The 53,888-nt window shown below is 42.0% G+C and overlaps 1 protein-coding gene and 1 pseudogene across 1 annotated transcript; one reads left to right on the plus strand and one right to left on the minus strand.

Annotated features, from left to right (window-relative positions):
- Positions 1 to 283: 283 nt before the first annotated feature.
- On the plus strand, positions 284 to 14,531 carry VXN (vexin). Its single transcript, XM_088469364.1, has 6 exons — positions 284 to 350; positions 7,090 to 7,145; positions 9,841 to 9,988; positions 10,189 to 10,250; positions 13,357 to 13,448; positions 14,348 to 14,531. The coding sequence occupies exons 1-6, from the start codon at positions 284 to 286 to the stop codon at positions 14,529 to 14,531; spliced, it is 609 nt and encodes a 202-aa protein (XP_088325490.1).
- A 14,153-nt stretch (positions 14,532 to 28,684) lies between these two features.
- LOC148527254 (5S ribosomal RNA) lies at positions 28,685 to 28,803 on the minus strand (annotated as a pseudogene).
- Between the last annotated feature and the right edge of the window lie 25,085 nt (positions 28,804 to 53,888).

Raw genomic sequence — 53,888 nt, forward strand, 5'->3', positions numbered from 1 at the left:
GGTTTATAGAAAGACAGAAATGAGACAATGCACAAAACCGCCCTGGGGTGTTTACTAGGCTCATTGGCAACAAACCATTGTATGAATGGAATTCTTGGCAAGACAGATGGGAGTAAATAATGTTACAATGTGGAATAAGAAATGAGATGAGATCACACTTGCAGCCTGGCCATCCTTTGTAAACCTGGACAATGATCAGGGGTGCAGAATTCGGGAACCTATTTAGGAGAGGCTCAGATGAGTTTGATCAAGCTGCTGAACACAACACTCTACCTCAGTGAAAATGAACACGAAATGCACCCAAAGTGATGACAGTTTGCAGATATTTAACCCTTCCTTCTCAACCAAAGGTAAGAGACCTAAAGATGAGACCGTTTGGGGACAGATCTTGAGACCTCTAAAAAGTTCCAACAGTGTGGTCAACCTTGATCCAGGTTATTTTTATATTTGGTCTTTCTTTGAGCATAAAAGTGTTTTAGTGATAATACAAACCCTTGTATAATTCTGTATTTACATTTTATAAACATGGCATCAGGCTAGGGTTATAATTGGTTACATAATTATGTGATCTCTGATACAAAGGTGTAGTTCTAAAATAAAATATCTGGCTAAAAATGAGATGGGATAAATGACTTTCTTTGCTCGTTATACAAAATAAATATTTAAGGCCAAGGAATAAGGAAAACAATGAAAGAAAAACATTTTGTTAGAGGTGATTTACAAAAGTGATGGACAAATCTGTACAAATAAATGCAGAAAATGATTTACAATAAAGTGTAGTAACCTCTTATGGCCTGAAGATGACACTGTGACTAAAATCCTGCAGCATCAAAAGTAGTAATCGCTATATAGACCATTATCATATTGTTATCAGTTCATTAACGTCTCCTCTAAACTGGAAAACTGGAGCATCTCTATCTATCTATCTATCTATCTATCTATCTATCTATCTATCTATAGGATGAAAATGTTATTAGGTTAGACATTATGTGGTCAATTTTAAAAGCAATGTTTAAAAAATCTGAGCAATTAAAATATTATTTGTTGCACTTGCAACCGATACTATGTAGAAGGTGACTGTTTTTAAAGATCCTGAAAGAATTCAAATAAATAAGAATAACAATACTGCTATAATTGTGGTAATTAAAATATAACAATGCAAACAATAGTGCTTTTTATCATTTACATATATTGTTTATAGTGCAAATGTTCTGGCTCACAGGCTGGCATGATGCTATTGCACTAGTCAGTTATCAATATGTACAGGTATAATTGCACAGAGCATGAATGATGTACTGTACCTTTGTATGTGTGCAATCTGAAGCCTGGTTAATGTTATTACATAAACAGTATAGAATGGAAATAAATATTGATGATATTACATAGTATGTTTCGTGCACATATCAGTTTAATGCAGTGATAAGAAAACACAGCTCTGGGACTGTCCTAGCTTGGGAGATGTATACTACTAGACTTGGAAATGGGGTTACCCTCACAGTTATATAAATATCTTCTAAGTCCATCCTTATAATAATCAAAAATATATAATATATACTTTGAATAAATAAATCAAAATGATCATTTTTAATAAAGGAGGTGCACCCTGGAATAGAAACAACAGTAACAAAAGATCCAAAAGAGGAAAGTAATTCCTTAGTGGGGCACTCATGGACTTATTACTGAAACATTTCAGCAAATTATTTATCAACTGTTACAAGGAAATTATTGTCAGTTAAAATATAACCTTTATTGGTATTTCAATTAAAATATTTGTCCGCGAAATATAGAAAAAACAAACATAACCGAGTGTCAAAATAATAAACAATGTGATACTAAAATCCAATTAAACAAATCCAACCACTACGAGTCTCCTGTATTTAATGTTCTTTAATTAATGATATAATAATCATAAATCATTTGGGTGTCTGTAGACGTGAGAACATCTCATTTTGATATATGTATGAAAAAATTAATATATCATTGAAAAAGGAGTATCCTGAGTTTTAGTAAACCATCAATATCAAATTCTATCAATCAATGGGAAGGTATGTATTACAGACATGGAGGGTGTGAGTGTCAAGTCTGTTAGAAAAATTGTGTATACAGTTCCATAATATTTATACTAATCTCACTTCAGACTATGTCACAAAGAGAACATACAATTACACCAATTAGGAAATAAAGGATAAATCCCAAACTGGACTTATATAGTATCACATAATTCCTGTGCTTAAAAAGGAAAGAGATATATGTCACTTGGGAATTATTCACCTAAATTGTGACTCTTAATTTTAAATGGAAGGAGGCCATAGCGATTAACTTTTTGTAAATGTATATAATAAACATATTTGACATTTTCCTTCATATTCTGTGCTTATGATTCCTAATAATGTTGTGTTAATGAACACGATATGATACATAGGTGACAGTGCGAACTACACAAATTTTGGGATATATAACAACTTCTAAGTAGCAACTGCACCTTCTAACGATATGGAATCAGCATATTAATTAAGAGTCACAATATAGGTGAATAATTCCAAGTGACATATATCTCTTTCCTTTTTAAGCACAGGAATTATGTGATACTATATAAGTCCAGTTTGGGATTTATCCTTTATTTCCTAATTGGTGTAATTGTATGTTCTCTTTGTGACATAGGCCCTCATTCAGAGCCGTACGCTCTGAGCAGAGCGCACGCTCTGAATGAGGGCCGCCCTCCATAAAAATGGAGCGTCGTCCTGGACGCTCGTATAGCTGTGGGTCACCACCCACAGCCTATGCGAGCGTGCAGTTTGATGGCCGCGATGGTCTTGACCATCGCGACCATCGAAACTGCGAGCCGTAGCCTGCGGTTGAGGTTTTCAACCGCAAGGCCCGGAGTGATTTTGGCTCTATCAGAGCCAAAATCACTCCCACTGACATCACTAGTGATGTCAGTGGGCCGGCTTCTGACGGTAGGCGTTCCCTTGGGAACGCCCCCGTCAGGGAGGCATGCCCCCGGCACGCCCACCAAAGGGGGCGTGCTGTCAATCAACATCGACAGCACGCCCCCTTTGATCAGACACAACGAGTGAAGGAAAGTCCTTCGCTCGTCGCGTCTGGCGCATGCGCACAACGGAGCTCCCTCCGTCGTGCGCATGCTCAGTGCAGACCATCGACCCACTTGCGAGCGGACAGCCGCTCGCGAGTGGGTCTGAATCAGGCCCATAGTCTGAAGTGAGACTAGTATAAATATTATGGAACTGTATACACAATTTTTCTAACAGACTTGACACTCACACCCTCCATGTCTGTAATACATACCTTCCCATTGATTGATAGAATTTGATATTGATGGGGTTTACTAAAACTCAGGATACTCTTTTTTCATTGATATATTAATTTTTTCATACATATATCAAAATGAGATGTCCTCAGGTCTACAGACACCCGAATGATTTATGATTATTATATCATTAATTAAAGAACATTAAATACAGGAGACTCGTAGTGGTTGGATTTGTTTAATTGGATTTTAATATCACATTGTTTATTATTTTGACACTCGGAGCGGTATACTACTACAGTAGATCTCTCCAGCTATGGTGGAAATACAAGTCATGCTGGGACCAGTAGTTCCCAACAAATGGAGAGTCACAGGTTTCCTACTTCTTATAGATGACCCAATTTTAAAGCATGGGTAGGCATTTTTTTTCACTTTACGTGCCAGATGTTCAACATTACACTTCACAGGCATTTCTCTATCCTTCCGTTTTTGAATCCACTTTGCCTGGATTAAGGTGATAATTTGTCATATGGATAAATGCTTCAGAATTTTGTACTGTTATTTGACTGTGAGCAGGATTAACTATGGCAGGATGCACGCACCAGAGGCCCAGGCTTCGCTGGGAATGGAGGCCAGAAATGTGTTCTCCTGTTTCTAGAGGGTCTAGCATGTCTCCTCTGAGAGGGAAAGACTTGAGGACAATGGGGGAGAAGCAGTGCAGATAGTAGGAGAGGGACTGACCCTGCTGGTGGCACTCAAAACATTATTGTGGGACCTCTTGTGACATTAATGCCAAAGATTGGCCTTTCCTGGTTTAAAGCAGTCAGTAGATTTGGTTCTGAAACTAGAAAAATATATTTTGGCTAGAACAGATTTTAACTGAAAATTGTATGTGCAACAAGTGGATCATGGTACCAGTATAGTCTGTCCCCTTCAGGTTATCCTGACGGTATATAGCATCTTTTATTTGACACTTTTACCCATTATAAACCCAATAATATATACCTAATCGAATATGTGGTAAACTACTGGAAGGTCTCACTAATAAACGAAGCTCTCTTGCCAACAGTGCCTTATCAACCATTGTAACTAGAGGTTGATATTGTACACATTCCCATCAATCTTTCTACCTCTTCACTCCTTTTTCTTTGTTGTTGTGCTTGGTTTTTCTACTCTTGGTTTATTAAAGCTGGTGTTGAACTGCACGTCTGCCTTCAGAATCCTGAGTTGGCCACTGCCCCGCAGAAGTTGGTATCAGAAGTGTAAATGTGTCAAGTCCTGATTTAAGAGTCATCATGGTGAACAACACCTTATTCATCTCCAGAAAGAGTTACAAGACCAGGGCTTTTCCACAGCAGCAGGAACTACAGCCGACACAGATACAGTATGAAGGAATAGCATGGGGAGATTCTAGGTCTGTTTGGGGGTCTGTTCCATCCAGAGAAAGCAGCTCATCAAGAACAGGTGCACAAGATCAGAGCTGAGGCATTTATAGCAACTCTGTCTTCCCTGATATTGGCGACACCTATGATGAAGGAGAGAGATGATCCTAGAGCCTTCCTGACTACATTTGTGAGCATCTTGTAGGCCCAATCCGTCCAGCACCCTTTCTAATACATGAAGAACAAGTGGTCTTCTTTGGCATCTAGGGACTATCAAATGGTCAAAGCAGTTATTTTTTTTAACTCTTTCTCACCCCAGAAACTTATTAGCAACACTTCAGAGCTGAAATATTATCTTTATCTTGCAAGCCTTGAGTATGCCAACAAGTGGCTATAGCCAGGGACCTTCACAATCAGCCAGATAGAGGAAGCCATGTTGGTGGAACAATTTATTAGCAGATATCCTAAAGCGCCTGGCTCCATGGTCCACCTTTATCCGGCCTCAGCGATAACATCTGCTGTCCATGTGGTTAAGAATTGGAAGACACAATTGGGCTATCCAGGATGTCAACCCCAAATAGAGAATCCATCATGGACTTTTCATCCCGTCAAAGAGAAAACTGCAATAAAGAGGAAGGAGAAAGAGGTCAGCCACCTATTATAATTGTCCCTGGTATATCTAGAGGAGCAAATGCCATGCTGTCTCCCCCACTTTACTAGCCCAAGACAAAGCCCCGGTTTCTGGACTCCAGCCTCTTTTTTATCATCTAACTCAGGACTGGAAATGGCCAGATGCTCAGGCCGGGGACAAAGGCGACACTAGAAAGCCAGCTTCTTTTTGCAAGTCTTTGCCACTACCCCTATTGCATCACACTGCTTTTATTACAGATATTGCTCCTACTCCAGAGGAAAGTGGTCACAGAAGTGTTCCATGAAAGTGTATATGGGAAAGTAAGGTCCTATCCACTACCTAAGTCACCTTATAGTACAGAGAAACACCTATCATTTATCCGGGCTCCACCATAACCTCTGCTGTCCATGTGGTTGAGATTTGGAAGACACAAGGGGACTGTCCAGAAAGTGTCTTCCCCAAATAGAGATTCCATAATGGACTTTTCATGAGCCCATCAAAGAGGAAACTGCAGTAAAGAGGAAAGAGAAAGTGCATACATGGCAATGTATGGTCCTATCCACTGCCTAAGTCCCCTTATAATCCATAGAAACACCCACCCTCAGTGTTGTGGTTTGTCGCAACATGTCAGCTCCCGTATTGATAAGCAAAGACTGGACTTTTCTACTGTATGCGGGGAAGGGCCTAGAGTTTTTGCCTGATTCCTCAGAAACTTTATAGAGACATTTCCCTTTTCTAATAACCTTTCAGGTCCCTGTTGGAAAACTCCCAAAACCTGAAAACAGAGGTTTGAGGACCAAGGGCCTGATTCAGAGCTGGACGCCACAGCTTTTGCGAGCGTCCATGATGATGTTCGCGATGGTCAAGACCATCGCGACCATCGGACTTGCGATGAGACCCTGCGGTAGGGTCTCGGTGACCGCAAGCCCTAGTGATGTCAGTGGGGCCGGACCCAGACGGTAGGCGTTCCCATGGGAACGCCTCCGTCTGGCAGCCACGTCCCCGGCACGCCCACCAAACGGGGCGTGCTGTCACTAAACATCGACAGCACGCCCCCTTTGGTGCGAGACCCGGAGCGACAGCTTGGCTGTCGCTATCTTGGTCTCGCGCATACGCACGACGGAGCTCCCTCCGTCGTGCCCATGCGCACTAGGGCACCATCGACCCGCTTGCGAGCGCTCAGCGCTCGCGAGCGGGTCTGAATCAGGCCCCAAGTCCCTTGTGAGGTTATAGTGGGGGAAGGTGTTAAATCACAGGCTGATAATGATTGTGACGTTATCTAACATTTCTCTCCTATCACTAAAATGTGTTTACTTCTTTTCCCCAATTCTCTGTCTTTTTACCACTTTTTATAACTCCTTCCCTGCTTCCAGATTTTACCTTCTGTACCCCTCCCCTCAGTACCTATTTCTCACCTATTTTCCTCTCTCCTGTCTTCCACACCAAGGGGCATATGTAGCAAAGCTTGATGTGAGATAAAATTGTGAAATATATATCACCAACCAATCAGCTCCAAACTATCATTTCTTAAACACAGCCTGCAAAATGTAAGTTAGAAGCTGATTGGTTGGTGATATATATCTCATCATTTTATCTCACATCAAGCTTTGATACATATTGCCCCTTATTCTCAGTTACCCTCCTCACATACCTGCTGTGAGAATAATCAGAAGCAACTGTAAACAATATTGTTATATTGTAATATTTGCAGCATTGTCAGATCACACAAAGTGAAATATGATACTTGTCACAAGTTTGTTAAACAGAATACAAATATATTCATTTGGTTTTCTTTCATTGCTTTGCAGCACACAGCACATCCAGAAGAAGAGTATCAAGCACTCAAAGGATCACGTCAAATAGCGTAAGAGAGACTGTGGTACCTCAAACATGTTACATTTTTATATTACAAGTAATACTTTATTATCAAAACCCCCCTACTGCTTTTGCTGGAATACTCAACTTCCTTGGGAGTAAGGAATCACACACATGGCAAATTAGTTGTGCAATTTGGTTGAGTATTTTTGAATTGATTAGAAATATAAGTATGGGAAACATCCAATCAAAGCTATACAATCAGATTGCATATAAATCAGATTACAGGAGATTGTACATTTGTATCTTAAAATTGGCATCTACACACTGCAGAGGTTTGGATCTTGTGAACTCACCTAAAATTCAATAAAATGTAATACAAACCCATACATTATAAATATAGGGCCTGATTATGAGTTGAACGCATTGTCCAAAAGCAGTTGCATCAGGCGTACATTTGCAGATTGCGTTGCACACGGCGTTGCCCTATTTCTCTTTTCATAATATGGTTGTTCTGGGCAGCAGCAATGTAGATGCATGGAAAAGAACTGTCTTGGAGTGTTGTGGGCGTGTATGTTTGAGGTGCGCGTACGGAGAAGGGACTCCTGATTCAGACAGAGCTTATGCACCCAGCATGGGGTAAGTGTAAGTCGCAGTACTAGAGATGATGGTTGTGGAAGAAACAACAGTGGGCTGTGTGGCCTTCTGCATGAAGATGGATGGATACCTGCATTGGCATATAGAAGACAGACGTATACCCGCATTGGCATACAGAAGACGAAGGGATACCTGCATTAGCATACAAAAGATGGACGGATACCCGCAGTAGCATAGAGAAGGCGGGGGATTAGAAGATGGGCAGATACCCGCATTAGCATACAGAAGATGGGGGATTACCCGCATTAGCATACAGAAGATGGACGGATACCCGCATTAGCATACAGAAGATGGACGGATACCTGCATTAGCATACAGAAGATGGACGGATACCCGCATTAGCATACAGAAGATGGACGGATACCCGCATTAGCATACATTAGTGTATCTGGCTGCTACTTTATGTTCAACTCAGAATCAGGCCCATAATGAACATTAGTCTGGCAATGATGTTACTGGTTCCTAGCAAATTAATAGGCTGTAAACAAATGGATGCGCCACCTTTGTGCAAATTGTGCGTGGGATGTAATCGCACAACCCCTTACTGTAGTGCTCATGCCCTGCAATGGTAAACAGCCAACAATTGTGTGTGTGCGATAATCTGTGCTTTTATGTATTTATATTTAAAAGCAATTCAGTTTTTGTTCTGAAGATGGGTCTTATGAAGGTAAATTGAAAAAACCTACAATAAAAACAACTGCAGTACTCAGGGCTATAGCCAAAACTTTTGAGGGTCCCAAAGCAACATTTTGGAGCCCCAATACTTCAATAGAAATACCTCTCTCCATAACGGTTTTATGCCCCATAATAATGCCCTAGTAAATTTTATGCCCCATAGTATAGCACTAGTCAAACGTATGCACCATAGTAGTTCCCTAGTTAAATGTATGCTTCATAGTAGTGCCCTAGTTCAGTGGTTCCGAAACTGGGTGTCTCAGGGCACTTGTAGGGGTGCCTCGGGTTCGTCTTCCAGTACCACATAAAAAGATTTTTATTCAGTGTAATTGGCAGCCATTAGCACCGGTTTTGCCTATCAAATAATATGTGGACAAAAAGAAGCACAGCCCTGTCAGCCACCACATACCTGAGCCTAAGGGTGACATTCATTTAATTTTTGCTGAATTTCTCAATAAAAAACTTATGGCACAGGGGTGCCTTGTAAAAAATGTTGACACTAGGGCGCCGTGATTCAAAAAAGTTTGGGAACCACTGCCCTAGTTAATTGTTTGCTCCATTGTAGTGCCATAGTTCAATCTATGGCCTATAATAGTGCCCCAATTCATATTATGCCACATTGTAGTGAGGCCATTTCACAATACCTCAAAATATGTCACATCGTAGTGCTGCCAGGACACTCTATGCCAAACAGAGCCCCCAGTTCCTATTATGCCACATTGCACACTTTTCAAAGGCAAGGATAAGCCAGGGCCGGCTCCAGGGGTCGGAGCACCCTGTGTTGGCCCTTAATAAGGCGCCCTTACATCGTGTGTGGTTAACCCGCGCGCCCAAAATTGGGGGCGTGGCCTAATTACCATAGGTCATGCCACTAGGTGATGTTATTTTGAGGCGTGCCTGCATGGGGGTCCCCAACCTCCCGATTTGACCACCCACTGGCCACTTCGGCCCGCGGGTGGAACAGCGGGACAGTACAATCCTGCTGAAATCGGGATGCTGGGGAGGGGTGAGCCCTCTACGGGTGACGCCCCTGTGTGACCGCACTGGTCGAATACCCCTAGAGCCGACCCTGGGATAAGCCTATTGTCTGACAGTGTCAAGCTCACTGAGAACCTCAGCAGTGCCTATGAGGGTGAAATCAGAGATGAATCATATCAATGTGGAGCTTTACTGAGAGGGAGAGATAGAGACAGCTACGGACCTATGTGAGTGCAGACGAGTTCCCCATTACAATTGGGCAACAGGCCAATTGCTTAGTGGGTAATTCCGGGAACTTGGTAAACAACTATATGACCTGACTCCAGCGCCACCTAAGCCTCAGGGCCCCCCAGCAATGACACTATAGCTGTGCCCATGACTCTGCTCTTCCATGTAAATGTGAGTGATCTGTTTGTCATTAACCCTATGTGCAGGTGACGGCTATTTCGGGAGCAGAACCTCACTGGACACAGAAATACCTGCCCCAGCAGACTGATCTTCTGCAAGTTCTATACACAGCTGAAGATGTGTGGAAACTTCCGCCACCAGAACCATTCCGTCCTCGTCGTTCTAATAAACATAGTACGTAATGCACTTTCAATGAGCATTACAATTATAAACGTCAAATAAGTAATTACGATAGTCTGCATTTTACCTGTTGACAATTAACCCCACATTTCAGTTGTGTAGCCTTCACCCATTTGCGGAGGAACTGATATTACAGATGTTGGAAGTGTAGAAAAATATGTGAAACTTTAATTTATCTTTATATTTTGTGGCAGGATGTACGGAAATAAAGACACCAAAGTCTGCCCAGAGTAAGCAGACTGTGCAACTCCAGAATGTAAGGATACAAAAATCAAGGGTATTACACTTCAGCTGACTTTAAGTAAATTGGCTCGTAGATGCAATTTTATCTGCTGTTAGTAAATTTGTGGTTTATTTTTTTCTTTTACCTTCTCAAAAACATTAAATTTAGCAGCAGAAAATAACCAATCTAATCTGTCCTTTTTTGTGGGTTTATTTGTGAAGTCAAATTTTTTTAAAATATTTTCTTTCTAATCCTAAATGTTACATGCCAGAAAGAGAAAGTACTGTAATACCGCTTTTACACCTAAATTCCGGGGCTCACCCGGAGTTGGAACAGGGTTCCAATCTGGCCCAGACCCGGAATTTAGCCGGCACCGACCCAGGACATTCCCGAGTCGGCACCGTTCACACCGGAGTCGGGTCTGCATAGACCCGGCTTTTCTGGCGTTGAAGTGGATGCTTGGAGATGACGTCATCTCCAAGGGCCACTGAAGTCGGACAAATCGGCCGGCATGCGGCGCACTCCAGGTCATCGTGACCCGGAGTGCGCCGTTCACACTGCAGGGTTTCACAGGCTACTCCCGTGTTAAACCCTGAAAGTTACTTGGGTTGGATTGCTGGGTCACTCGAGGAGGCGATACAACCCTCTCCCCTTTTACACCAAGGAGCTACCCGGGTTATATCCCTACAATAACCCGGGTTTTAGCTCCGGTGTAAAAGGGGTATTACACAGGAAAATAAGTTACAATTAGTTATCCTAGAAATTCCCCAAATGTTAGTAATAATTAGTATGAAAAAAGGGGGTGCTACCACAGATTCAAGAAATTATAAACTGAGAAAGGAGAAAAAAGAATCTGTATCAGGTGCACAAATGAAAATTTTATTTTTATTATTTTACTTAAAATATTGGGCAATACACAAAGCAAGGCGAAATATCTTGGTTCAAATAAAGTGAGAATTGTGTACAAAAATTGTGAAATTAGTGATTAAAATAAAAGACCATAAATTATTTTAATAGCAGAGTGTCTATATGTCTCGTAATAGCACATTATTTGAGTAATATTGTGTTGATGTTCAAATTGGTGAGTTGTCTGCTGATTCCAATAATCTAATCAGAATTCCTGTTTCAATCACAGTACAGGAAAAACAGTGTCAAATCGTCACCAGTTGTTTGGCTTACTACCTCCAACCAGTGGCGTATCTATAATGGGTGCGGGGCACACGGGCCCCCGGATCCAGGGGGGCCCTGCCCTGCACACATTGCACCGGTATTATTTTAGACTTACTTGTCTGTGATCCCACATCAGGGGTCTGCGCTGCTCAGAACACCGGAAAATGGAAGCCACGGCCACTTTTCCGGTTTTCTGCGCATGCGCAGTAGACTCCGGGCACACTCTAGTGCCTGGAGTCTACTAAGCCTTCGGTGGCTGGCTAGCCGTGTCAGTCGGCTGCTGGCCACCGAGGAGAGAGGAGGGTGCCCCGCCCGGGGAGTACACACGGCCCCCTCCTCTCTTAAGACGCCCCTGTCTCCAACGGAATATATGTGTACACTAATGTATCTGATCTTAAATGTAAATGCATACACACTGCACAACATGCCCGATGTGTCATTCTGATTTGCCCTAAAGCTGGGTACACACTAAACAACATGTGTGTACCCAGTGATGACACACATGACCTGGCTGCTGACATGCCGACATATTGGGTGGTCCGTACACACTGGGCGATCTGGTGCCTGACTGCCCGATATGCCGGCCCCTGCTGCATAGCGCTGCATGGGATCGTCAGCTGCATCGACCTGATTTTACTGCATGTACAAAAGATCAGGCGCTGCAGCTGACCATCCCATGGGAGCGCGCACTACACAATGTAGTGCATACACGCTGCATGATATTAACGATTTGTCGTTCCGATGCATCGGAATCGGCCAAATCGTTAATATCGTGCAGTATGTAACTAGCTTAACTCTTCTCTGAATTCTTTCTGTCTTATTCCTGACACATAGATAATATGACCTCCAGAACTGTATTGTGTTTTTCAGCCACGTACTTTTTTTGTTTCTCTTGTATATGACAGTTAAGCTGGTTACACACGTAAAGATTTTCTGTCCAACTATCCAACTAGTTGATTGGTTGGAGTGAAAATCTGGTAACGTATGGGAGTAACTGATGATCAGCAATTTGCTCCTAAATGCTAGAAAACAGATGGAAATGGTCGTCAGACAAGTTTGTTAAATGTTTGATCTAAACAATTTGTTCATACAACAGTTTTTGTCCATTTTCCGGCGTCTGGGAGCAAATTGCTGATTGTCATTTGCTTTCATAGATTTTCACTCCAACCAATCAACTAGTTGAATGGTTGGACAGAAAATCTTTACGTGTGTATGCAGCTTTACGCTTATAAAATTAACATCCGTGTAAAATATATACTGTGTACACACACACTGCATATATATCTATACACATATTAAATTATCTGTTTAGTAAATTTGCATGAGGGTATATACACTAGAAAAGCCATTTCATTGTGGTCAGCATGACCTATTGTTATGTTGATTTTTATTCTAAATACTAAATCTGCATATATTTGCAGTGTGATTTTACCAAGTCTTCCCATCTGACATTACTGTGCCCACCTGCTGCCTCTAATGATGCTGCTAACCAACACATGAATGGATAATTAAGCCCCAGCTGCGTCCTATGGTTTAACATGCCCATAAACTGTATGTAACTCATAACACCCATTATTGTCTCCTTATGGGTGATTGTGAAGAGAAAAGGCAATGCAGAAATTGATGTACTCCTTTCAATGGGGAAAAAAAATAATTATTTATTATGTTACAGTATTTCCTGTGTGGGTTGAAACTGCATTGAAGTTTATTTTTGTAGACAATATTACGCCTGAATCATAAACAATGATGTCATTATAATAAAGATTAGTATTGTAGATCACTTATTGTATACAATATAACATATACAGTTATGCCATTTAAAAACAGTATAATTTCTACAAGGGAAGTACAATAAGTAGATGGATGTAAATAAGTATTGATGCCTATAGTATGTTTTATCACACAATATGATAATGACTGTTTAATGGGTTATACAAATCATGTCTTCTGTTCTAATTCTCTTTTGTAGACACATCTTCCCCCGTCATCATTAGCCCACAGTATGACCAAACACATTGCCAGCACTTTGCCGAGAGCACACGTCTCTCCTGTCACCGTAGGGTAAGTCCCCTCCCCAGCCAGCAGCTGCTACGTGGGTAACAATAGCTGTACTATGTAATTGAAGTGGGTCAGATCCCTAATGTGCACTGAACTTAAAAGAATAACAGGTGGCCCAGGTTAGGGGGTCATCCGTTTACCATATAACTCTAGCAAATACAAATGATCTAATTAGAAAGTTCAGACAACAGAATGTAATCATACACATATATTGCTTGTTTATCACAATTAGAAGACTATTTAAATAGCTCTCTGTGTGATATGAAAAGTACCAGTGTGTGCGTAGAATAACATTTGTGTACTAGCACTAGTATATTGGGGGATTAGACATCTGGATTTTATGATCTATTCTTCATATCGTTCCAAATGATTTGGATTTGGCAGCGTAAGTTGCCTCCAGTATAAGATGCACAAAAGAGAGTGCCATTGTCTGTAAATAGTCAGTAGTGATGCCTAATATAATCACAACCACACATTTGAAATGGACTAATAGGGACACTTAAGGTTATTATGAGCAGGTGTACAATTGCTTACATTCCAATTATACAAACTGACGTACATTGTCCCATTTTCAGACTTTTGGGCGAAAATGAACCGAAAAACACAGCGTAATGTACAAAGCACTAAATGGCACAATTACACATAGGAGGCAGTGTATATTTGGGTCCTATTAGTTAAACATACCCTTTACAATGAAACCACGTTATGTGCACACTATGATAAAAGAGGGACATGGGGAATTGGGCTGAAAAGTAGCACAACACATTCAAAATAGGAAATTTCATGTCTATGGCTGGTTTTCGGCACAGTGATTTACACATTTCAGCAGATTGACAAAAGACCAATGAAAAGTGATCTTCCCATTCCCATCCTGCTCACTGCTCCTTGTTATTCCACGGCAGGTGCAATAGTCCTCGGCCTCCTCACACAGAAGATGACAGCGTCTTGGAAAATGAGGATTATTTGCCACTGACTGCAGCCAGCATACCAAAAAAATCACCAAACTTACTGCAGAAAATGGGTCTGAGGCTCAAGAAGACTGTGGAGTATATCGGTGCTTCAAACTGTGCTTTTGAGGGAGACTGACTAAATAATACACCAAATGAATAACAGTGTGTACAGTACAATGCTCTCCTACTTTCACACCAAAGGGAACCGTACAATTTTCCTTTACTATTTATTTCCTTCTATCCTACTAATGCACTTGAGTAACACACCGACATTGCGATTATCCTAAATAATAACTGTTATACTGATTGCATTTCTGCACAGTAGATAAGATTCGGGGCTCTTTTGTTGTTATAGAACTATGAATGCCAGCATATCCCACCAGGGCTGTACCAAAGACACTGCTACCACCAAGGACACAAAGTCGAGGGGGTGGCACAGATGCATCCCCGGTGACCCCAGTGTCCATCGTGGGGTGGCTTGGGGGGAGCCCAACTTTCTTATGCTGGTTTACACTTTGCAGCTCGGAAAAAGTCATGACCTCCCATACGATGGGGAAGCCGGTGTGGTTTAGTCCACTGATGTGCCCTGGTAGGGAGCTGTACCCTCTGAGGTTTTAAGTTTCACACCAGTTGAAGAGTCAAAGATTGTATAATCTTACTCTATAAGACCACTGTATAATATTTAGGAGGACCTATTCCTTCCACCTTAGTACAAATCCATTGCTATAGTTTTATCCATTAAGGCATCATATTTATTATATTACACTTTAATGGGAAAAATTTGCATTTCAGGGGGTTTTCTTATATGTTTTTCATGGTGCTCCAACATCATTCACTGGTACCATATCTATTGCTTCGTAATATGAAACAGTTATATATAAATATGGGTCTTGTTTCTCTACCTATTAGCGTGGCCTGCACGAAGTTGGACTAGTTGTTCTGCAGCACAGTGGAAAGCAGAGAATCATTTACACCTAATATCACAACAGCATTTTTATTCATTTTTTTATTTCATTTGATTTTGCTGCAGTAAGTCACATTAGACCGCAACACTCTTACAAGAGAGCTCCACGTACATAATTTGGGCTGATCCAGATTTGGGAGCAAAACAAAAAGAAGGAGTAACTTTGTACCTTGATAAACCATGGTGCAATGCAATTGGTTCAAACACATGTATTTTGCAAGCAGGGTAAATACTGTCTGCTTTTGCATGTAGCCCACAAATTCTGGACAGCAATGGCAGCCCTACCTCTGTCTTCAACCGGTGCGGGGAGTTTGTACTGCAACGCAGCCGCTCACCTGCAAATAAGGGGGCGCTGGAGGTGCAGGCTGCCCCCCGGGGACTAGCCTGTGTGAAGTGCCAGCTCCCTTACGGTTCTAGGAGCAGAGTGCTGCAGCACCCGGCTCCTGTCACTGAGTGGGAGCCAGCACTTTGGTGTCACCCCTCGGCTGGTGACACCCGGGTGCGGCCCGTAACAGCCTTGCGACGCCAGTGCTGGACAGATTTCAGCTAAAACACACCCCTTCCAACTCTGAGGGTTATAGTTACTAACCAGCGGGTTGCCAAAGTAGCTGATCATCAATGGCTTTAAAAGATAGATTTAAAATGTCAATAGAAATAAATGCTAAATCAGGCTTGCTGCCCCCCAGGCACGGAAACATGGGCTTGCCGAGGGGCACATTTCTTTCTTTTTCCCTGCTCAACTCCCAACTCTGAATCAGCTGCCTTATTTTTGTAACATTCACATCATATACATTATAGTATATATATATATATATATATATACATATATATATATATATATATACAGTAAATTTATTTACTGAAGATTTAGGTTATGGAGTGATTTTGGAATACAGTAGTCTGAGCTCTCTCACCCCCTCCTCACCTCCCCTTCCCTGCTCACTACATTAGAACTTGGCAGGCAGCCAGGACCACCACTAGTTTTTTGTTGGAGCACTAATGTAGTTCACTCTCAGAGAAGTTAATACATCTGAATGTTTTTTTTAGTTATAAGGCCTAAGAAAAGGAAATACCAATTATGAATAATTTGAGGATAAGAAAACAGAATGTGTAAATCTTAATAATATTAAATATATTTGAACATAAACCTTTGTTTATATTTACAAAAGTAATTAATTTACTGTCACATACCTAGGTGCAGTACTAAATAATACCCTTTATGCTACAGTTTGGGTTTATAGGCTATAACCCATTTACTTCTATTTTGCTTTAAATGTATAGTATTTAATATTGAACAACAGCTATCCCATGATAATGCTTTAATGAGATTGAGCCCAATGCGGCAATGTAGTGTTATACCTCCTTCTATGTATTGTATTACAGGATAAGATATTGCATGGTAATGAATCTCCCCATAAAGCTGTCCTATTGAAAGATCAGATAATAGTCATAATGGAGGATAATCTCTAGTAGTGCAATGCAGGAGAGGCTGGCTATATTTTAATTCACCAAATGCCTGGCTGGTGTAAAATGATCAACCTTTTAGTGGGGACTCACAGGTGGACCTACAGCTTGTGCTCCTCCCCAAACATAAGGTGCTAGAACACATGGGTCATATGTGTCCACAGGAAGAGAACATTCCCCACTAACTTCCTACCAGTGATTTGAAAACGAGAATAACTGCAGGACAGACTGCATGGATGCAAGTCCTTTTTTGGCTATTTATTTACTAATTTATTTACTAATTATTTAAATTTGTCTATTGTTGAATACACTTATTTATCTGTTGTATGAATGTTTGGAAGGAGTATTATGCAAATGTGACTTGGGAAAAGATGTACTTGAATTGTTAGTTTACTTTGTATATAAGGATGTTACTGTTGGTTGTTAATTATGAATGTTCGCTGTTAATGGTTTGCTGGTCATATTCTGATGTGTTATTTTTGTTTAATGATAATAAAGTATTATAATGCAAATGAAGAATGGATTATATATGTACATGTATTCTATGAGTGGGTCTCGCATTGATGCTGTTTTTTGTTACTAGAAACGTCTTAAAAGTTGCTGACCTTTTGATAATTGGGGGTTGATTCAGCATTGCACACAGATTCCTGATTAGTCTGCGAATGTGCAGAACAGGTCCTGCAGAGGGATTTAAGGGGCGGGGACGGCCGGCATTTCTGGAACGGGGCATGTTGGCACCATTTTCAGGGAGAGGCAAGGCCAGGGGCTGCGTCCACGGCCACAGTTTCCTGGTCTTGCAAGCCAGCCAGCCTATGTAAGCTGAGGCTTACTCTGCTGGCCGGTGGGGCGACAACGTCCAACATTGCGGCCGATGGGTGCGACTTCTGTCGCAGTGCTGGGGTTGCAAATGCAGCAGATGTCATACACCTCCTGCTGCTGCATTTGCATATTAGCAAGGACGGAATTGCAAAGCTGCCTGCGTGCATACATCATATCTCTATAGCCTGCGTGTATACATCATATCTCTATAGCCTGCGTGTATACATCATATCTCTATAGCCTGCGTGCATACATCATATCTCTATAGCCTGCGTGCATACATCATATCTCTATAGCCTGCGTGCATACATCATATCTCTATAGCCTGCGTGTATACATCATATCTCTATAGCCTGCGTGTATACATCATATCTCTATAGCCTGCGTGTATAGATCATATCTCTATAGCCTGCGTGTATACATCATATCTCTATAGCCTGCGTGTATACATCATATCTCTATAGCCTGCGTGTATACATCATATCTCTATAGCCTGCGTGCAGCTTTGCAATTCCGTCCTAAGCTGTTTCACCCCCTTACATCACATTTGAGCGACTCCTGCTGCTTCTTATCAGTCTCCAAAGTGCAGCCAGTGCTGATAACTTAAACGCATCCGAGCGGTTCAGGTATATAGTTTGATTGATTGCAAAGTGTTATTAAATCAGCGCTACCCACATTAACTAGAGAGTGTTATTGTTGAAATTGCCCAGTATAACGTTCCCTTAGTGAAACAGCAGAACCTTAATTTTATTATAAGATTACATCTTGGGATTTTATTACACCCCAAATATTTCACGCAAGTAATCGTTTTATTGGATTTAATAAAATACAAAAGAGACAAATTTTACAGTTAGACAAAAACAGAGCTGATTCCTATAAATGATTTGCTTCATTTGTGCGAAGATTAAATCAAAATAGCAAATTAAAATGGTGCATATTATACCATGCATAGGGAAGTGGTCACGCTTAGCTCATGCTATTTTAAAAGTGTACACTCAGGAGCTCATACAGACCCGCTCGCTAGATGCATTTGCTTTCTCCCAGCATATGCAAATCCAGCGCACACCCAGCAAGGCAGGCGATCGCACGGCAAAGCATTAGCACGCCCACTATGTCTTGGTGTGCGACCACTTTGTGTATGCAGATGCCCACTCGTGCGCATCATCTCCTGGAAGTGCTTGAAAACATTGGTACATCGAGCACCATCGGATGCGATCGCAACGCTTGAGGTTGAGTTTACCCTGCCACAAGCACTGCAATCACTTCAGTGTGAAATCCCACCAAGTGACATGTACCATGACGCTGCCTTTTAATTATGCACGCCTCTGAAACGGCATTGCAACACTCTGGCACACCTGCGTTCGCACCTCCACTCCACCGTTTCTAGTGGCCTGCCCCTGTCACCACCCACAAACTGCTTCTCCTGTCACTCACTCTGCTGGGCTGTCTATGCGCAACGAGCAAACACATTCTGATCTTTCGCAGTGGTTTATGCATGCGCAGAATGCAACTATCGGTCACCTACGAGCGTTCACATCCGAGCGAGAGGGTCTGAATGAGCTCCTCAGCTCACAACACTGTAGTGTTTGGATAGAGTGAGCTGGTAAGAAAGTTACTGCTTGCCTTGCTGAAAACAACTGAGGAGTTTGGCCTATTTGAGTCATACAGTTACATTTACAGTATTTCAACAAGAACCCTATAAACAGGTTTGTTTTTTTAAGGAAAAAGAAATGGAACATATTATGCTGCTGTACTATTCTGAGTAGATTCAGGGTGGACTAGAGATGAGTAAACTTTTTAAAACCGTTCATTGGAATATTTACCTCATTACGCATTTGGGCGCCAAATACCACTTTTCTTCCACATGTAATCCTTTACTCCTATCCCAAACACAGAGCAGGACATGGTCATCATAGGTGCCTTTATACAATACAAATGAGGCATAATTCTGGAATTATGTAATAAACATAACTTTAAAATTATATTGCCAGAAATTTGCACCACTGCAAATCAGCCAATTTACAGCTAAATGTGATTCCAGTGGAATTTTAAACCGAACATCTTTAACTCTAGGGAGAACTAACAAATTATATATTTAACAATCTTAGGGGCCTATTCATCATACCTATTAAAAAAAAAAAAAACACGATGGAGGTAGTTAGGTTTAGAACACGCATGGAGTCTACCTAATTACCGGAGGAATTCATCATTCCTCCTCCCCATAACTATCTATTTCGAAAAGCTGTAATTTTTGCGATGACAGATTTTTGGGAAATAGATAGTTATCTCTATCTACACTAACTTACCGTTTTTTCTTTTGTAAACCTTATTGTGTTCTGCTGGGAGAACACAGTGTCCGAGCGGCCACTGGAGCCAGAGCAGGGACCAGAGAGACGGAGGAAGACGCCGGGGGACCTGCACACGCTGATACAGGTGTCACCTGCTATTCGCCACCTCACAGTGACGCATAGTAACTCCATCAAATTCCGAAAATACAGAAATTTCGGAATTTGATGAATAGCACAATATCCATATCCCCATACTAATGTATGGGGAGTGTGGAAATTAACGCAGGGGGACTTAACCAGGAGATATCACTGATATCTCCTGGTTAAGTCTCTTCATGAATACTAAAATAATGTTAATTAAGGAAAATGTCCTTAAAAACTTTATTTTAGCGTTGATAAATAGGCCTCTTAGGCCTCGATCATAACACACTAAGGGGTCTATTTACTAAGCTGTGTTAGGAGATAAAGTGAACGGTGATAAGGTACCAGCCAATCAGCTCCTAACTGCCTTTTTTTCAAACACAGCCTGTGACCTGGCAGTTAGGAGCTGATTGGCTGGTACCTTATCTCAGCTCACTTTATCTCCTAACACAGCTTAGTAAATAGACCCCTAAATCACGCATACAAATTATTCCCTAGGCTTTTTGAATCAAGAAAATACTTTTTCCTTGCACACACAAGTAGGTGCCCATTGCTTCAGTAAATGCCATCACCACAATTGTCTTTCAACACTTTTTGTAACTCAGGAGCTGAACCCCGGCTTGAGTGAAGACTGTATGTAGAAGCTGGGGGGGTAATGTAACACTCTGAGGTGTTGATGTCCTCAGTCAGCTTAACATTAAAATGAATGGTGGACTGTTTTCCCCCATTCCTACTAGATCTTATTGTGTCATCTGATGTGACAGAAGAACAACGTTTCAAATTTACTGTAACTTTATATTGGCCGAGAAATGTCAGCACTCCACACCAATGAAACAAATATCACCAAAAATTGATCCGTTGGGCGCTCTAGTCAGTGCTTCTCTCCTGAATGTCCCAAACTAGGGTATCTCATTCACAATTGGCACTCAGGGCAGCCTTTTGTCTAGCACACTTCTCCTTTTCACACTGTTTATGTTATTTCTGTTTTACTCCACACCAATGTTACAGGGAGGCCATGTGGGAAAATTAGTAAGCTTTAAGCAATCCAGAAAATTAGTGGGGGAAGGAATGGGAGACCCAGATGTTTGATTTAATTAGGATATTCCTATTTTAGGCAAATACTGTAATACATACACTGAAGATACAATTACATGTACATGTAGAAGATATTATATAAACGGTCTGTGGTGCAGAGAAGGGGGAAAAGTACAAAATGTTGGCTGCCGAGGAGGCGTAACCATGCCGCCAAGGCGATGTGAATACTTCTCCTTTAGTGGTGGGCGTAGCATGTAAAGAGAGCTCTCTTTACAGGGGCCCACTAGTACAGTGGGGCAACAAATGCCTGTACACTCTGTGTCCAGTATGTACAGCTCTGTTAATGGTAACAGATACATATTTTGAAGGTATTTTTAATGTGATATTTACTATAAGTATATGTTCCAAATGTAACTGAAGTGATCATTTTATTGCCCCAGTTAATATTTTGTGCTTCATTTAAAAATATAAAATGGTACTTAAAAATAACATGCAAACAGGTGAAGGTGAACTTTAGTCACCAGATCTCAGCTCTGCAGGCATCTCATAATAGGGCATCTGGCCAGAGTCTGCTGTGTAGAGTTTGGATGTGATTACTACTTGAGAACCATAGCGATGCTGCCATATGAACTGTCCAATGTCGAATCCCATGGAATGTATTGACTGGAAATCAGCTATATATTAGAGTAATTACACATTTCCGTTCCTTGCACTTTAATGTCAGATGCCCTTTTGTATTCCCTCTGATTGCTGAAAGGCTTGTGGTGTTACAGTATTACCAGCAAGACAGGTGTTCCTTGTGTGTCCATCAATTCTCTGAGGTCTCTACAATAAAGGAAAGCAGGTTCTCCCATGGGTCATGAGAACAGGGTGTCAATAATTATTTATCTGGATTACCTCGTAAAGTGGGCTGCAGGGACCATATTAAATGACATAAAATATTGATGCATATGAGATTGCGGAGAAGTAAACTTAAAAAAAAAAAAGTTATTTTAAGTGATAGAAGAAAAACTGGATTAATACATGTTACTTTAATAACAGTTTTCTGAGAATTATATTTACTTTACACAGCTATTTGGGCTGGGAACCAAAGCATCTATTAATTGTACTTTTTTGTGTTATTATGGATATTATTATTAATATGTATATTATATTATTATATTAGTAATATTAATTTATGAGTGTCAGAAAATAGTTTGTTCCCCATGCAGATAAGGTAATCTGTACACACCAGCTTACAGTAGCAGTGAGTAAGATATTAGCAGATGAAAACAGTGTTTGTCCTATTAGTCTGTGCTGATCCTTCATTGGCAATGAGAGTGACTGTGTATAAATTGTCTCTATAGCGAACGTTGCTCCCTACTTTGTAGTGCGTATAAGCTACATTTCCATATGGCTGAACATACTGCACCTCTAATCAACAGAACTTGGGCACAGAAAAAGAGCCCGTATAGAGTAACTCGTAATGAGTCTAGAGCTATATCTGCAACTCATTACTAATGTGTACAATGTGGACCACCTCATGTTGAATTAAAAAAAAAATGCTGGAATAATTAATTTCCATGAAAATGGGCAGTGAATGTAGTGTATATTAATGGTATTCATATACACAAGCATTCACTACCCATACAGTGGCGGTTCTAGGGGTGGGCTAACAGGGCCGTCTCCCGGGGCGCCGGCCCCCAGAGGGCGCCACTGAGTCCCCAGAAGGTAAAAAAAAAAATCCCATAATAAAAAAAAAAAAAACAGCGCCAGACCCCCCCTGCGTTGCCGGGCGCCCGCTGATATTGGTTATCAGCGGGCACCCGGCTCCCTCCCTGCAGCTGCAGCCGAAGCTCACTCCAGAGCTTCGGCTCCTGCATAATGCACTATGGGAGGGATGTCATGACGTCTCTACCATAGATCCGTGGTGGAGCCGTGGTCGGACCGGACGGCAGAGGATGCAGGAACGGAGCCTAAGGTAAGTATTGTGTTTGTATTTTTTATTTTTCAGAAGGGAGGCATGGGGGCATTACTACTGGGGGCATGTCTATAAGGGGGCATTACTACGGAGGGCATGTCTATAAGGGGCATTACTACTGGGGACATGTCTATAGAGGGGCTTTACTACTGGAAGCATGTCTATAAGGGGCATTACTACTGGGGGCATGTCTGTAAGGGGCATTACTACTGGGGGCATGTCTATAGGGGGGCATTACTACTGGGAGCATGTCTATAAGGGGGCATTACTACTGGGGGCATATCTATAAGGGGGCATTACTACTGGGGGCACTAATGGGGCATTACAACTTTGGGCACTACTATAGGGGGCATTCCTACTGTGGGCACTAATATAGGGGGCATTATTACTGGGGCACTACTAATGTGGGCACTACTATAGGGGGCACTACTACTGTGGGCATTGTATTAGGAGCACTACTACTCAGTACTGTGGGCCTTGCGTATAAGGGGCACTAATTTGGGCATTGTGTAAAAGGGGCACCACTGTGTGTCATAATATGAATAAGGGACTAATGTGTGATGTAATTTGAATTGGGGATACTGTATTATAAAGGGAATTACTGTGTGTGGCACAATGTAATATACAGGGCATTACTGCGTATGGCATAATGTGTTATACAGGGCATTACTACATGTGGTATAATGTGTTATAAAGGCCATTACTGCATGTGGCATAATGTGTTATAAAGGGCATTACTGCATGTGGCATAATATGTTATAAAGGGCATTACTGTGTAAGACATACTGTGTAAGGCGCATTACTGCACATGGCAATTATTCGCCATGAGGGGAGAGCTTGGGGGAAGCCCAGCACCTTCATAAGTGCTGGGCACGCCCCACAGTAATGAATTGGGGGTGTTCCGCAAGGAGACACACCCTTTCCGGAAGCGCGTGTGCTTTCAGTGCGCGCAGAGGAACGTCATCTACAAAAAGTGGGGGGTTTTTTTGTTTTGGGGGGGGGGGGGCGCAACTGTGAACTTTTGCCCTGAGCTCCACAGTGTCTAGAACCGGCCCTGTACCCATATAAGACAGATCATGGTTGCTAGATTCATGCATTGTCCACTGGCTATCCTATGTATATGCGTACAGTGCTCTTCACATGGGTCAATGCACATTATTTTGGGGGGGGGGTGTATATATACACACATGTATATACAAACACATATATAAACATATATATACACACACACACACATATATATATATATATATATATATATATGCACACACACACACATATATATATATACATATATATATATATTAGAAAGAAAACATAGAAAGGGGGCGCCACATCGTGCTTAAAAGTATAACAATATTTTATTGCAATCTTTAAAAATGACAATGCTCGTACCAGAACAAGCGGTCAGAGCCACCGCTAGCGTAAACAGCACAATAATAAGCAGAGGCAGTCACCCGGTCTGTAACCTGGACGTCTCCAAGGACTTCTCTGGGAACTGGTTCCTCTGCACAATCCAAAACGCCAAGCCACACCACTACATGTTTCGTCATAAGACTTCATCAGGAGGCTGGCTGGCGTTTCTACAGTCATCCTTTAAATAGCATCAATGCTCTCACATCTCTAAATTCATCACAACACTTAATGATTCACAGCTGTAGCTTGTTACAATTAATACTTTCAGTCTGCTCAAATGGCAACCTGCAAATATAAAATGTCTCATAGAAAACACTGCTATATTAAACAAGCATTTATACATCTGGATCTCAGAATAATAATGCATACAGTGTTAATATATTACATAAAATGTGAAAAAACATTAATACACCTCAGATACAAATGCATATCAGTTGCAATCCTGCAAGAAAAAATACATTTTAAAAAATATAATTAAAAACACATGCACATAAGTTAGAAAAATGCTAAACCTGTAACACTATAACAGCCATCACAAGTACAGTAAAAATACATAAAAAAAAAAAAAAAGGAACGTAAGGACACAGGATGGATGGCAATCACCTGTATAATCTATTTTTTGAAAAGGGGGTGATCTCAAATCCCTCATTTAAACCACAAGGGGACAGAGTATTTAAGGTGATAATCCAAAACGTTTCCAGTTGTGTCAATACATTCTCCCGATCTCCACCTCTTTTATCCACCTCGAGTAAAGAAAAGGAATCAGAGCATATGAAGTGTGCTTTTATCACGCAGTTTAATAATTCTCATAATGAAATCCAACATGTGCTTGGTAAATATTGGCATATCATTAAGATGGATCCAATTCTATCTCCATTCTTACCGGAGAAACCAGATGTGATTTTTAAAAGGGCAAGAAACCTAAAATCTTATTTAACGCCTAGTATATTACCTGCATTAAAGAGGAAAATAGGACTCCTTCGTTTTTAGATATTAGTAATGGTTTTTATATCTGTGGTAAATGTAAGGTATGTCCACATGGGCTTAATAAGAAAACATTATTTTATTATTGGAGGGGGTAAAGAGTTTAAAGTGAAGGGATTCATAAATTGTAACACCATGTTTGTAGTCTATCTAATAGTGTGCGGGTGTGGAAAGCTATATATTGGCAAGACCAAAAGGCCTTTGAAAATAAGAATTCTCGAGCATCTGCGAAATATTAAAAATAAGGTAGATAATCATAGTTTACCAAGACATTTTAAAAAATGTCAGCATAGTAGTCCCGCAACTTTAAAATTTATGGGGATAAAGCATATCAAGGTGGATAAAGGAGGTGGAGATCGGGAGAATGTATTGACACAACGGGAAACGTTTTGGATCATCACCTTAAATACTCTGTCCCCTTGTGGTTTAAATGAGGGATTTGAGATCACCCCCTTTTTGAAAAAATAGATTATACAGGTGATTGCCATCCATCCAGTGTCCTTACATTCCTTTTTTTTTTTTTTTTTTATGTATTTTTACTGTACTTTTGATGGCTGTTATAGTGTTACAGGTTTAGCATTTTTCTAACTTATGTGCATGTGTTTTTAATTATATTTTTTAAAATGTATTTTTTCTTGCAGGATTCCAACTGATATGCATTTGTATCTGAGGTGTATTAATGTTGTTTTTTCACATTTTATGTAATATATTAACACTGTATGCATTATTATTCTGAGATACAGATGTATAAATGCTTGTTTAATATAGCAGTATTTTCTATGAGACATTTTATATTTGCAGGTTGCCATTTGAGCAGACTGAAAGTATTAATTGTAACAAGCTACAGCTGTGAATCATTAAGTGTTGTGATGAATTTAGAGATGTGAGAGCATTGATGCTATTTAAAGGATGACTGTAGAAACGCCAGCCAGCCTCCTGATGAAGTCTTATGACGAAACATGTAGTGGTGTGGCTTGGCATTTTGGATTGTGCAGAGGAACCAGTTCCCAGAGAAGTCCTTGGAGACGTCCAGGTTACAGACCGGGTGGCTGCCTCTGCTTATTATTGTGCTGTTTACGCTAGCGGTGGCTCTGACCGCTTGTTCTGGTACGAGCATTGTCATTTTTAAAGATTGCAATAAAATATTGTTATACTTTTAAGCACGATGTGGCGCCCCCTTTCTATGTTTTCTTTGTAGTGTTGTTCCCGGCTGGATTCGGGGGTTCTTATATTGGGGAAGACGCCGATCCATTTCATATACAGGATCTCTGCTTCACAATCCCACTTTCATATGTGAGGAATTGGTTACAAGACACTGTTTGTGCAATCACTTGTGGGACTCATTCCCTGGACATTGGTATTGTTCCAAACTCTGAATCAAGCGCACTAATTATTTTTTTCTATAATATATATATATATATAAATATATAAATATATATATATATATATATATATATATATATATACACACACACACACATATATATATATATATATACATATATATATACACACATATATGTATGTATGAGAAATGATAGCGCCAAGGAGAAATGAGATTCCTTCAATTAGAGTTAAAACCCGTCATTCAGATGATCAGTTTTTTTTAAAGAAAAAAACAAAGCACTCCCCATAGGTGTGGGTGTCAGCTTATCAGTAGAAATATTAACAATGGTGATTTGTTAAGAAAAAAGTGTATAAATAATAAAACTGATATATAGCGCACTGTGCTAAGTAATCACAACCAAAGTGTAAATGATACTGAACAATATCAATATATAAACATAATGTGCAATTATCGCAATGTAAAGTGTATAACGTGCATTAGTAATAAATATGGTGAAAATCAATTCTTAAAAAATATATATAAATTTAATTACAAAAAACCCTGAATATACAAGGCATCAACACACAATAGAAATAAAAAATGCCACTGACAGATGTAAAAAAACAGTTAGCATAAAGGAATAAAAACGGGGGAGAGAGAAAATAAATAGGGAATGGCTTATCTGGATATTAAAGGTAAGTTCATGGAAGGCGGATTCAGGAGTCTCCAACGCGTTTCGTCCAATTGTTGGACTTCTTCAAGGGATGTGTAACTCCTGTGGGGTATCTGGTATAAATTAACCACATGCTGGGACTAGCTGAGCAGTGATTTCCGATTGGAAGTGACCTCACTTCCGGTTTACGTTAATTAGATATTCGTTATACTATGTAAAACCAACCATATAGTTATAAAATTGCTGGATAAAATTGCTGGATAACAGAATCGCTCTTATAGAAATAAGATTCTGTTCATAATATAATAATCCCGGGCATCACGTGGTATTAGCCCGTCTCTTCATTTCCTGTGAACTTGCTTCCGCCCACACGAGCGCTGTTTTCGGGATCTGATGAAGTATTTCCGCCCTTACATCTATGTCAGGTGGCCTGAAGGTCAGGTTTTTCGATATCCACTTCCGGTATGTTGGTGGCCATCTTGCTACTCATTTTGCGAGCGGCGGACATCTTGGTGCTCATGTGGGGCTACGGACTCCATCTTGATATCAGATGAAAATATAACAGCGGCCATCTTGGTACTCAAGATGGGCAGCGGTGTCCATCTTGCTTTTCAATAGTGATCAACATTGACCATCTTAGTACTTCTATTTCTTATCATTAACGATGGCCCAAATGATTCAAAGTTCAGCAATCTAGTGTCTTTACGTGGCCATCTTGGTACTCTCATGGTACTGTATAGAACTTCCTTATGGCCATCTTAGTATACCCAGACCTATGGAAATCGATATATAAGAAAAAGCATCTGTTTGATTTTCATATATAGTTGCTCCTAAATAAAAATAACATATATTAGTATCAATAAATATAACTTTAATACTATAAGGGAAATATATTACGATGGACCCATGAAATAATATAATGAACTAATTAATTAAGCTGATCTAGAAAGGGGATCTAATGGGAAGGTATAAGGGGATAATCGAATGAGAGAATAATAAAATAAGGGCAGGATTAAGTCTTCTTAAATAGCAAGCCATCTTTATTAAAGTTCATTGCAGAAAGTTTTTATTCTTCAATTTCCAATGGATAATTCTTCTTATATATGGAATTTCTTCTTATGGTCGATCTTTTCTATGATGGAATTCAGCATTCTTCTGTTACAGGCTCATGATACAAATTATGTAAAATGATGGTGCAAATAATGTGAGTCCTATAACATACTACAGTTCCTGGTCTTCCCTGCTGGTCTCCCACCCAGGTACTAGCCAGGCCCATCACTGCTTAGCTTCCAAGATCTGACGAGATTGGGCGCTTATAATGAGGTATGACTGTAGAAAAATACATAAAGGATACACTAGCTACCATCAGTACATATCTACAAGAATGGTGCTATCTCGTAGCTATCATTAAAGCCTCGCGGGGTCATTGTATCCAATTCGAAGATCCAATACATTTCTCTTTTGGATAGCTGGTTTGCCAGGTCTCCGCCTCTTTCTCCCAATAGTACATGTTCAATAGATTTGAATGTCAAGTCTTCTGGATTAGAATTATGGTATTGTGTAAAATGATGAGATACCAAATGTCCTTCAACTTTGTTCTTTATATTTCGGATATGTTCTTGTATCCGAAGCTTGACCGGTCGCTTGGTTTTGCCTACGTATTTGATTCCACAGGTGCTTTCCAGCAGGTATATCACCGATGTAGAGTTGCAGTTCAAATGAGTTTTTATCTTATATTCCTTGCTGTTCGTAGAATTGTAGAAGGTCCTTCTTTGTTTATGTACATGCTTGCAGATGTTACATTTGCCGCATTTATAGCAGCCTGGGCAATTATAAAAAGCCGTTCGTATTGGGGTATTGGGGTTCCTTAGCATACTGGGTGCCAGTGTGTCCTTGAGATTTTTAGCCTTCCCAAATACAATTGGAGCCTTTTTAGGGAGGATGTCTTTCAAAACTGGGTCCATTAAAAGAATTTTCCAATGTTTGTTAAAAACGTTCTTAATTTTATTTTCTTGTGCATTAAAAGTAGTTATAAATGGGATAATGCTATTTTCTTCTTTGTTAGGTTGATCCTTATATTTAAGTAAGTCACATCTCTTAATAGATTTAGTTTTAACTGCTGCTTCATGCAGAACTTTTTCTGGATATTCTTTTTCTTGAAATCTGTTACTATATAACTGTATTTGTTCTTCAAACGTATGAGCCTCACTGCAATTCCTCTTAATTCTGTGGAAAGTGGAGTATGGTATATTTTCTTTCCAACTTCTCAGATGCCCACTCTTATAGTGGAGGTAGCTATTCGTGTCTACTGTTTTTATGTAATTTTTCGTAACAATTTTGTTTCCTTCTCCCATTAAGATTAAATCCAGAAATTCTATAGTATTTTCATTAATGTTGGATGTGAACTTGAGATTCATATTATTTTTCGTAATATGATCTAAAAACAGATTAAAATCCTCTTTCGGGCCTTCCCATATTATTAAAATATCGTCTATATAACGTTTGTACAAAATATAATATATATATTCTTCTTAAATGGATTGTTGTTGTATATATGATTCTTCTCCCAATATCCCATGAAAAGATTAGTGAAACTAGGCGCAAAAATCGTCCCCATCGCTGTGCCACAAATCTGCTTATAAAATTTATCTGAAAATTTAAAATAATTATGATTTAAGATAAAAGCCATTATGTCGCATAAAAATTCCTTGTGTGGCAGTAATTGTTGAATCTGTTTCAAGAAATCCTCTGCATGCATCGATCCCTATCTGATGCTCAATGCATGTATATAGAGATTGTACATCCACTGTTGCCCATATATAAGAATCCTTCCATTCTAAACTTTCTATAATTTGCAATACATTGGTAGTATCTTTAAGATAAGATTGCAACTCGATCACATATTTATGTAGGAAAACATCCACATATTTAGACAAATGTGAGGTTAGTGAGTTTATGCCTGCAATAATAGGTCTCCCAGGCGGGTCCTGCATCGTTTTGTGGATTTTAGGGAGAAAATAAAAAATGGGGATGATGGGGTTAGTAATTAAAAGATACTGGAATTCTTCCTTAGTGATAATGGTATTACGAAGTCCGTAGAGTAGGAGAATTCTCAGTTCATCAATGTAATTATCAGTAGGATCATTCTCCAAAGGAATATAAGAATTCGTATCTCCTAGGAGTCTGTGTGATTCTTTCACATAGTAGGACCGATCCATAACCACTAACCCCCCTCCCTTGTCAGCCTGTTTTATGACAATGTCGTTATTTTTCTGAAGGTTTTTTAGTGCTTCTTTTTCTCTATTTTTTAGGTTTTGTCTGGTTGTAGGTTCTATTTCACCCTCACACAGATCCTTTTTAACTAGTTCGTAGAAGACATTAAGATGACTCCCCTTAGATTCCACTGGGTAGTATTTTGATTTCCCTTTAAGACCTGATTTTGATTCATTCATGTGATAATTCTTAATTACAGATTCATCTTTCCTCAAAAAATGTCTTTTTAAGGTGAGATTTCTTATGAATTTGTTGAGGTCAATAAATGTTTGAAATTTGTTCATATTACTAGAAGGTGCAAAAGTCAATCCTTTACTTAGTAAGTAGATTTCAGGCTTAGTTAATTCGTGTTTGGATAGATTGAATATTCCTTTTTCTTTAGGGTCTACTATAGGTTCCTTCTCTTGAATATTCTTCCTCCTGCCTCCTCTTGTTCCTCTTCTTCTCTTAGTCTTCGTTTCATGGGAGACGCCACTCTCGTGGTTTCTCTGAAGAATGATTTTCTCATGCTTCCTGTGTTGTGTCCTGGGTCCGGGGATAAAAAATGATCAGTGTCACTGTTGGAGTCGTATCGTTGTAATGTTGAGAACCTATTTCTTGTCTGATATGGTTTGAGTTGAGGACGTTCAGTGATGTTGGTTTCTCTTCTAGAGTTTTTTCTATATGGTACTGTCATCCAGGTTTTTTCTTTATTAGGGTGATTCCACTGTTGTTGAGTTGGAATTGTGTGGAACCTACTCCAATTCTTGATTCTATTCTGCTCATAATCTTGTTTGTCCCTAGTAAATTTCTTTTCCTTTCCCTTCATGACATCCTCCTCTATACGGTCCAATTTGCGAGTTAATACTGCATCGTTGGCTCTGTATTCCTCTTTATCTTTAAAGCCCTCCATTGTACCTCTTTTTTTTTATGTCTCTTTCCAATTCAGTGAGTGAGGTTTTTTTCTCATTAATGATAAATTTCATTAGGTCTAGGGAACATTTATGCAATATATTGTCCCATTTGTCCATAAAACCTGGTTTTTCTATACCAAATGTGGGATTTTTTAACAATCTTAGACCTCTCGGGACTCTATTTACAGAAATATAGTGTTCCAGTCCTTTGATGTCCCACCAGGCTTTAATTTCCTTAGTGATAAGTTTTTCCATTTCCCAAAATAAATTGTCCAAATTTTCAGTGGGAATTCTCTCACATGCTGTGGTATTTTCCTCATTAAATTTTTTTTGGCAGAAATCTCTTCTTTTTGTTAGGCGTTCAGTATTCCTATACATATTTAGGATCTCTTACTCAAGGCAGCTACAATAAATAACCAGGGTAATGTGTATGTATGAGAAATTATAGCGCCAAGGAGAAATGAGATTCCTTCAATTAGAGTTAAAACCCGTCATTCAGATGATCAGTTTTTTTTAAAGAAAAAAAACAAAGCACTCCCCATAGGTGTGGGTGTCAGCTTATCAGTAGAAATATTAACAATGGTGATTTGTTAAGAAAAAAGTGTATAAATAATAAAACTGATATATAGCGCACTGTGCTAAGTAATCACAACCAAAGTGTAAATGATACTGAACAATATCAATATATAAACATAATGTGCAATTATCGCAATGTAAAGTGTATAACGTGCATTAGTAATAAATATGGTGAAAATCAATTCTTAAAAAATATATATAAATTTAATTACAAAAAGCCCTGAATATACAAGGCATCAACATACAATAGAAATAAAAAATGTCACTGACAGATGTTAAAAAACAGTTAGCATAAAGGAATAAAAACGGGGGAGAGAGGAAATAAATAGGGAATGGCTTATCTGGATATTAAAGGTAAGTTCATGGAAGGCGGATTCAGGAGTCTCCAACGCGTTTCGTCCAATTGTTGGACTTCTTCAAGGGATGTGTAACTCCTGTGGGGTATCTGGTATAAATACCCACATGCTGGGACTAGCTGAGCAGTGATTTCCGATTGGAAGTGACCTCACTTCGGGTTTACGTTAATTAGATATTCGTTATACTATGTAAAACCAACCATATAGTTATAAAATTGCTGGATAAAATTGCTGGATAACAGAATCGCTCTTATAGAAATAAGATTCTGTTCATAATAAAATAATCCCAGGCATCACGTGGTATTAGCCCGTCTCTTCATTTCCTGTGAACTTGCTTCCGCCCACATGAGCGCTGTTTTCGGGATCTGATGAGGTATTTCCGCCAGCTGTACGTGGTCCGACCGGCTGTGGTTTACCTTGCGGTATCCAGCAGCAGGGTGTGTGAGCCCGGCGGTCTTCTGGGTCAGCGCCGATGACTTCTGGTGGAGTATTGTTTTAACACATCACGTGGTAACCAGCCCACACAGTTTGTTTTCAGGTACGGGCGGCTCCACTGAGCGCCGACATTGTTAATGCACCTATTGATTGTCTATTAAAATTACCATTTTTATCTGCACCATGGAGCGCTCTCCTCTCCTTTTATATGTGTATGTATATATATATATATATATATATGTATATATATATACACATGTTTGTGTGTGTATATATATATATATATATACACATACACACAGACACAGTACACACACACACACATATATATATACACACACATACAGTCAGGTGCATAAATATTGGGACATTGACAAAATTTTCATATTTTGGCCTCTATTCACCACCACAATGGCTTTGAAATGAAACAAACAAGATGTGCTTTAACTGCAGACTTACTCGAGATGAAATAAAAATCTGGGGGTAAAACAACATATTTAGTCATAACATAAAAACAAGCAGTAGTTCACCTCATTGTACGCTAATAAGATTAATATGAGCAGTATTGCAACACAAGAATTCTTGCTTTATTATCACTTTCTAGCCTTAGCGGTGTGTGTACTACACAATGATTGTGTTTGTTTATGTATTTATTTATTTGGTTGAGTATGATGACTTGTGGTCTGCAATGTTGTAATATGCACCTTGTTACTGAACATAGGTGGATAGCCACACACACACACACACACACATACGTATGTTCTACTTGTTAAAATATTTTGGAACAGCACATAATAAAAATCTAAAATATTAACTGTATAGTCAAGTATTATTATTATCGTTTATTTATATGGCGCCACAAGTGTTCCGCAGCGCCTTACAAAGTACATAAATAGATTGATATACAGTGACTTACAGTACAATACAATACATTACAGGGCATGGATAATATACATTGCTACATTCGCGATCGTAACACCCAGATAAGCAACAATGCAAAGCAACCAAGTGTTAGGTGCCCTGGTAGAGAGTAAGAAGTAGATGAAGGTAGAGTAAGGAGAAGCACAAGAGGGCCGAGGGCCCTGCTCATAGGAGCTTACATTCTAAGGTGAAGGGACAGTCAGACAGGGGTGAAACAGATGGGGTAGGCAGGGAGAGAGGAGTATGTAGCAGCAAGTTAAGATGAGAGCTGGAAGGCTTTGGTGAAATAGTGGGTCTTGAGAGCCCGTTTGAAGGATTGAAGAGAGGTGGAGAGTCTAATGGGAAGCGGGAGATAGTTCCAAAGGTGGGGAGCAGCGCGGGCAAAATCTTGGAGACAGAAGTGGGAGGAAGTAATCAATTGGCATGAGAGGCGGCGTGCATTTTTTGAATGAAGAGGGCGGACAGGAGAGTGAAGGGAGATGAGATCAGAGATGTAAATGGGAGAGGAATGGCTGAGGGCTTTGTAAGTGAGTGTGAGAACCTTAAATTGAGTTCTAAAAGGGAAGGGGAGCCAGTGGAGAGCTTGTAGGAGAGGGGAGGCAGATGCAGACCGTTTTGAGAGGCAGATGAGCTGAGCAGCAGCATTGAGGACAGACTGGAGAGGGGAGAGAAGGGATTTGGGGAGGCCAGATAGGAGGAGGTTACAGTAGTCCAATCTGGAGATGACCAGTGAGTGAATGAGTGTTTTAGTGGCATCCTAGGTGAGAAAGGGTCTAATCTTTGAAATATTTTTAAGATGAAAACGACAGGACTGTGAGAGATTCTGGATATGTGGTGTGAGGGAGAGGGAGGAGTCCAGGATAACTCCAAGACAGCGCACTTTGGGGCTAGAGGAGATAGTTGTGCCATCAATTGATAAAGGAAGTGTGGTTATGTGGGGGGGAGGGAAGATGATTAGCTCAGTCTTAGACATATTAAGTTTAAGAAATCGCTGGGACATCCAGGAAGAGATGGCCAAGAGACAGTTGGGGACACGAGTGAGGAGAGAGGGAGAGAGGTCAGGGGAGGAAAGGTATATCTGAGTATCATCAGCATAGAGATGATATTGGAGGATGAGTTCACCTAGTGAGGATGTATAGAGTGAGAAAAGGAGAGGTCCGAGAACAGAACCTTGGGGAACACCTACTGCAAGAGGCTGTGGGGGAGAAGAGGAGCCATGAGAGGAGACAGATAAGGATCGGTCAGAGAGGTAGGAGGATAGCCAGGAGAGGACAGTGTCACGTAGACCAAGGGAGTGAAGGATTTGCAGAAGGAGAGGGTGGTCCACAGTGTTGAAAGCAGCAGAAAGGTCAAGGAGAATGAGCAAAGAGGAGTTGCCCTTGGATTCAGCAGCAAGGAGGTTATTGCTGACTTTAATGAGGGCAGTATCAGTGGAGTGGAGAGAATGGAAGCCAGACTGAAAAGGGTCAAGGACGGAGTGAGAGGAAAGAAAGGTGGTAAGGCGCTTGTAAACAACACGCTCAAGGAGTTTGGATGCAAAAGGGAGGAGAGAGATGGGTCGGTAGTTGGCAAGAGTGTTAGGATCAAGAGTAGGTTTTTTAAGAATGGGGGAGACAAGGGCATGTTTGAATGCAGACGGGACAGTGCCAGATGATAGGGAGAGATTAAGGAGGTGGGCAAGATGGGAGCAGGCAGAAGGAGAGAGGTAGCGGAGGAGACGTGAAGGGATAGGGTCAAGGGGGGAGGTGGAAGGGGGGGGACTGGATGAGGGACAGGACTTCCTCTCCAGATACAGGGGAGAAGAAAGTTAGAGTCGGTAACATGGAAGGAGAGGGGTGATCTGGGAAGAGAGGAGGTGGATAGCAGGGGGACTGGTGGGATATGATGTCCTGACGTATGGAGTCAATTTTAGATGTAAAGTAGGTAGAAAAGTCAAGGGCAGAGAGCGAGGAGGGGAGGCGAGGAGGGGGTGGGCGGAGGAGGGAGTTGAAGGTGGTGAAGAGACGTTGGGGATTTGAGGACTGAGAGGAGATGAGGTTCTTGAAATATGACTGTTTACAGAGGGAAAGGGCAGCACTGTATGATGAGAGCATAAATTTGAAATGGAGAAAATCAGCCTTAGAGCGTGATTTTCTCCACTGTCGCTCGGCAGTTCGCGAACACTTATGCAGGTATCTGGTGCATTTGGAATGCCAGGGTTGAGGAATAAATCTGCAAGGGTGAATAGTGATCGCCGGAGCAACAGAGTCCAGAGCAGAAGTAAGGGAGGTATTGTATAGGGAAATGGCTTGTTTAGGGCAGGAGAGAGACAGGATAGGGGAGAGAAGCGAGTCCAGCTGGGAAGAAAAAGAAATGGTGTCAATAGCGTCAATGTTACACTTAGTGATGGTGGCCTTAGGAGGTAGAGGAAGGGAAGGAGAGAGGGATAGGTTAAAAGAAAGAAGGTGATTGTCAGAGAGGGGGAATGGGAATTAGAGTAATCAGAAATATCACAACGGTGAGTGAAGACCAGGTCAAGCGAATGCCCACTCACATGGGAGGGTGAGGAGGTCTATTGGGAGAGACCAAATGAGGAGGTGAGGGTAAGGAGTTTGGAGGCAGAGGCTTCTGTGGGGCTATCAATAGGAATAATGAAGTCACCTAAGATAAGAGAGGGACGGTCAGAGGAAAGAAAGTGAGGAAGCCAGGAAGCGAAGCTGTCAATGAATTTGGAAGGACGGCCAGGGGGACGGTAAATGACAGCTACTCTAAGGTGAACTGGTTGGAAGAGGCGTATAGCATGAACCTCAAATGTAGAGAAAGTAAGAGATGGTTCAGAGGGTAGTAGTTGGTAGGAGGTGCCGGGGGATAGAAGGACCCCTACCCCACCACCATGGCGACCCCCAGGCCGAGGGGTATGAGAGAAGATGAGGCCCCCAGAGGAGAGATCAGCAGGGGAGGTGGTGTCAGAGGGTGAAATCCAGGTTTCAGTAATGGCTAGGAGATGCAAGTTTTTTGAGATGAAAAGGTCATGGGTGGGTACGAGTTTGTTGCATACTGATCTGGCATTCCAGAGGGCACAGGATAGAGGGACAGTGTTTGTGGGAGAGATGTGAATTAGATTATTTGGGTTGCTGTAGCGAGAAGGTGAGTTTAATATGGGTGGCCGAGATGAATGTAGTGTAGAGATTATGCGGGGACCAGTGCTGGGAAGGGAACCTGTAGGTGGTTGGCAGGGAGGGAGTTTAATATGATGGGGGTGGGGTGACAAGGAGAGGATGTTTGGAGGAAGGATTATCATTGGGGTAGTAGGACATAGGAGGGGTAGAAGAGAATGAAAGTGTAGTAGTGGGAGAGGAGAGGGAGGACGGCAGATAGAGGAGGGGAGATAAAGGAAGGAGGAGGTGGAGGAGACAAGGGGGAAATGATATAGGTGGAAGAAGGGGGTAGAGCAGAGGATTAGGTAGACAATGAGTGGAGGGGGTGGTACACATGATAATGATGTGGATGAGTTGAATAGGGGGAGGAGAACTAGATGTAGGAATAAAGTATCAGTGCAGAGGAGCAAGTAATAGTACAATGGAGGAAAATGTGCTTACAAAATTTCCAAACTATTATTGAGCAGAGGAAAAGAGGAGAAATGGAATAATAAAAGTAAACTGAATTAGAAGACAGATGACAGGCTAGGGAAAGAAAAGAGGTGGGAAGACATTATTTCTAAGAAATACACTGAAATTGGCACTGAATACAGTAAGCTATGAGTTGTTTGTGAAATGAGCGAGTCAGTACAAATATTACCAAGTGTAAGTTCTTATAGTGCGTAAACAGAGGCCAGTGAAGATTGTCCAGGTGATGCAGACAGCAGTTGCTTGTAGTGTAGATATTGTGAACTTATATTTCTTGATTATACTTTGTCCATATGTTCTTGTTAAAGAATAGTTTCAGGTTAGAGTTGTCTCCTTCCGTTTAACTTCGATTTAATGCCGGTATAATGCCGAATTTGGTAAGAAATGCACTTTTACAAATTATGCACTTCTAATAATTATGCCCTACTCAGCCCGGGGGCCTACAGCCTCTCATATGAAACTTAAATAGTCAATGCCTGCATGTGTATGCAATGAATCCAATCAACCCCCAATACCCTCCCACTAATATGGCTAGCAATAAATGTCCTAACATAAACAATCAAGGAATACCACAAAGCTAAGAAGAACAAGGTCTAGTAATCTATTCACTTTGCAAATAATACAAAATTAGATGTTCTGCAGCAGCGATGAGGTTACCTGCTAGTATGTAGTAAACTTTGCAAATAATATAAAATTAGATGTTCTGCAGCAGCGATGAGGTTACCTGCTAGTATGCAGTAACATTATATTAAAAATTAATATGCCAATTAGTATGAAATAAAAAGCAGTGCCAACACACACACACAAACAACTGAATAATAAACAGCGATCATTAGAGTTCTATCTTACAGCTAAAAAGAGGAGGAAAAAATGACTATTTCCATGAAACTGTTCCTCATATGTCTGCCAGATGACCTGCCTGTCACTCATATAATTGCTTTCCATCTGGTGTCTGGCATAGACAAAGCCACGGGCATTTGTCAGAGCAGGGGGGATGAATGCATCCTAGCCCTCATATAAAGAAACACTACAAACACATGTTGACCCGGCCATTTCTTTAGCTTGAAGGACCATTCATGAATTTGTAAACCGATTGTCTGTTGAATTATTCAGCTTTCCTATCTAAACAACGGCACACTTCTGTCATTCATGGGCCCTTTACAAGAGACAAAGGTAAACTTTTGGATATCCATCACACATACACACAATACGACAGTTTTATAGCACAGTTACACAAAGCATTCTAACTACGGCACTTTACTATAGGCTGCAAAGGTCACATTTTAATATCGCTTTCCCTACATTTAACCACATATTAATTGCTTGTCAATACATTTTGTATGGCAAATGTATGCAATTATGGTTTAAGTGTAAATTACAGCAATAGTTAAAACAAAATGGAGCAACAGAGTATGTATCACATTAAAACATTTAATAAATTCCATTTATGATATAGCATCATATAAAATTTAGATTTGATTATATACAATATACTGGATATTGTGTTCATTAATGTAATACGTATATTGTTATGCATTTAAGAGTGGTCCAAATACAATGGTGAGATCAAAACAAATCCCGCCTATGGTGCTGTTAGAGCATACCGCAGAATAGGGAACTTTGGCCCTCATTCAGAGCCGTACGCTCTGAATGAGGGCCGCCCTCCATAAAAATGGAACGTCCTCCTGGACGCTCCATCGCGACCATCGAAACTGCGAGCCGGAGCCTGCGGTTGAGGTTTTCAACCGCAAGGCCCGGAGTGATTTTGGCTCTATCAGAGCCAAAATCACTCCCACTGATATCACTAGTGATGTCAGTGGGCCGGCTTCTGACGGTAGGCGTTCCCTTGGGAACGCCCCAGTCAGGGAGGCACGCCCCCGTCAGGGAGGCACGCCCCCGGCACGCTCACCAAAGGGGGCGTGCTGTCAATCAACATCGACAGCACGCCCCCTTTGATCAGACACAACGAGCGAAGGAAAGTCCTTCGCTCGTCGCGTCTGGCGCATGCGCACGACGGAGCTCCCTCCATCGTGCGCATGCTCAGTGCAGACCATCGACCCACTTGCGAGCGGACAGCCGCTCGCGAGTGGGTCTGAATCAGGCCCTTTGTTCCCTATGCAGATGAGTTGGTCTGTACACAACAGCTCAGTGCCAACACCAAGTAACAGATTAACAGAAAAACAGTTCAGATGAAAAAGGGCCTCCCCATAATGCACAACTTAATCAAAATGTTCCAATATGATTTTAAATTATTGATCCTAGCAAAGACATTTATGTCCAGGACTTAAATGGCAAGTTTAGCATTAAACGCACACATTGGTAGAGTTTTATCTTCAAAATGGGAAAACATCTGGATGAGAGTTTAAATCGTGAGAGTTTGAGTCTAAAAGCATGCAAGTTTGCATGTTCTCGGACTCTATTACATTGGCTGATTTTAAAAAGTGTGAGAGTTTTAGGGTGTGTCACCCTATTACGTTTGGCCCCAAGGTTTAGTACATGTCTGTGTGTATAAGACTGAAAGGTTTTGTCAAACAGAACGTCAGTCCCCCCAACCCTGATGGGCGTCACGATTAAAAGCAAGAATTTCTATTTTGGAGGTGTTGATTTGAAGACCCGCTTTCAAAATCATGCAGTTTAGACAGTACTAGGGGAATGTAAAAATATCTCCAAAAAGCTCCTGCGGCGCTAGACTATAATCGAATAACTGAGTGATCTTCTTATCCAGGTGTTCTAGAGCGTCTTCTTTACCAAGACCACTCCAAAAGAAGAAAAATAAACAAAAATAGTGTAATACGTTCTAATTTTAAAATAATCGCAAACCAAATCATGGGTCTCCTACCACAGTTAGTGGTCTACATTCAAGGCATGTGGGGGGGGGGGGGGGGGGGGGAGTAGATCACACCATTTTCTATCACGTGGTGTAGTTCCTGTACTTCCACCCAGTTCGTCATATGTCCAGTAAGCATACACATAAAAAGTCTGATAGTATAGTATAGTACTGTATTTATTGTACGAAAAGCATCAACCAATTAAAAATAGCAAACAGGTAAGTATAAGGTGGACTCTCACAGGATGGTGTTGTCTACTCAATGGAAAAGTAGACAAAAAGCGCAGATTTTATCAAACACCATGCATCCCCAAGTGAAAAACCTTGTTACACCACCGGATAGGGTCCCACAATTCCTCCTGTGCCCTCCTTTCTTGCCTAAAAGGCAAGAAAGGAGGGCACGGAGGAATCGTGGGGACGCCTGGTGTTTGACACTTATATACAGATCGGGGTTGATGAGGGAGATTTCCACAAATCAGAGGGGCTCTGTGGTTCCAAGAGGATAGGAGGAGCCTGAGAGGCAATTTTGGTATGCTTCTTTGGGGCCATAAGAGCACTGTGATGCAGGGTGGTCGTCTAATACAGGTGAGTAGTCACAAAGTAGGGAAGTGAAAACTGGTTCATCAAAAAGGTCTACATAAAGGAATGTTGCATGGGTAGGATGAAGAGCATCACACAGCTGGCATTAGCATGGATAGCAGTGCATCACAAGTAGAGTAGGACAAGGGTCAGCAGTTCAAGTAATGGAACACAACAATAAAGGACAATAGCAGCAAGGAGTGAAGCATCAGTATGCAGGAGGTAAGTAGCACAGAAAGGTAAAAATCAAACACCCACAGGCAGGCCAATAACAGAAAGGGAGACAGATTCCAACTTACCAGGGCCTACAGAGCAAACCTCACCACAGCAGGAATGGGCACACAGAGACAGACCTTCATAGGTAGGAGTCTTCCACACAACTAGGAGTCTCTGGCCGTGTTATCTGCCTGCAGCAGGATGAAGGAGCATCAAGACAGGTTTGCGTTTCACAGCCTGTAGATGGATCCCCTGGTGGAATCTGAAATAGGGCAGCCTGGGGGAGGAGGGAACAAACTTGCTGGAAATCTGCTGCAGCTTTGTCCCAAAAAGGGAGCGTTTCAAGTCAAAAACCGCTGAGGATCCAAGATGGTGCCAACCTCTCGCCGGCGGGATACAGAGCTTCAGGGTCTGGAGCTAGTCCAAAGTAACCAAAAATTCACCCAGCCAAGATCCCCAAGGTCAGGAATCTACCTCTGATATGCCCATGGATGAGGTAGAAGGGGAGAATTCAGAACCTGACTACAGAGCTCCGGAAAAACATGTCCACTCCTTATGGCACAGAAGCCACAACCCTCACAAGGGTTTGTGGGGTTTTTTTTCTCCAAGCTGAAAATATTTTCCAAATATTATTGTAGACCGTGGTGGATCATGGTCTTCTAAATAGATGCATAGGACTAAAGGATAGGTCTACCACCTATGGATTTTTTGTACATTCAGCGGTGTCTGGGTTTCAACAGAGCATATAGCATTTAGGAGAGGGTAGACTATACATGACATAGTAAGTGTTCTTAATTACAGGCTCTAGGCAGGGTTCCAGTTGACAAAAATTACCTTTTGGATGCAGTCGACTTAAATAAAGTTCACATTTCATAAATTCTGACGCTTCTTACTCAGAGGATTATCCTGTCAGTACCCCTGGCTATTTACCAAAGCTTCTAAGAGCCGATAGAGAAGGCCTTTTTCTGTCAGGCAGTTTCCCATATTCTACTCTAAAGACAATCAAGCAGTCCTTGCTCAGAATGAAAACTCTGCCATGCCCTTTCCTATAAGACAATTAGTCCCCTTACAACCATTGCCACTGACTGAACAGACAAACCAAGAGGTAGGAGGTAGTTTCTTGTTAAGATTTCAGTATCCAGAACTTCCAGATGGTATGCAGTCACCATCTGCTATGTTGACATCAGAATGCTGAATGTTATACCAAAATAGTTAAAATGTTAACATCTGGAGAATGTTTACAGTGAAAATGTCAACACTAGCATTAGGCTTAAATACAGGTTGCTGACATCATGTCGTCATTTTAGCAGTGTTGACATGACGACTTGCAGTGTAATCAGGATGAATGTCATCATAATATAGTCTACACTCCTGATGGGCTAGTAATGGGAATGGTTTGCACTTAGTTGTGCAACTATCAGGTCCATACGTAGATGCTCCCATCCTGGTTCAGTTCATTGTGTAACTATCAGATCCATACCTAGATGCTCCCATCCTTGTTCAGTTCATTGTGTAACTATCAGGTCCATACATAGATGCTCCCATCCTGGTTCAGTTCATTGTGTAACGATCAGGTCCATATGTAGATGCTCCCATCCTGGTTCAGTTCATATGCCACTGTACAATAAGAGATCACCATACTAGTGTATGATTGAAGATCATATTTTGCACATGCATACAGAGGCACAATAATTTTTAGCCCCTAATTGTGGTTTAGAAAATTAACTATTATTCTTGTTCAGAATGTCAGTCACCATTATGAATAATGTCGATATCGACTACCCGTGCATCGAGAAAATGGATTAGAAGCTTATACTACAGTGATTCTTATAATTCTTGTATTTTGGTCATTATTATTATTTAAGTGTTGTATATGACACCATTTTTTATGTATCTATATGTGTGTGTTTTGTGTTAATCGGAATAAATAGAGACTGATTTTATTTATACAGTTATGTGTGCTCGAGTGAGAAATTGAACTGGTTAAATACACTAGAACAGTGGTTCTTAAACTCGGTCCTCAGGACCCCAAACAGTTCATGTTTTCCAGGTCACCCAGCAGGTGCACAGGTGTATTCATTACTCACTGACACATTTTGAAAGATCCACAGGTGCAGCTAAGTATTTCACTTTTGATTCTGTGGGGAGACCTGGAAAACATGCACTGTTTGGGGTCCTGAGGACAGAGTTTGAGAACCCGTGCACTAGAACATAAAAGGGTAAACAACAGCGCATAGTTCTTTGACTTTTCTCACCTTATTTGTGACATGGTTATAATTGGGTAACTGCTTATTTAAGTGTTGTGAAAACAACACTAGAATGGCGACATGGACAGCATTCTTAACATGTACAGTATCGACACTGACAGAATGTTAACAGTTGGCATGTCGAGGATGCATTTTTTCCATTCATTTGTAAGTTAATCCTAAACCTAACATTGGCTATTGACATGCTGTAAGTGTCAATCCTGTCTATGTCGACATTCTGAACTTATACCTCTTATTTTTATATTGTGTCACAAGCTATAGCAGAGGTTCCCAAAAGTGGTCCTCAAGGCACCCCGACACGTCAGGTTTTAGAGATATCCATGGTTGAACACAGATGGTTAAATCAAATTAACTGAGGTACTAATTAAGTCACCTGTGGTAAAGCATGGATATCCTTAAAATCTGGACTGTTAGGGAGCCTTGAGGACCGAGTCTGGAAACCTCTGAGCTATAGTATAGTCATTTGCCTGAATCAGACTTAAAAACCTCAAGCTCCGAGTCATGAAAAGTAGACGCAGAGAATTAGCCCATTAATTTTTTTTAAAACGATAGGAGTGAGAAAAGGGCCGTTTTACACAGACCATGTATACAAATATGTCCGACATAACATTAAAGCACAAATGAGGATTGCAGCAGCTATTCACATTTGCATGTTTTAGTTGTGCAACGTCAATGAATCGTGACAAAGCAGCCAGACACACACCTGCACCCAACACATCATATCACTTAGGGGTGAGAGAATCGGTTATAAATCAACACATTTCTCTGAAATGATTCAGGGGAAATCTGTGGTCTCAGAACAGACGGCCTATTGACTGCTCAGTGTGGTGCCCATGTACACAACAGTGTCACATGCATTTGTGCTGTAGACTAGCAGGCTGCTTGGACAAAAGGTAGTCAATGGGATTATTTCATGCTACACTGACTCTCTATGCTACATACAGCTGACCTGCTCTGGCCATTCAATTCACCATCAAACCTTGTTGATTTGCATTTTGTACCAGTGAAGGAGGCTCGACCAGTTCAAGGCACAAATTACATTTTAAAGTTACGTCGTTTTTAAAAAGCACCCAGGATAGATTGCATTTACAGTACAGCAAAAATATTCTGTCTTTGAACGCACATACTTTGGGAATGTGCGGTATAAAGGTTCATGTTAACTTGGGTTTCTTAATTTGCACTTCATTTAAGTTACATTATTTAGTATTGCGTGTTAAAAATTTGTCTATCATTTTATAAGTTTCTACTGAAAGCAATTTAGTGTCTACACTTTAGTTTAGTAGTTACAGAACACTATTGCAAACTCTCGCTGTGTGTACGTATCACATACATACTGTACAGCAGATGTACATTAATGCAAATATCTAATCAGCTATTCACATAACAGCAACTCCATATAAAGGCATGCATATATGGTCAAGAGGTACAGTTGTTGTTGACCAATCACCTGAATGGGGAAGATATGTGATCTAAGCGACTGACTGTGGAATTGTTGGTGCCAGACAGGGTGGTATCAGTATCTCAGAAGCTGCTGATCTCATGGGATTTTCACACACTCTCTAGAGTTTACAGAGAAGGCTGCGTAAAGCAAATACAGTACTATGAATTGACCTTCGGTTCTGTGAGCAAAAACCCCTTTGTTAATGACCAAGATCTAAGGAGAATGGCCGTGAAGGCAACAGTAACTCAAATAACCATGTGTTGACTTGCAACAGAAGTATGCAAAAGCGCATCTTTGAATACACTGCACATCGAACCTTGAAGTGGATGGGTAACAACAGCAGAAGCCCACCCCCAGATTCCTGTATGCAAAGATCAGTAAACAGAGGTTACAGAGGGCACAGATGAAAATGGGAAAACCTTTGCCTCTGCTGCAAAATGCAATTTATAAAAGGCCAGAATTTGTCGCAAACAAGATGAACCCATGGATCCATACTGCCTTGTGTCAACAGCTCAGGCGGCTGGTGATGCAATTGTGAGGTAAATGTTTTCTTGGAACACATTAGATCCTGAATACAAATTGATCATATAAATGCCACAGCCTACATGAATATTGTGCTGGCATGTGCATCCTTTATAGCCACAGTCTACTCATCTTCTGAAAGCAGTTTCCAGTGGGATAATGCACCGTGCCACAAACCAACTCATTTTAAGCTGGTTTTATGAACATAACAATGAGCTCAGTGTATTCCAATGGACTCCTCTGTAACTAGAACATCTTTGGGATGTGCTTGAACTCGAAATTCACAGCATGAACGTGAAGCCAACAAGTCCGCAGCAACTGTGTGATACTATCATGTTACTTTGGGGTAGATGTATGAAGCAGTGAAAAAAGTGGAGAAGTGTGCCAGTGAAGTTGCCCATGGCAACCAATCAGCTCCTACCTATTTTATAGAATGCACTTGATAAATGCAACCTCAAAGCGGATTGGTTTGCATGGGCAACTTCTCCACTGGGACACTTCTCCATATATCAACCCCTATGGATCAGAATCTCTCAGACAGGGGTAGGTAACCTGTGGCACTCCAACTGCTGTAGAATTACATATGCCAGCATGAACTGGCACCATTGTAGCCTGTCTGAACAGCAAAATTATGTCAGTGCATGCTGGGATGTGTAGTTACACAGCAGCTGGACTGCTACGTTACCTACCCCAGCTCTAAGGAATGTTTATAGCATGTTGTTGAATACAATGCACAAATATTTTATGTTGCTTTAGGGGCACATGTGTACCTAAATAAAGTAGTCACTGACAGACTGGATGTATGTGTGCTTCCTTTAGTAAAATGCTGAGATCTCTCCTTTGGCACTCTCAAATTATGTAATTGTAGGACATCATGTGTGGTATACATATAGTGTATTCTCGGAATTGTTTAGCCCACCTGGAGCATTTTCCTACTTCATAGTATTTAACAAAAGGCCAGTAGTAAGATATGGGATTTATTAAGAAACACACATACTGTACAACAGGGCCGGACTGGCCATCGGGCACTTCTGGCAAATGCCAGAAAGGCCGGTGGTCAAATGGGCCGGTTCGGCCGAATGCAGACATAGCCGACACTGCAGCACCGAATCCCGGGCGGCGCCATGTTTACCAAGTGTTTACTATGCGCGGCCGTGTCATGACGTCATCACGCGGCCTGCGCCTCTGTGTGAGAAACACGATGGGGGCATTTTAGACTCTGCGCCGTGTTATGTGCGGCCACGTCATGACGTCTTTACGCGGCTGCTTACTTCAATTTGTCTATATGCTGGTACTGGGCGCCCGCTGCCTACAGTGCGATGCGTGGCGCCCAGCGCTGAATAGGACATCAGCCACAGCCTACCCCTTCTTGTGACTCCGCCTCCCGAGTGCCTGTGAGCAAGGTCCGGTCTCCCAGAGCCCAGCAGATGGGCTTTGTTTGCTCAGGACTGGAAGCTGCTGTAGTTGTACGCGCGCGGTGCTGGAGCTGAAGTGCAGGTACTGGAACACCAGGTCAGTATTCTAATCCTCCCAGCCCACTGCTACCCCATCTAACTGCCCTCCCATCCCAGTGCCCCCTCTCTCCGCATTTCAGTGTCCTCTGCCATCTCACAGCCCTCCCTTCCCAGTGCCCCCTCTCTCCCCATTGCAGTGTCCCCTGCCATCTCACTGCCCTCCCTTCCCAGTGCCCCCTCTTCCCATTTCAGTGTCCCCTGCCATCTCACTGCCCTCCCTTCCCAGTGCCCCCTCTCTCCCCATTTCAGTGTCCCCTGCCATCTCACTGCCCTCCCTTCCCAGGGTCTCCATGTCCAGCCCAGTGCCCCCTCTCTCCCCATTTCAGTGTCCCCTGCCATCTCACTGCCCTCCCTTCCCAGTGCCCCCTCTCTTCCCATTTCAGTGTCCCCTGCCATATCACTCCCCTCCCTTCCCAGTCTCCCCCATGTCCAGGCCAGTGCCCCCCCTCTCTCCCCATTTCAGTGCCCCCTGCCATCTCACTTCCCTCCCTTACCAGTGCCCCCTCTCTCCCCATTCCAGTGTCCCCTGCCAGCTCACTGCCCTCCCTTCCCAGTGCCCCCTCTCCCCATTCCAGTGTCCCCTGCCAGCTCACTGCCATCCCTTCCCAGTGTCTCCCCCATGTCCAGCACAGTGCCCCCTCTCTCCCCATTTCAGTGTCCCCTGCCATCTCACTGCCTTCCTATCCCAGTGTCTAGCCCCGTGTCCAGCCCAGTGCCCCCTCTCTCCCCATTGCAGTGTCCCCTGCCATCTCACTGCCCTCCCTTCCCAGTGCCCCCTCTTCCCATTTCAGTGTCCCCTGCCATCTCACTGCCCTCCCTTCCCAGTGCCCCCTCTCTCCCCATTTCAGTGTCCCCTGCCATATCACTGCCCTCCCTTCCCAGGATCTCCATGTCCAGCCCAGTGCCCCCTCTCTCCCCATTTCAGTGTCCCCTGCCATCTCACTGCCCTCCCTTCCCAGTGCCCCCTCTCTTCCCATTTCAGTGTCCCCTGCCATATCACTGCCCTCCCTTCCCACTTTCCCCCATGTCCAGCCCAGTGCCCCCTCTCTCCCCATTTCAGTGTCCTCTGCCATCTCACTCCCCTCCCTTCCCAGTCTCCCCCATGTCCAGGCCAGTGCCCCCCTCTCTCCCCATTTTAGTGACCCCTGCCATCTCACTTCCCTCCCTTACCAGTGCCCCCTCTCCCCATTCCAGTGTCCCCTGCCAGCTCACTGCCCTCCCTTCCCAGTGCTCCCTCTCCCCATTCCAGTGTCCCCTGCCTGCTCACTGTCATCCCTTCCCAGTGTCTCCCCCATGTCCAGCCCAGTGCCCCCTCTCTCCCCATTGCAGTGTCCCCTGCCATCTCACTGCCTTCCTATCCCAGTGTCTAGCCCCATGTCCAGCCCAGTGCCCCCTCTCTCCCCATTTCAGTGTCCCCTGCCAGCTCACTGCCCTCCCTTCCCAGTGTCTCCCCCATGTCCAGCCCAGTGCCCCCTCTCTCCCCATTTCAGTGTCCCCCGCCATCTCACTGCCCTCTTTTTGTGCACATATTTACATTACATTGAGCATAAAGAATTTGATTTGGTGCTGGACCACCAACCTGAGGCACCCCTGCTAGTGTCCCGAGGTACCCCAGGGTGCCGCGGCACAGTTTGGGAACCACTGCTGTAGCCTAAGGGCTACACTTTGTAAACTTAGTCGGGTGAGGGTGCCTTAAAATATCCTTAAAAGGTCAGGTGAATTTCGTATGTGGTTCACTGCTTGCAAGACTTCATTTTATTGTGTTATAGGTTAGCTTTCCTATCACCACTATGTATTGTCTGATTGGCTAATAATATCAGGGGCGCTACTATTGTGTGTGGCATAATGTATAAGGGGCACTACTACACTGTGGCATGTGTATAAGGAGTACTACAGTGTGGCATAACGTGAATGGGCTCTATGTGGTGTAATGTTAATGGGCACTACTGAGTGGTGTAACGTGTATAAGGGGGCTCTACTGTGTGGTGTATTGTGAAGGGACACTGACACTACTGTGTGGTGTAATCATACTTGTCTACTTCTGAAAAAGCATTTCAGGAAGATTGTGAAATCAACACCTATGACCGCAGCGTTAAAGTGAACGTGTAGTGCTACATCTGAGAGGCTGTCATAATAATCACTTACATCCAAATGTTAATGAGCCATAAAGCAGTTAGTAAGATCTACAAGCATTGCGTTTAACAAGTGGTTCCATATACTGTAAGTGGCCACTAGAAACCTTACATGAAAATGCATGTAGCCACAGGGATCGGGCTGGGTATGGATTGCCGGTGGTCGGTATGCCGCTGGTCAGAATACCAACAGTGGCATCCCGACACCCATAAGAAAACAAGGTAAGTCTAACCCCTACCCTAACCCTCCCCCCTAGTGCCTAAACCTAACCTAACCTTCCCCACACCCTAAACCTCCCTCCCCGGTCCCTAACCCTGCACCCTAACCCTCCCCTAAATGGCGATACTTACCTTCGGGATGCTGGCGGGCAGGATACTGGTACTGGGATCCCGACTGTCGGGATTTTGGCACCGGTATTTATACGGTTGGCATCCCACATGCCGGGATGCTGACTACATCCTATAGGGATCATTGTGCCTTATAACCAAATGCAGGGAAATGGCACTGATAATCCCATTTGAATGTATATATCTCTTGATTTTTTTTTTTTTTTTTCCCCCAAGTACATAACGGCTACATAATGGGGAGTTTGCTAGACTCTTCAGGGAGTCAGAGAGTATTACTACTGTTTCAGGGAGTCTCCCTGACAATGAGGGAGAGTTATCAAGTATGGGTGTAATGTGATGAAGGGGCACTACTGTGTGGCATCATTTGAATTGGAGGTACTATTGTGTGATCACGCCCCTCTCCACATCAGATTTTTCTGCCGCGCCTGCAGCATGCACTCTCCCTTCGCCACTGTCTCTCCCTACTTAAATTGTGGATGGGGACACCAATGCTCTTTATGTACACAAAGCACCAGAATGTGGAGTTTTGGCTCTGCTTTGGTGTGCACAGATGTGTCCTCCTCTGTGTTCATCATTCCAGTTTCTTTTCTAAACAATTCCTACAATCATCAGTGATCACTGATCACCAACTAATCCTCTACAACTGCTAAGCTAGGGCTTGGTCAATTGGGAAAATGCCTTCCCTTTTCTTTGTGTGTGACTTACACCAGTGGTTCTCAAACTCGATCCTCAGGACCCAACAGGATTCAATTAGAGGGGGAAATCGGCCGATTTCCCCAACGACGGCAAAAAAACATCCATTTTCCACCTATAAACTGGAGAAAACTTTTCTCCAGCCTATGGCAGGCGAAAAAAATTAGCAAAATCCCTATTTTGGGTGAAAATGTGGGGATTTCTTACAGAACCCTTTAGACAGCCCCCCTAATGGTACTTTATAAAAAAAAAAAAATTTGTAAGTTGCGTACTTTGGCAAAAATATTTTTTTTGTGAAAAATGCGTTTAACATATTGGGTCTGGTATTTCGGAGGGCCATAACGAAGCGCCAAATGTTTAAACATCACACTTGGCTGGCACAGGCATTTTTTTTCCCAAATGCTAAATACACGCCTGCGCCAGGCACGTATGTTTAAAACACTTGGCGCATCTTTATGGCCCTCTGAAATACACAGACCCAATGCGTTAAATGCATTTAAAAAAAAAAACATTTTCAGCGGTAATTTTTCACCAAAGTACGCAACTTACGAAAAAAAATTTCACTAAAGTATCATTAGGGGGATTGTCGAACTCCAAAGGGTTCTGTAAGAAATCCCCAAATTTTTACCACAAAATAAGAGATTTTGCTAATATTTCCTCATTTCTCAAATTGAGAAAACTTTTCTCCATTTTTACATGAAAACATGAGATAATAATCAGCGGTAATTGAATCTGTCCGGCCCATAGTTGATGTTTTCCAGGTCAACCAGCAGGTTCACAGGTGTGACTTACATCAATGAAGTGCCAGCAGGGCATTACATCTGTAATGGGTGCAAGGTGTGCGGGGCACACGGGCCCCTGGGTCCAGGGGGGGCACCGCACACCCTGCACCCATACGGTTACTTACCTCTCCGGAGTCCCACGTCAGCACGGGGGTCCGGCGCTGAAAAAACGACTGGAAAATGGCCGCAGTGGCCATTTTCCTGTCGTTTGCACATGCGCAGTACAGGGAAAATGGCCGTCGTGGCCATTTTCCCAGTGCCCTGCGCATAATCTGTAGACTCTGGGTGCACTCTAGTGCCCAGAGTCTATAACTCTGGTGCTGGCCGTGCACAGCTCAGTGCGCTCCCGGCTGCCGGGCAGAGAGGAGGTGGCCCATGTCGGAGACTGCACACGGGCCCCCCTTCTCTCTAGAAACATCCCTGAATGCCAGCTTTAACTAACAGAACCAACCAAGGGCGGCATGTAATAGGGATAGAGTATGCTGGAGGTGCGGGATGCCGGCTGATCTCGATCGTTTTTTTAAAGTTGCAAACATTTACAAGGCAAACCTGAAGTGGTTTTGCCTTGTAAATGATTGCAACTTTAAAAAAACGATTGAGATTACCCAGCATCCCGCACCTCTGGCAAACTCTCTCTATTACATGCTGCCCCAAATGTATGACTATGGCACATGTTTGAATCCCCTGTAGGGTGAGCTCTCAGCTCTGTATGGGTATTTTAATACAGAGATTGATGTACACTTGCATGTTCTAATATTAATTATATTTGTAATGGCATAAGCTTAGTGGGAGGAGTCAGGAATAGTAAGGGGAGGAGTCTGTGCCAGGAGTAGATGCTGACGCCAGTGCGGGCCTGTGTGTGCTTTAAATGCCAGGGCCTATTTTTAGTCCCAGTCCGGCCCTGCTGTACAGTAGTGGAGCAGGTAACAAATGTTACTGCCAGACTAACAGGATCATTGTCCATATGGGCCCAAATGTAATAGCCTGTAAGTTGCAGGCAGTGGTGATGTAATAAATAGCTTTAAAGTAGCATTCTTTTTTTCTTTTAATTTTTAAAGACAAAACCAGATGCCTTAAACCCAACAACTATAATCACTGAAATCTCATCGATGTCCACAACACAAACGATTTGTACCTCGGGTGGCTCAACATGAAAATAATCTAACTGCTCAAACAACGAGCATCTATAACTGTACAACTGAAAACTTGAGGTAATCTTCAAACTATTTACTTCCCAATAATAACCAAGTTTTGATCAGATTATTCTAATACAACATTAGGGGGTAAATTTACTAAAGAGCCTCGGAGAACCACAAGTACCAGCATGCGGGGGAGGCTTGCTGGGACCTGCAGTTCTACTGATAAGACAATGTTAAACATATTCTTCTTTTTTTACACTACATTAACACAATCAACCCGCCACCCACCGCCCAGGGGTGGCTGGGATAGCCCCAGGCTAAGCCTAGGCTAGGGGTGCCCTGGAGAGGGGGAGCCCTTTTTTGGAGGGGTCCTCAACTCCCCATGGCCTGGGCTGACTAGCAGTCAGGGCTGATGCTGCGGCTGGGGAGCCCGGTGATGGGGCTACCCTAGCTGTGGCATCAGTCCCCCGCTAGAAAGGGTCCAGGGCTGGTTCTGTGAATTACAGGGAGATCCTACAAAAAATTTTCCCTGTAATTCCAGAACCAGCACTGGCTCCCATAGCCCAAGGCTAGTTGAACTATCGTGTTTCCCCGATAATAAGACCTACACCGAAAATAAGCCCTACCCTTACTTTTGGAAAACGGTCCAAAATAAGCCCTACCCCGAAAATAAGACCTAACAAAATCCCCATTTTGTCCGGTCCCTGTCTGCGCTACACTAAAATGCCCCCAGCTCCGCCCCCCGCATGAAATGGATGCCGCTGTTAAAGATTTAACAGCGGCATCCAATCATAGCTGCAGCGTCTCTCTCTCACAGTGAGCGTGCGGCAGCTGGCGTGCGTGGCAAAGTCATTTACAGCAGCGCAGCAGAGGAGAGAAAAAGAGGAAAATAAATAAAGGTAAGTAAATAATTGTATTGAATTATTGAAATTGCTGTCAATGTTAATTAAAATCAGCCCTACCCCGAAAATAAGCCCTATGGAGTTTTTGGACCAAAAAAAATAAAATAAGACAGTGTCTTATTATTGGAGAAACACGATAAGTACAGGGAGACCATACACAATTTTTTCCCTGTACTTAGTCAACCAGGACTGGGTTTGCAAAGTCCGGGGCTGGTTGTGTTTTGGGGGGGTACCTCACGTCAATTTTTTTTTTACTTTTAACTCTTTATTTGCTTGTTACAGTCAGACACATGCAGGCATCTCACTGATGTCCTCATGTATCTGTGCGAGAACGAACTGCTCATGCTGAAAGTGATAGCATGAAGCAGTTCAATGCAGTCGGGGATTTGCAGTTCGGTTTGAAGTGGGATTTGCCGTTCGATTTGAAATGTTCATATGCAAATCGAACTGCAAATCACTGTTCAAAACCGAATCAAATCTAATTTGTTTTGCAAATCGCAAAACAAATCGACCATTAGTAAATCTTGTAAAAAAAAATAAATGGGGTTGTCACAATTCGATATGAGTGTTTAAGGTGAGCTAAATCACACTTCAAAACGACCATCAAATCGACTTTTAGTAAATTTACCCCTAAGTGTTTTGAGTCACACATGCAGTCATTTTAGGCCTTTGGGCTAATATTGCATTGTATATGGCTAGCGTCTACAGACGTGTCACAGTTGCCCTGAGGCTGGGAGATTGGCGACACATCTTATATACAAGTCATTGATTTGTTTTTTTTTGTTTGCCCAGTTATGCATTTGGTTTCATACCAATCAATGCAGGGGTGTCCAATGTGAAGTGGCCCAGTTGGATCCTAGCCAGGTTTTAGGGGGGTTAAGGTCCCAGTCGTTTGTGTATGCTGACCAGAACATTGTCCCGGGGAACCTGTTCTGAGTCTTCCACTGGATGGATTTGGACGAAAACTTCAGAGTGGTAACATTGGATTCCGGAAGAAATAC

This window comes from Taudactylus pleione, unplaced genomic scaffold, assembly GCF_031769625.1.
Source record: "Taudactylus pleione unplaced genomic scaffold, aTauple2 ptg000090l, whole genome shotgun sequence".
In the NCBI taxonomy this organism is placed as follows: Eukaryota; Metazoa; Chordata; class Amphibia; order Anura; family Myobatrachidae; genus Taudactylus; species Taudactylus pleione.

Excerpts from the sequence above, each read along its gene's own strand:
- VXN (XM_088469364.1), top strand. The coding sequence starts at position 284 with ATGAACACGAAATGCACCCAAAGTGATGACAGTTTGCAGATATTTAAC. Across the intron at positions 9,989-10,188 it reads TCGTCGTTCTAATAAACATA|GATGTACGGAAATAAAGACA; the intron begins GTACGTAATGCA and ends ATTTTGTGGCAG. Across the intron at positions 10,251-13,356 it reads AGACTGTGCAACTCCAGAAT|ACACATCTTCCCCCGTCATC; the intron begins GTAAGGATACAA and ends TCTCTTTTGTAG.